Genomic DNA, 72,089 nt, shown 5'->3' with positions numbered 1-72,089 from the left:
AATACAAAAAGATTAAGTAAAATTTGAGTAGATAATTTAATGCATGTTTAGGATAAATTTTGATTATTTTCTTAGAGTAGATTAGATTCTTTTCTTAGATTTTATTGTTACATGTTTAAATTAGGTTAATTATTTATTAAGAATTTAAATTAAAAAATATAAAAAATACCACGTGCATGTCATATTAGAGTAGTTGCATATTAATTAATTCTCATCATTAGAAATCTCACATCTAGGTTCATTTGCGTGCCACATTAGAGATAGTGCAGTTAATTATTGTTAGAATTAGGACGTTTACATAAATCGTATGTCGCATGTCATACTAGACGTAGAATGCATTGCATAAAGTTTAGTTTTCGTTATATCAGAGAAAACCCTAAAAAAGATTTGAGTGAAATTGCGTGTTAATTAGAAATCATATTAGGATTTTCAATGTGATTTTCTAACTAACATTGCAGATGCTTTCGCTGCTCTAAGGTAAGTCCCTATCTTGTAATTTATTTATTACTTTGCATTATTGAGTATTATATTATTGGTTGTGCACCCGCATGATCAACTCATATGTTAGTGGCTAAGTTAAAATGAATCCAAGCTACCTGTTAAGATATTTTTGAAAATAAAAGAGAAAAGGTACCGAAAGGGCATTAGAGTAATCTAGTGTAACCAAGTCCCTGAATCCATAATCTCATATTCGTAGGAGTAAAGTAATTCTCCCGATACTTTACTTGGGTTTCTAATCGACTCACCAAAAATAGATTAATGGCGACTCATAATTGAAATGATTTTCATGTTAAGAACTTGAACCTTAAGTTGCTAATTGGTATGGGCTTGGGAGAGCCCGAGTTAAGTCTAGACTTAATAATCCATTAGCCAAACCCCTAGATGGTGCACCCCGAGGTTAGGTCGCGACACCTAGTAAGTACAAAGTGAAAGTAAACTCATTGAGGTTTTTAGCAAGAGTATTGCTTCGTTGTTTATGCCAACAAATATTTCAAGTCATTTACGCCAAAACTATTTTCTTTATTGCTACTTTGTACAAGAACTTCCTAGTATAAATGCATTTCTTCCTATTTCTCATAAGGGTTGTCTATTAAGAATAGTACTTTCTTGATTTGTAATTAAAGCCCACTACGACCCGATAATGTTAGGGGGAATAGTTCAGGGTGGGTCGTTTCCCATCTTGGAATCGGAAACCGGATCAGACAGGTCAGTTACCACACTATGGAACTAGAAACCAACATTATCTACCTTGGCACCGGACAAAACTGGATTAGTCAATCCTAGTCCGATTCCCGGGTTGTCCTGGGAACCGACAATGTTCTTTTTTTTTTTTTCTCAAGGTTTGTACTATAAATACTTTCTATTTAATATTTATATAAAAAAAATAGTTTGTTCTGGTTCCGCCAGTTTGGTCCGGTCTAATCCGGTTGATAAAGTTCCTCCCCAAGAACGGGGAATCGAACTGGTCATTCCCAGTTCCAAAGAAACCGGACCGAATCCTGCGGAAACCACCTGGAAATATTTGTTGAATGATGGGGTGGTGAATGCAAAACCATTGTATGGGAAGGGTAGAGAAAAATGCAGGTGCTGATTTGGAAGTGAAATGTGAACATCAGCGGGTTCAAGTCAAGTTTGTGTGCAGAGAACGAAAGAATCAGGACTCTCCAAAATCAGATCTATAAGGTGTACAAATACAAATAGATACAAACATTGGCCCTTCGAGTAAAATAAGAGGAAAAAAAACAAAAATGGGTTTGGCAATCACTATGGATAATCTAGTGTGTTTGTTTGGAAATATTCCATGCATTAAGTCGAGCATTTATGATCTGACCATCCTACCTATAATGTCGTCAGGAAATAATTTTCTCTTAAGGCCACATTCATAATCAAGGTATATTAATTTTGTATTAACTTCGTCAATGGACGAGATAATCTCTCTTGAAATTTACAGCATGGATGACATTGTCCCCGAGATACTCTTTTGCATATGATTGCTTGCTCAATTGTATGACGTAGACCTCGTTGCCTTTCGATCTCAATAATAGATTTTCACCCTTGATTATCTTAACTAGCTGTGGTCAAACAAATCATAATTACTCCAGTTTTCCAAAAGGTGTTACTGCTTAATTTTAATGAAGGCAATTGACTTCGATTTTCACCTTTGCATATTGAAGTTTTATGACTTGTTCGCACGGCACAAGATTATTTGTCTTTGTCCAAATATTAGCTAGCATAGTTTACTGTCTTGGGTGATTATTAATAAAAGATGTTAGATTCAGATAATTATGTGTAGATATTACAATGAAATTAGAAGGAGAGTTGAGGCACGAAATGTTTCATAGTGATATATGACTTGGTCCACCTACAATTTGTTTGGTATATAAACTCTTACTTTTATAAATAAAAAAAAATAAGACGTGGCAGTCCACGCTATTTCTTGTGTATGAAACTCTTCGGTGATTGGATATCACCAAGTTGTTGTTAGCATGTCCTTGTACTAGCAATTTTTATTAGAAGCGAAGGCTTGTCCGAGAGACAAGACCAAAAACCAATCTTCATCGACACGCCATATGAACACATGAATTTCCTTCCTCGGCTTGTCTTAATCAAAAGTTGACTTGGCTTTTTCTTGGTCCTTTATTGGTGGAGCGAGTGCACGGAACTTTACTGAGTCAAGGTCGAACTAACGGAGCGAGTTCCTCTTCCTTTCCTCATTTAACCATCCTTGGGATCTGCTAATTGAGTTCGACCCATGCTTTCTTTTTCTCCTTTTTTGTTTATTGGAAATGAGTTTTTTTTTTCCAGGAAGGCAACTAATTTGGTCAATTATAAATAAACAGTTTTCAGGTTTAATTGAGAATTGTCCGAGAGCTAAACAGGCCATGTGAGGGGATTAAATGCATGAGTTGTTTAATATGCGATATCCTGACAACCGCAACATAAAAAAGTTTACTAAATTTAGAGAAGTCTCTCAGATCAAGTGGTTACCGAGTTCGAGTTTAGTCCATGTAAAACTTAAGTAGCCTAAGCTTGAGCCTCTCAAATCACACGAGTTGACACCTGAGTTTTTGCCAGCAAATAAAAAACCATTTTCATAAAACAGCAAGAAAAATAAAAATAAAACAATAGTAAGAAGACAAAAAAATAAATAAATGGTACAATAAATAAAAGAGAGATTCCCGATTTGGACTAGTTCGGCCCATCACTTAAGTCCTAGCCCTTGCAATCCGGATTAATTCAATTGAGCCCAGCAGCTCAGGCTCATCAGACTTCACTCCTTCATGCGGCCCATAGAACTTCGGATTAACTTCGCTCTTTGAGTGTCTTGGAATGTGGCACATATGAGCTTCATGTGATACAGCCCGATCGGTGTTCCTTGATTGTTTTGAAATTCATGCCCTGAGGGTTGATGCTTAATATTCGTTCTAGGAAGGAGCTTAATCCTTTGAATTGAGCTAGCTGATTGGTTTTAAAGAAAATGTCGAATGTGATTAGAAGATTTCACTCAGCTGCTTGAGCCCTTAAGTTTGAATAATAAATTTAAGCTAAAGTTTGATCATCCCTTTTGGTACGAAAGTTTCTTTTTTACCATACTTAGGCTATCGTGGTGTTTGAGATGGATAAGCGCCAGAAAGTTGCTAAGCCTCCACAAGTGCTAGAAAGTCGCTAAACCTCCAAATGCCCTAGAAAGCTGCTGAAATATACTGATCATCCTACTATTGCTTTTCAAATATGTCCATGATTCTACGTCGCCTACATATGGACTCTTGTGCTAGAATAGAAGTCTTGGGCAATCTCAATTTGATACGACTCATTTTTTTAAACGCCGTGGGCATGAGTGAGTTGCGACTATAGCATATAGTATCTTACTGGCACCCGGATGGGACGGCCTACAGTAATATCATATGATTGCAAATAAGGACCCAAGTGGGAGTTGCCTATGATTAATCAATTCAATGCTAGTTCAAATTGAATGGATCAATCTTGTCATTGATTGGCATGCTTTTATTTTGATTATTTTTTTGCGTGAAATTATTAAGTGGATTAGTTAGGAAAAAAAACCATTTAGTTCGTCCCACTAACATCAACTGTCCAAGGCACAAGCACTGCCTAGGGGTTAAATAGAGCACTAAGAAACCATTTATGATAAACACATAAGTAAAATTTCATTGCTATCAATCAAAGTTAGGTTCCTGTGATTCGAGTGGGAGGAATAATGTTGGGGAAAAATGTCAACGTGAATCGTGATGAACAATGAAGTCAGACTTTGAGGCGTGATATCACTTTCTTTAAGGAATTATTTGCCCTACGAAATTGCTAATGGTCACCGGCAAATTTCCTCAAGGATACAACAAAGTCTCGATTGAGAATACCGAATAGTAATTTCGGTATATCTCCAAGATCTCTCTAGGAAAACAATTAGAAAAGATGGATGTATATCTCTTGGAAGAAATGGAAAAAAATGGTTGTTCTTCTTAATGAACAAAAATATTGAAATATTTATACGTTGAACAAACACAACCTTTCGAATGTAAAGAAGTTATGTCCGAATAGACATAACCTTCCAAAGGTTGTGAGAGAGCCTAATTACCATTAGGCAGAAAATAAAAATTCGAAATTAAATTATTAAAAAATAATCGCCACTTTATTGCGAACGGTCACACTGTTTCAATATGATAAAATAATTATTTTATAATAATAAATTCGAAATTTAATAAATAAATAAAAATAATTGTTGATTAGTGCCAAATCTCGTCCATGTGCGCAGTCACATCCTTTCGATGTGGGACAAGGCACCTCATTGTTTGTTTTACAAACAAACTACCAACAATCCCCTACTTTGTTTGTAAAACAAAATTGAAATAAAACGTTAAAAATATACGGCCAAAATTTCCGTGAGATTAATATACATACATAAAGGTCTCTTTCGAGTTAAACCTTTACTTAGTGCAAGTATCTCAAAACTCTATCAAAGTGACAAGTAGCTCGGCTTTAAACTTGTACTTTGAAATAATAGAATCGGACATACCACACATATAATAACCTCTTGTTTCAGTGAGAAGTTCTATATTGCTCAGTACTATTATGGCCATGTGCTTGTACCTGTTTCATGAGCTCTTTAGAAAGCAACCCCAACTTTTGTAAAAAGCGACACCACTTCTAAGCTCATATAGATGAAGTATCTTTCATGTGTTTTTGTTATTAATAACACATTTGAACCATACTTCATTAAGAATTTAATTCAACCTATAAATGTAATAGACGATACTGGCTTCTCATGTCAAGGCTCATGTCAGTATCAAATAATCACTTAAGTAACTTGTTTTTACCCATTAAACCTTGTAACTAGTGATGTTCTATAAAAAGGTTGGGTTACCATTACTGGTGATTTTAATTAAAGGGTTTTAGCCTAGTTTCTTGTGAGGTCATATTTACCATGTCTCTTGGTAAAGCCTTTGTCAAGGAATCAGCTAGATTATTGCTTGACCTCACGTAGACAATTGTTACGGTACCATCTTTAATCAATTGTATCACATACTCATGCCTTAGGCTAATATATCTAGACTTATCATTATAAGTGCTATTATAAGCTCTTGCCAAAATAGCTTAACTATCACAATCGATAGAAATATGAGGCATAGGACTAGGTCATAATTTGATATCCAACAACAAATTCCTAATTCATTCAGCCTCTTTCTTAGTTGTTACTAAAGTAACAATTCAAATTCCATAGTTGAGTGAGTTATACACATTTGTTTCTTGCTCGTCCAAGAAACAACACAACCATCAAATGTGAAAATCCATCTAATAGTGGATTGTTTATCACCCACGCTTGTAATCCAATTAGTATTGGTGTATTCTCCTAATACAACTGAATAATTATTATAGAACAATCCGAAATTTTTGTTCTCTATAACAACAAAAAATTCGGGTGATAGCTTTCCAAATGTTCTATACTTGGATTACAAATATATGTACTCAACTTGCACACGGAATAAGCAATATCAGGTCTAATACAATGCATCACATACATTAAAGACCCTATAGCACTCGCATATTTAAATTGTGCCACCGCTCTACCAGTATTATAATTCAATTTAATACTGGAATCAAATGGAGTACTCATTTCTTTTAAACCAAGATGTTGAATTTTATTCAACATAGTTTCTTTTAATGTAATCACATTGGCTCAAAGAATAACCCCCACTATATGTTTTAACTTTAATACCTAAAAAAAGTATCTACTTCACCCAAATCTTTCATTTTAAACATGAAAGTTAGATACTTCTTAGTTTCAATGATTCTCATCATATTGGTTCCAAAATAAGCATATCATCAACGTATAAACACACTAAAATACCATGAAAAGAAGAAAAGCAACTTGCACATGCATTCCTTCGTTCCAAGGCCTTAGTGTCCTTTGAATCAATAGTGCAAAAACATTTTGAAAATGGTTAACATAATAGAATCAGATGTCTTGTTGATGAAAGTCATGCATACATGTCTCGGAAGCTCAGCACAACTATGGTTTGCTGCACCAGGAGACATCCAGAGACAGTAAGCCATCATAAGTACCTGCAATCATCATCATCTTCCACTCTATTACAGAATGAAGAGTCTCGGATAAGGCTAACATCAAATATAGCCATATGACCACCTGCAGCACAAGCTGGGCAGTCTTAGGCACAAGATTAGCTAGACATCATCATCATGGCACTCCAAATGACCAAACGGCTGATATGAATAAATAAGTCAAATGGATTTTCTGTCTTTTCATGAAGCATAGTGAAACGAATTTATGGCTTACCTCGTTTCTTTATGATATTAAATTTCTGAGAGACTCAGAAACAAGCCAATCTTCTTTCACAATCCAAGCATGATTATATGCATTCAAGACTCCAACAAAGGTGATCGCATCTGGTTATAACCCTGCTTCTTTCATCTTATTTAATAGCACAAAGGCATCTCTTCCCAACCATGTCGCGCATAGCCAGACACCATAGAGAGAATAAAACCTTATCATAGTGTTCTGTACGAACACTTCCTGATCCAACAGGTCACAGACAATTCAAAACTACTTGCCTTGTACTTTGTACTGGAAAGTATGACGATCATTGCGTTATAAGGCTGAGGCTCGTGTTCGTAATCTTCCTGGTGCCCCGCCCATGTGAAGAACCAGAATGCAATCTTCTCCCCATATCAAAGCCTTATTGGCATCACTATCGAAACCATCGTCCTCGACACCACAACCGTCTTTGGGTCGCCCCAACGAGACAACATTCGTGCAAAAACAACCGCATAGCGACCCGAGATGAGACGTTATCCCAATGCCCATCATTGCGAATGTTGGATTGGATTAGATGACGACGACAATGTTTTATTGTGCTTCTTCCTGCCTTGACCACACTGAACAAAGACTAACTTCTGTGTAACCGAATGTTCCAAGGTATCTCCACATATGCCTTCAACATTGACTTCCTCCCAAACGAAACCTACGAAATCAAAGTCTCTTTGATGCCGAAACGCGATAGAAAAATTGACTGAACGAGAAAATTCGACAGAAGAACAATTCGTCCTCCAAATATGATTATCAAATCAAAATATCCAAGTCTGCTAAAAAGAAACCCTAAAACAAGCTTATATATCCCCAAACCTAACCCTACTAGGATTAGTAAACATCAAAACGCAAAATTACGAAACTGCCCTTTACTAAATTAACCCATAAAAAATACTAAAAAAATAGAAAAACCCATCTAAACGACCTCGAATCGCGAAAATCCATCGTTAGTCGTAGCCTTTGGCTACGAGTATTGATCAGCACGCCGTTTCGCTTCAGCCGACCAAATTTGAGCTCAATCCGACATCGTTGACTTCAAGCTCGCCGGTTCGTCCAGTCACATAACGGGTCCGCCGGTCCCCTAGGTGCATCATCCTCCCCTGCTAGAGAAAGATTCGTCCTCGAATCTGCTTCGTCTTCATTGTCGTCAATCTCTTCAGGGTCTTCTTCCTCTTCAGTGTAGTAAGGTGACAAATCTGCTACATTAAAAGTTCCAGAAACATTGTGCTCACCCGGCAATCCAGGTGGCAACTCTTCCGGTACGACATCAGCAAACTCCTCAAGCAAGGGCAGAACTTGGGTAGGAATTTCGAGACTGTCAGAATTCCGCTCCATCACCACAATGGCAAAAAGCTCAGGCGCGTTCACTGCATCTTCTAGAAATTCTGACTTGGACAGCAAATTATTTTTCACTTCCTTTCTCAAATCTGAAGGACCTAGGGTAATGGTTCGGCCATCCTTCTTGAAGGTATAGGTATTTCTAAAACCATCATGCTGTGTCTTTCTGTCAAACTGCCACGGCCTCCCCAATAAAATATGGCAAGCATCCATTGGGACTACATCACACCACACCTCATCGATGTAATTTTTTCCAATCGAAAATTGCACAAGACACCTTTTGCTCATCTTCACCACATTCCCTTTTCTAAGCCACGACAGCTTGTATGGTTGAGGATGATCTTCTGTTTTCAACCCCAACTTTTCCACCATAGTCGTGGACACCACATTCTCGCAACTCCCACCATCTATTATCATGCTGCATACTTTTCCTCTACTAGTGCACTTAGTATGAAAAATATTATGTCTAAGCCATGATTCATCATCCGCTACAGCAACATTTAATATTCTTTTAACGACTAGGGACTCACCAGAATCAGCATAGATAATCTCTTCCTGTTTCGCATCCGCATCCTCTTCTTCGCCTTCAGATTCATCATAAACTGGGCCTTCATAAAAAACTGGATTATCAACAAGCGTCACAATCTGTCGGTTCGGACAATCAGCAGCAAAATGCCCGAATCCCTGACACTTGAAACAACACTTGGCTGCAGTTCCTCCCCTGCTAGTTCCAGCACTACTCTGCCCCTCGTTGGATGCAGGTTTAGAATTCGCATCCTTAACTGCAACTAGTGTCGAATTTACTGCAGATGTTCCCGCTTTTCCTTGGGATTCTTTATCTGACCACTTGGAACTGCTGCTTGACCACTTAGAATTACTGCTCTTTCTTTTAAAATACCCCTCCACCTTTAGGGCTAGTCTGCACACATCATCATATGTCAAATACTGCTGTAATTGGACAACATCAGAGATCTCATATCGCAGCCCTGCCAGATATCGTGCAATCGTCTGCTCGTCTTCCTCCGCCACATCACAACGCATCCGCAAGCGATCAAATTTTTCTGTAAATTCCTCAACTGTTTTATCGCCTTGCTTGACGTTATGATACTCGATAAATGCCTCTTGCCTATAATGGGTAGGCAAAAATTTCTTTTGCAATAATTTCTTCATCTTATCCCAGCGATCCACCTTCGGCTTCCCCTCTCTAGCACGTTGCTTTTTCACGTGTTCCCACCAAATCGAAGCATGTTTTCGCAGCCTAATAGCCACTAACTTCACTTTTTGCCCCTCAGTTAGGTATTTAAGATCAAAAATCCGTTCTACCGTATGCAACCAATCAATAAACTCATCAGGATGAGCCTTACCATTAAACTCGCAAATCTCGATCTTCATTATGAAATTTTGAGAAGAGCGCTGATTTCCAGGTTGTACTCCTCGATTCCGCCTCTGGTTCAGAACCCCGAAAGGGTTTACGTCCTCCTCTTCATCATCGGATGGATCCTCAGATTCTGCTTCTTCTTCAGATTGAACGCCCAACCTCGCCTCCGCAAGTTGTCGCTCCAAATCCTGGATTCGTCTTCTCTGTTCTTCAATTTCTACGTCTCGCAGATCTCTTAGACGCGGTTGGTCGTCTGCTTCAGGAACGCCTCCACGCCCCAGGCCACCACGAGCCCGCCGTCCACGACCGCGATTCTGTTCAACCATTGATTCAAGCAACCTGTGCTTTGATACCAATTGATGCTGAAGCGCGATAGAAATTAGGCTAAACGACCTCGAATCGCGAAAATTGATCGTTAGTCGTAGCCTAAGGCTACGAGTATTGATCAGCACGCCGTTTCGCTTCAGCCGATCAAATTTGAGCTCAATCCGACATCGTTGACTTCAAGCTCGCCGGTTCGTCCAGTCGCATAACGGGTCCGCCGGTCCCCTAGGTGCATCATTCTTTCCTGGGCAAATCGCCTTTCCACCACTCCTGTATGCCATCCTCAGTTTGCATAATATCCTTCACCCCCACCAGTGATGCTATACCATTTTGTACGTAAGAGATATCAATGGTGGGTGATGATAAATCACTAGCGTCCAATGGCCGATTTTGACGGCAAGAGAAGAGCGTGCTTTTACGGACCGATTCGAGCAAAACTGCATGGCAGCAAACCAGAACGAATGCGCCGAACAAAACTTGACTTTGATCCATTCTGACTCCATTGTTGCAAAATAATTCCTTAAAATTGTTGGGGAAAAATGTCAACGTGAATCGAGATGAACAAAGAAGTCAGACTTTGAGGCGTGAAATCACTTTCTTTAAGGAATTATTTGCTCCACGAAGTTGCTAATGGTCACCGGCAAATTTCCTCCAAGATACAACAAAGTCTCGATTGAGAATACCGAATAGCAATTTCGGTATATCTCTAAGGTCTCTCTAGGAAAACAATTAGAAAAGATGGCTGTATATCTCTTGGAAGAAATGGAAAAAATGGTTGTTCTTCTTAATGAACAAAAACGTTGAAATATTTATACGTTGAACAAACACAACCTTTCGAATGTAAAGAAATTATGTCCGAACAGACATAACCTTCCAAAGGTTGTGAGAGAGCCTAATTACCATTAGGCAGAAAAAAAAAATTCGAAATTAAATTATTAAAAAATAACCACCACTCTATTGCGAACGGTCACACTGTTTCAATATGATAAAACAGTTATTTTATAATAATAAATTCGAAATTTAATAAATAAATAAAAATGATTGTTGATTAGTGCCAAATCTCGTCCACGTGCGTAGTCACATCCTTTCGATGTGGGACAAGGCACCTCATTATTTGTTTTACAAACAAACTACCAACAAATAATGCCTTTGTCCCATCATATATGTATTAGAATGTTTTTTTTTTTTTGGTAAGGTAAGATTATTAGAATGTTTTTTTTTTTGGTAAGGTAAGTAAGATTATTAGAATGTTCATGCCTCATAAATCTATTAATCTGATTTTCAATAATCATAAGCATTTTGTTTCTTCCGTAGAGTGAGAGGGCGTGGATATTTACTTGCGCATTTAAAAGGCTCTATGATGAAAAAAAAGATCACTATTCCGAAAAGAATTGTGACAAATAAAAGCTTGGAAAGTTGGTATCTGGGTTGGTTGAAGTATTAGTAAATTTTTTTCGATTTCCTGCTGAATTAGGTTGATCAACAATTTTAAAGGGGAAAATACCCAATCAAGTATAAATTTATTGGACGGATGTCAATTCAATCATAAACTTTTCACTTTTGATAATTTAATACTAAAATTTTGCATGAAATTCCAATCTAATCCTTCCGACTGACATGGAGGTCGAGTCATTGCCGACCTTCCTACATAGCACACTACCACGTCAATAATTTTCAGCGAAAATTGATCGAAATGACTACATTGGATTTTTGCACAAATTTTAGGACTAAATTAGTAAAATTGGACTGAATTGGCATTTGTACAATAGTCTAGAATTGATTGGACAATTTCTCCATCCTTAAATGTTGCGAAACTAACTCAACCAGCGATTCTGACTTTGCCAAACTGAGAACGAAAGATCCTTTGTTTTGTTGCACATCAGCTATATAAACGCCGATATATTACCTTAACTAACCCTTCAATAGAGTTTGAAAGCTCCTTATCTCCCGGCACCGTTGCAAAGACAAATGTGAAAGCTTAACCGACCCTCCGATAAAGCATGGGACTTCATTGATATTCTCACTCACGCAAATATGCTAACTGTGTAAGTAATGGACCAAAGCATTAGATCCTCCAAATAATAGCAACAGAATGCAGTTGTGCAGAATTTTATTACATAGAAAGCAAATCCTTCCTTTTTCTATATGACAACAAACCAAAAGAAGGCTTCAGGAGTCGACATCTAGCAATTTGTTTGCTCTCGAAACCTCTGCGATAATCTTCTGAACTACATCTTCGCCGCTGCAACTATTCACAGGTTAAGGACAATTCATTTTAGTTAGACATGCAGAAAATAAAAGGATATCAAAATTACAATCTAATTGCCAATATGATGTCTCAAACCCAGTACAGAAAAGGAAAGAAAATAATGAAAAAGTAGACGATAAAGATGTGCGGCTGTACTGCTATGCAGTTCTATTCGACCACAGAGGTCCGCCGGATATGGTAAACTATAGGGATCTACTTCTGTAAATATAATATGTAAAAAAAAAACTTATAATTTTTTTACTCCAGCGGTTAAGTATTGGCACCCATTCATCTACAGCTACACTAAATTATAATCGGATATTACTCGTTTGAAGAAATTAAGATGCTCTAAAATTCAGGAACCAATGCAAAGTGGCTATCCTTGATGAAATGGATGAAACTGTGCAGGGACCTATCTGAAACGACATTTCAATCTGTACAGAAAAATAATTGGTAGTATTAGATGCGGGTTCCAATCAAAATCTTGAGAAACGAGGGCATCTTCTTACAGCTTATTTTTTGAGATATTCTAAAGAAAATAAATTGGTAGTATTATATTAAAACATGATGAAAGGAGATGCTCCTCTCTCTTTGAGCATTTTCTTCATCTTTATCTTTAAACGATGAACTTACGTCCGCAGCTCCACTTTTGAAATGACGCAAAAAGTACACAAACTATTACTTAATGGACAACAACGTCCAACATCAAATTTTTTATCCATGCAAGCTAATGTGGCATTTCACGTGGCTGATGGTATGGACGTATACAATGGACATGTCAGCAAAGCAAACGTCAACAAGGCCAAACAACGTCGTCTCTCACTAATCAATAATGACGTCATGTATTGGACTTCTCAATCAATGACTCTCATCTTTCAACTAGGAAAGAGAGAAAAAATGAGCAGCCTCAAATTAAAAGGGTTGTAGTTCTTGAATCGAGTTCTTTTTGTCCCAAACCGAAAATTGTTTTTCCAAAGTGACTATTTCGAGCGAATTCGTCAACTTGTATGGATGGAAAACTTAACGGTAGGTTTTTTCATTCCTCAAATAGAAATTCATATGCTTTTTTGGGTCGTTTGGAGAGTGCAGATATTTTTGTTCTCTTGGCTATAAATTCATGCAATTTTGTTTTAGATTTGGCCGTCAAACTAGTAGAATGACCCGTGCTAAAGTTTAAGAAACCTCTTTTTTTAACTTAAAGATCATAAATTATCCTAAAGAATAAGAATCAGCTTGAGTATACGGCTATTTGGATGCAAAAGGCTGCACTATAGTAACTTGAAATTCTATATGCTGCTTATATCAATTGAATGACTTAATTGTCATAATGAATCAAAATGGGAACAATTACCTGTCAGTTTTCATGTCCAATCCTTCCATATGCGCGACCTCTTTCAATGTCTTTTCCCATACATCCACTTCGGTGGGGAAATTCTCACGATGCCTGTCTAGGACGCTTGTGTATAAATTGCTTTTGAGCTTAACATCATCAATTTCCACATCATAGAAAATGGGGAGGATTTTTCTTTTGCCCTTTGACCTTGACGTGCATTTTACCATATGCACGAGTTCACGTAGACACCACTGACTGGAAGCGTAGTTCCTAGAGAAGACAGGTATGTAGATATAAGAGTTATTGAGTGCTTGTTGAATCTCTTCCCCAATTCCTTCACCAGGGCTCAATTCATCATCATCTCTGAAAATAGAAATTGGACTACCATATAGGCTATAGTCAATGAAACTAATAATGTTATAACGAGTGTCTGGTCCCCTAAAACTTAAGAACACATCGTACATAAGTAATTTGTGGGGAAGCCAAGTCGTTCTTGAGACATCCAACAATCTTTCCAGGACAGTGCGACCATCACTATTTAACTCCAAGCTTTCTAAGCCCTCGACTCCCCTGATTGCTCTTAAATTAGGACAACCTTCTAACTCTAGATATTGTAGCTTATCCAACTTCAATAAGTTGGGTAATTCTTCTATCAAACAACATCTGGAGAGACAGAGGCGCTGCAAAGATTTGAGTTCCGACAAACCTGGAATCTTAACTAGGTTATTCAAGCTATTCAGAACCAAGCGCTGTAGACTCTCCAAGCGTGACAGATTAGTTATTTCTCTGAGGTCTTTGCATCTACTTATTTTCAGTTCCCTCAAATGTATTAGGCCTTCAGAGACATGTAAGCATTGCATTGGAAATTCACTAACATGCAAAACTGACAAACTTTCTAAGTTGCCAAAACATGGCAGTGGACTAATGCCCTTGAGTTTCAAGGTTGACAAACGAGATGGAAGCTGATGGATCGGTTGCACTGTGTTCCAAGCTTCTTCCATTTTTGGCGGATCGTTCCTCCAAGTTGAGTAAGGTTCCTCTTTCAAAAAAGCGCTTACTTCATTTAATTCCAGATTCTCTAGATTGACGAGGCTTGAGGGGCTATGCTTAAAAGAGATGTTAACGGCATGAACCGAAAGGCTTCTCAAACTTGATGGAAGAGCTGTCACTTGTTGAAGCTCAATCGAACCCAATTCAAGTGTTTGGAGATGAGAGAGACCACCTATCACCTCAGGCAATCTACAAACACGAGTAAATGATAAGTCCAATATCCTCAAATGGGATAGCTTCCCAATTTCCTCCAGGTTTTCATCGGTCAGGTCCCAGCATTTCTTGGCAACTAGCTCTTCAAGTGCCTCCACCTGTCCAATAGTAGAAGGAAACTTTGTTGTCGCCGTATAAGCTAGCCTCATCAATCTTAATTTCTTTAGCTTTCCAACAGAATCGGGTAGTATGACTATTCCTGACTTTGATACATCCAACTCAACCAACATTTGTAACTCCCCAATGGAGGGTGGAAGCTCCTTTATTCCCACACACCCACGTAAAGATAAGCATGTGAGTTTCACCAACCCTACAATAGACTTTGGAAGTTGGCTAATTCTAGGGTGGTTGTTTAATATAAAGCTCGACAAAGATTTCAGTTCGCCAAATCTCTCCGGAAGCTTCAACGATTGAAAATTTTGGGGCATGACAATCTCTGTCAAAGAATGTAGAGAGCCAACTTCTTCGGGCAACTCCCTAAGAGAACTACACCCTTTGATATTCAAAGTTTTCAGGTATTTAAGTTTACCGATGGAGCGGTCAATTGTGATCAACTTGGGACACCGAGCAAGAATTAAACTCTCCAAAGACGTGAAGTTAGAGAAGTCAGGTGTCTTCGTCAATTTTTTGCAACCGGTTAAATCCAAAACTTTCAGTTTTTCTGTCACCTGCTGGAAAAGAAATTTAATTAAAGAGAATGAAACACATCAATCATCCTAGGATATATATCTGGGAGAAAGTTAACCCAATTGTCCTCATTTTTATAACTCAATGTAATCTTACGGTAATTCAAATAGCACAACTTGATGAAGAAGAAAATGGTAAAAGATTGAATCAGACCATGAGTGCAACTGTCGACGAGTTTGTTGAAGAAGAGAAAGTTGAAGAAACAGAAGTTCGAAATAGGATAATTGAAGAAGAAATTTATCAACAAATGGATTTTCTCAGTCTAGATGACACGGAAATCATACAACGAGACATAAAATTTAAGCAAGATGACGTGCTTCAATTGAAGTACTGATAAATTTTCTAGAATAGCCTACACTCCTCTAGGACTAATGTTTCTACAAGTCTCCAGTTTAGTATAATTAGTTGAAGCTTGCGGCCGCAAATATGTCCAAGGAAGAATATTTCTGACAAATGCAGGGATAAAATTGCATGTATAAGTCGGTAGGCTTGGGATGTTTGGTCATGTACACAAGAGACCAACTAGCAATACCAAAGTTCCATGCACATTACACTTGCAATACCTCAACTATTCAACAAAAATTCCTACACCTTGTCCCTTGTCCCTTAGTTACAAACTAGATTCAATTTAAATCTCGAGCCTTCGCTCATTAACTCAAGTAAAATAAAAAAAGTAAGATTAGTTTCATTTTCATTTATTTTACATTTCACTAATACAATTATAAACATAACATAAGCAGATACTTAACTATTAAATTAGGCTAGTGAGCCACTTGAATCGAGTATTATGAAGGTCAAGCTTACCTTCATTCAAATAATCAACTTAGCTATTCAAAATAAACTTGTGATCGTTTACGCTGTTCAAGTTGAGTGTTACCTATCTCAAACTTTATCCCATTTAACCTTTGTATTACTAAACTTGACTCAAACTTTACGTCATTCAAATCATATCTGATGCATATTGAAGCAATATGGCACTTACTTTCGATGGAATACACCATTTCCAAAGCCTAAGCAACTTTCGGAACTACAAAAGCAGAGTTATAAACCATACGAAACATTTTTTCTGTTGAACATAATTGTTCTTTACTTTGATTTATAAAAAGATATTGAATGTTACTCATGCAAAATATATACTAAGCTTAGATGGGATTGGGGAGTGCATCCAACCATTATATATATATATATATCATACTTCTATCATAGCGAACGAGGTAATGAAGAAAGAAATATTAGAGTTAGGCATATCATACCTTCATTTTGCTCCATCCACCCCAGCCATCTTCAATATCGCTATTTGAAAGGTCGAGCATGACCAAATTATTAAAGTTATACGGATGGAAATTCATTTGCCACATTTGCCGCATTTGCCAAAGAGGATTTTTGAAGTTGCCAAAAATATCAATGCCTTTCACTTGAAGGAACCTTAGATTTGGTGGAGAAGCTAATTCTTCAAGTGCAATGTTACGGCTGTAACCATCCGGAGTCAAGCTTAGTGCTTCTACATCTTGATTTCCCTATCAACAAAGACTCAAGATTAATTGAGAGCACAACACTTAACACTCTTACAAAGCTATAAAGAAACGAAGCATATGAACATTGGTAGACAATATCTCCACCGGGGTAACTACCATGGCACACGCCTTCTTCCAGCAAGTAGACTTACATGTTTACGTTCACACCATCAACGAATATTTCAGCTTCCATTCGAAGATATCTTACAAATAATTTATCCATTTCCCATTTTCTTCTTTTCAAGAAATATAATTAGCATATCAATTCCAAAATTCATAGTTTTTTGCTTTCTCTATAATTGTGTTTGAAAGTAATTTAAAAATTCTTCATACAAGTAGTTTTCCACTGACTTTTCTCGGACAGCATCTGAACCAGCGGTTTGTTGCTTCAGAATTTCCAGAAAACTATTTTCTGTTCTACATATCCAGAAAAAAAAGCTAACTATTAAGGTATCTATCTGGTATCTCTCTACCAATTTACAAGACTTTTTGACCCAGATGTTTGAGAGAGAGCTGTCTCACTCGCAAGACAAATTGAAAGTCAAACAAAGCTAACTATAAAATAAAAGAAAAAACTCAACAAGTTTCTACTACCAAATAAAAATTATGCGACATACTCATCCATTTTACCTCTTTTCTCTCCAGTAGTTTTACAACATCCTCATGAATCCACACCCTACTAAATTTGCGAGGATATTCTTCAAGGATGATGTGCCTTCCCAGATCTCGCAATTGGTCATGCATCCAAAACTTATTATCTCTAATTTTTATCAAGGACCGTAGGTGGAGGACACGAATTGCAGTGTGAGGATGGTAATTACAGTCATTCCACATGATAACTGGATATGTTTGGTCCACGTTGGTGAAAAAGCAAGCAATATCCAGAAACACTTCCTTTTGCTTCTTCTCCAATCCTTCATAACTTATCATTAATACATCTCGGACACCCTTAACAGGACCTTCATCTAACTGCTTCAGCATCTCTTCCAATAGCTTTCTTTTATCACCATGTGACTCCAGGGCAAAGCCCATGTAATAAAGAGATGAACCTATCACCTCAACAGCCAAAGGAAGCCTATCCACTTTACGAACAATATCTTTTGAAAGAGCATCATAATCTTTTATAGGAGAGTCACTTCTAAAAGCATGCTTACAAAACAACTGAAGTGCTAGATGATCTTCCATTACACAAACTTCATAATGCGAAATCCCTTTGGGTTGATGTAGGACCTCTTTACTAGATGATTCCACTTGAGTCATCAAGATGCTTTTGTCCCTAGTTGTGATGAGGATCCTACTACCCGAACCAAACCAGTTAGGATTTCCAGCTAGTTTTTCGAGTTGCTCTATCTTGTCTAGATCATCAAGGACGATGAGTACTTTTTTATTACTAAACACTCTTTCGATCATCTTGATTCCATCATCAACATTTTTAATTTGGTCACTAATCGTGGAGCTGACAGAATCTGATAAGAGCTTTTTCTGCAAGTCTAAAGGACCACCAGGAGGTTGCCAATGTGCTCGAACGTCTTTAAGGACACTACAGGCTTCAAAGTGAAAAGATAATTTGTTGTACAGAACTGTGGCAAGAGTTGTTTTTCCAACCCCACCCAAGCCATAAATACCAACGAAATGTACACCATCAGAGCCAACATCCAACAATTTCATTATGGCTTGCACCTGACCATTATCTTCAACCAAATATTTAGTCACAATCATGTGTCTAGTTTTAAGCTTACTGGAAACCTGTTCAACAATCGATTTAATTTCTTCTCCTTGGCTGCAGCAAAGCGTGAAAATTTCGTGTCAATCAAAGATATGATAGACTACAAGACTCTAGCGAACATGTGGACACATAACTCAACATTTCAACAACTTACCCAAGTGGAAATTAAGCATTATAATCAGTTGTATTGGAAATTATTTTTTTGGAGCTTTGGTTTGACATAGTTTTTTGCGGGTTGGAGAAATAGGTTACCTTCACCCACACCTCATTTCCTTTGTAGGTTCGAGCACAATTTCAGTCTCGATTCCATTATCTTCTAATGTAATGACACGGGGCTATGAGTTCGAAAATTTGGACACACAGTTTCTTCCAGACAGATGCAGTTTGTAGCTGTAAATTCTTTTCATTAAATAGTTGTTATTGAGAAAAAGTGCAGGAAAATTGTTGTTATTGAGAATAAGTGCAGGAAAATTCCCCTTTGCCTATAAGATCCCATCCCTTCACGGGTGGGTCTGGTTCAGCATTCCTAAGGGGCTTTGGGGGAATGCAATTATCTTTAACTTAAAGCCTCTTGGGAAAATGCAAATTGCGTTTGGTAAAAAATCCTTTGTGAAACTACTTTGGCCCAAATAGTGTTTGGCAAATCTTATTTTACAAAAGGTTTTGGGATTTTTTTTATTAAAAGAAAACTTACCCTTCACCGGAGCTGGCGATGGGTGACAGCCGCCGGCAAGCCAGATCTAGCGTCAGCGGCCGTCGCCCAAGGTCGGGCGACCTAGGGGCGACCTCGGCGACGGCTGCCTGGGGCCGCGCGACCCAGGCGGCCGTTGCCAGGGTCACCCAACTGCAGGCGATGGCCACACGGGGCTACACGACCCTCGTTGGGGGTCGCCCGACCGGGCGGCCTGACCTTGGGTGACGGCCGCTGGCGCTAGATCTGGCTCGTCGATGACCGTTGCCCATCGCGCAACCCAGCGGCCATCGCTTGGGGTCACACGCGACCCAGGTGGCCCTCGCCGGGGTCGCGTGACCCCAGGCGGCCGTCGCCGAGGTCGGGCAACCTCGCCGGCCCGATTTGGCCTCAGGCAGCTTTGGCCAGCCACCTTCGCCGGTCGCCCTCAGCCCAAAGAAGATGAACAGTTAGGAGGGGCAAAATTGGAATATTGAAGAATTAGCGAGGGTAATTTTAGAAGAAAAAATATTGGTTTTAGCATTAGGCAAATGCTGAAAGCTCAAAGCTGGTCTGGATCAGCCTTGGGCTTTCAACATTCCCAATGCTGATTTTCGACCGAAAGCTCATTGGAAATTCTCGCCAAACGTCTCAGCATTTCCCCAAGGGGCTTTCGGCCTCGAAAGCCCCTTGCAAATGCTGAACCAAACACACCCTACACGTGCAAACTCTACAAGAGCCTTCTTCCACCGCTATAATTCATCAGGGCCAAGCTGCTTCCTGTGCTTGGATATCGCTTTTCCATACAAATTGGTTCTGAGCTCAACATTATCCTTTCCGTACAAATCTTGCAAAATTGTTCTCACATATTGTGTTCAATTTTTTCGTGTTGTGTCGATAAATTCTTTTCATTAGATAGTAGGTCCAACATTTCATAATAGAGAAATTCTGTAAAATCTTTCAAACGTCCATTATTTGCATAGATGTATCATGCGTGCACTTTTGTAATGTTAATTATGCACTTTTTTTGGAAACAATTAATAATCATGTCTTCGTATAATTTTAATATTGCAATGTTCCTATCGATTCAACAATCTAACACGAGATTTGATCGTACAAAGTTTTGTGATTACCATGGGAGGGGAAAAGTACATAAAAATGCATGATTCAACTATACCTTCGAGGGACAAACTTTCATCGAATGAAATGTAATTATTGTGCTTATTACCCTAAAAAAGTTGAGGAGAAATTTACCCTTTTTCTTGAATTTCCCGTCCAATTATCCCTCCAACTGTTTTAAGGGCATTTCGCCACCGCTCCACTTCATCGGGGTCAGACTTCTTGTGCTCGATTAAGGCGTTCTCGTACAAACCGGTTCTCAACTTTACATCATCGGTGTTCACGTCGTAGAAAATGGGGATGATATCTTTCTTCCCATTTGATTTTGAATAGCATTCTACCATGCGTTCTACCTCGCGAAGACACCAAATGCTGGAAGCGAAATTTTTAGAGAAGATGGGGATATAGATCCGAGACTTGTTCAGTGCATTCAAAACTTTACTGATTTTTTCACCAGGTTCAAGTTCTTCACTGTCAAGGAAAACGCGGATTCCTGCATCTAGCATGCTATGATAAAGGCAATCAGTGAAGTTTAGGCGTGTGTCACTTCCCCTAAAACTCAAAAACACATCGTACTCTTCTCTAGAGGCATCGTCTGTTTGTGAGGCAGACTCCAAGTCCCTCCTTAACGCCTCGTTCCCTTCTCCAGACATATCCTCTGGTCTTGAGGTTGACGCCGAGCACCTCCTTCTCTTCGATTTCGAGAGTTGTCCAGGAGCAAAGTTTTGCCTTTTGTGCATTATCTGCCAACAAGAGCTCGAACAGAAGTGGAATTAGAGCACTTACAGTGGTCCTACAGTCAAAGTGAGGATGATGAGAAGAGCCTGACTTCCACTCAATCCCATCTGTGGGCCGATCCTCTCAGCTGTTATTCACCAAAAGAAGAGAACCAGAACCACGCTTCTGTAAAAAGAGCTAATTGGGACGATTCAGTGAAGGAAGATCGATTATAACTTCTCAAGGTGAAAACAAGAAGGGCACAGACAACGCAGGGAGGTTGAAGGCGACTTTCTGGAAACGAAGGAAGTCACCAAAAAACAGAACATGGAGGTGCACAGAGACTGAGAGGAATCAGCAATACAGGGCAAAGGCAAAGTCCTCCTGGTGGGAAATTTAAAGCCCAATATCACCAAGTCACGTGGGAAATTGAAATTTCAACAGATTTTACCATGCTTTAACGGCGTTAGAAGGACATTGGTTTGATTAAGTGAATGGTAAATGGTAAATGGTAAATGTTTTGGTTTTTCTTTTTTTTTTTTTTCCCTCAGACCCATTCGTGGTTTTGATTGGGAGTTGGCCAAAAAAGGTACCAGAGCTAGAAGACAGCAAAAGAATAACGTAAAGTAATGTGATTGGATATTGAATAGTGTTTTTTCAGTCAACTAATTGGAAATTGATTTTTTTCTTTTCTTTTTTTTAAATTTTCCAATGCACACTTTAATTTTTCAATCTCAGGACCTGAAACTTTTTCAGTAGTCCAATATTGATAAGTATCTCTAAATATAATTTTCACCATTTTATAATATTTGAAGAAACATTTCATTTTTTGGCGAGAGAGTAAAAAAGTTGATTTTTGCTTTTTAAAGCTAAAATAAAACAGGCTTAGGTGAGTTTTTTTGCTTTTCAGCCACAAAGAGTTGAAAGAAAAAACATAGCCACACCCTTTCTTTTGTAATCAACTCAGAATTTTAAGTAAAACATTCATAATCATTATATTATTGGAAGTGTCAGGATAAAATCGATAACTTCATCTATAATATTAAATAAATCAAAAAGGTCATACTTGATCATAATTACTTATTTCTTACCTAAAATATTCTCAATTAAGTTTTTCATAAATATTCTATCAACCGGCAAATGCCTAAATTAATAATTCTATTTTATCTTTCATGCATTTCAATTTTAAAATTTGAATCTGTTCTATCTTACCAACAACTTTACTAAAGAAAGTTCAAATCTTACAATAATTTTCTCTTGTCACATATATAGGATCGATTTCTTCATATTATGTCCATAATTTCTTTTCATTAATTAAAGAACCTAATAATTCATTACGGGAAAATTTTGTAAAAGGCATGTCGATCACCATCTTTTTCTAGACCAGTAATTTTAGTCCACGAAAATTTAGATGCCCGAATTGAAGATGCCACAACCAGTTGCTATCTTTCATCATCGCTTGAAAACTCAAGAGATTCTTTATCTGAAGAGTCAAGGGAAACATTTGGTTCTTTGTCATCTGCACTGTCGTAATCAACTTATTGTCAACACCTCTGATGGTGCAAACTCCATTTTCAATATGAACCCTGTGGCCTTTTTTGGAAAGTTGCCCAACACTTAGCAAATTCCTAGAAAGTCCTGGCACAAAGTTGGTAACATTAAAATGCCAATAAGCTACGTAAGTAAATATTTGTAATTGATAATAATTTGTAACAATCAAATAATCGATGACACTTCCATAAAAATATTGATACTTTACTGACACGTTACATGCTAAATAATTGTTGACGCTATTATAAAACTGTTGGTAACATGTTACAAACTGAATAAGTCGCCGGTCAAAATTGAGGCACTCACGGGTTCTGAAATTTAACATCTTTAAAGAATTACTAGCATGGAACAATGTTCCACATTTCGACGCACCGAAAACTAGAAATCTGATGATATTGACTGGGTTAGGTGATAACTTGGCATGAACTTAACTGGCTTGTGAAGAAGCAGAAGAAGGTGGTTTCTCGCAGGTAATCACTTGGATTCTGAGTTTTTTTAAGCCCCCTGGTGACTATTAGCATGTGCCTCTCTAGAAGACCACGTTCAGTTGTCAGATGTGATGCTTTTTGTCTTCCCGATTCGTGATCTGTGGTTGTCGAGATGTGTGTTAGTAAGAACACTCTGGACTAATGTGGATCCAACGGTCAAAACCAAACTTATGGAAATGCTAACAGTTCATTTATATAAAAGTTTATAGAGTAATGGGCCATCTTTAACCATTTCAAGTCCAACTCAACCAACTATGTTCATTTCCCAATACGATAACCTTGATAATTGTTTTCTCAATGATGCATTTAGATGAAGGATTAATACCACGAAAAACTACAAACTGGTATATTTGTGGCAATTTATCCAAACTAATTTTTTTATCACCAAAAACCCCAAACTTATACACCCGTGACAATTTTATCCTCTGATAGTTTTCGTTAATTTTTACCATCAAATTTGAGAGTTTAATGAAATGTGACAGTTGGCGGGTATACCAGTTTGGGGTTTTACCCTCTATCTGTCACAAATGTACCATTTTGTAGTTTTTGGTGATGTTAATCCAATTTAACGAATGATAAATTTGTCACAAATGTATCAGTTTGTGATTTTTGATAGTCAAAAAATTAGCTTAGGGTAAATCTATCACATGTGTACCATTTTGGGATTTTTTATAGTAAAAAAATTAGTTTTTGGTAAATTTGTCATAAGTGTACCAGTTTGAGGTTTTTCGTGGTATTACCCTTAAATGAAGGCAGAATGAGGGTTTTTTTTTTAATGTTAAATATATGAGATAAATATGGAGTAATAGAGTTGTTACATATGTTGACCTCTATCTCTACGGGAATTCGATCATGTTTTTAATATATTTAATAAGCCCTTACGGATCGTGAAAACATGAATTAATTTAAGGTATATATACAAATCTTGAAAACGTGAATATATTTGTTGTTCACCAAACATGAATATAATTTTCTCTTCATATAAGTGTTCAAAATCTTCATATTATCTCCATAATTTCTTTGTAAAATCTTTCAAACGTCCATTTTTTGCGTAAATACCTCACACGTGTACTTTTATGATGTTAATTATGCACTCTTTTTAGAAAAAAGTTCGAATCGGACACTGATTAAAGCTACGCCTCAACGGAGTCCAGTTTGCGGCTGATCCCCCATGCTGCATTCATCAACATTTGGACCGCAGCATGTAAAAAGAGCTAATTGCGACAAGATTTAGCAGAAGAAGATCGACTATGGCTTCTCAAGGACAGCTGATTTTTGACTTTGCGATTGCTATCAATGTGAAGAAAACATCAAGAACGCTGGGTGATGAAGGTGAATTTATGCGAAAAAGAGGACCCGCAGAAACACATGCAACAGTGGAACGAATGTCAAGAGTAGTTCAGATGGTAGAATATGCAAACCAGTAAAGTCAAAGCTCCAGCTACCACCGGGCTGGTGGTCAGAGCATTGGGGTTTGAAAGAACGACTAAAATTAATCTGTATAGTTGGGTAATTAAGGGTTAAGAATTTGTCGCATTACTCTATAAACTTTTATATAAATGAACTGTTAGCATTTCCATAAGTTTGGTTTTGACCGTTGGATCCACATTAGTCAAGAGTGTTCTTACTAACACACATCTCGACAACCACAGATCACGAATCGGGAAGACAAAAAGCATCACATCTGACAACTGAACGTGGTCCTCTAGAGAGGCACATGCTAATAGTCACCAGGGGGCTTAAAAAAACTCAGAATCCAAGTGATTACCTGCGAGAAACCACCTTCTTCTGCTTCTTCACAAGCCAGTTAAGTTCATGCCAAGTTATCACCTAACCCAGTCAATATCATCAGATTTCTAGTTTTCGGTGCGTCGAAATGTGGAACATTGTTCCATGCTAGTAATTCTTTAAAGATGTTAAATTTCAGAACCCGTGAGTGCCTCAATTTTGACCGGCGACTTATTCAGTTTGTAACATGTTACCAACAGTTTTATAATAGCGTCAACAATTATTTAGCATGTAACGTGTCAGTAAAGTATCAATATTTTTATGGAAGTGTCATCGATTATTTGATTGTTCCAAATTATTATCAATTACAAATATTTACTTACGTAGCTTATTGGCATTTTAATGTTACCAACTTTGGTAGGAAATCACCAACTCTGATTTGAGTCCGTTTACCGAGTTCTATTTGATTGTTTCAAATTAGCAATTGTTCCAAGACTTACCTAATATTTATTTGCTACAACGACAATCGTATTAAAGTTACTACGTCTAATAGCAAATTACTGATATTAATTTAAGTGATTTACCAACTTTTCACCGATTAAGTTATCATCTAGTTTTAGCTTTACTAGCTCTTATTTGATTGAATATTATCAATGTTTATTTCGTTGTTTTGCAACCACCAATTTTTTTTAATGATTTATTGATATTTGCAGATGTTATGTGCATGTTAAAAGTTACCGGCTCTTATAAAAATTAGCATCTCTTACTTGAGTCCACTTACCAATGTTTATTTGATTATTTCAAAGTACCAACTATTTCAATAAATAATCAAAAATCATTTTGGAGCTTACGAATGATTTAAAGTTACCATTTCTATTTGACACTAGTATGACATATATAATAATTTGTCTCGATTAATCTCTACGGGTATCGGAATCTTTGTTAGATATATTTAATAAGGCCTCACAAATCTTGAGAACATAAATTAATTTAATATATATGTGCGATAAGCTTGAAACTTTTTTTTTTAAATGGTGTATTTAGCAAGAGGATTCTAAACGTAACGAGAAATGATAATAGACAGAGCAATGGCGGTGAATTTAGTTGATAGTTGACCAGAAATGAGAGCTTATTTCTTCGATTTCTCACACCATCCTCACGTGTTTTTGGATCTTAGGAACTCATCGGACATCGTTTTGGTCTTCCCGAAGTGTTCTTCTTTCTCAATAAAATCCATTCTAATAGTTTAGTTAATGTGCCCCATTATATTTAATTAACGTGGAAAATAAAAGAGTTGAAATAACAAAGATGACAGCTAATTTGGCTCGTAATTCAAGATATTAACGGTGATTTCAATTTAAACAGTTCACGAGGAATGGGAAAGAGCCACCTTATTGCATACTCTTCATCCGGTTTTTCACAGTAATTATGTGATTGAATTTTGATAGCATCGGAGGGACGGCCAATTATTTCAAAGGCCAAAGCTCACAAACTACATTTGTTAATAATTTTTATTTAAGATGATTTGCTCTTTATCTTGAATGTTAGACAAGAGATAGTATCGTGTTGGCAAGATTAGGCAGTGATCAAGAAGTATGACAAAAAATATTGATTCATCATATTATATTTATCGAAATATCCCATGATTGAATCGTAGCTACATTGCTTTTATAGTGGAAATAGGCCCACGTCGAAGGAATGTTAATAATGACCATTCATTTATTTTTAATTTTTTTCCATTTAGCATATGTGTTTGTGGAGATTGTTTCGTCGTCATTAGAAAAAAAAAAAAAAAAAAAGCACCCACGGACTGAGTGTGGACAAAGCATGAAAAAGGACCCAACAACTTAGAAAACGGATTTAGATGAATGCAGAAGTACAAAAAACAAATGGGAAGGAAACAAAAGCAGGTTAGGCACAGCTCTTGCTCCGACCTCGTGACCACCCTGGGAACGTGTGAGGTTCGGCGCAGTTTGGGAAAATGAACCTCGTTTATTTATTACATGATGCAATAAAATATGATTAGTTAAGCATCCGAGGTAAAATCTGCTTCTTCATTTCGGAGGCCAGATTGAACAATATCACTAGCAGTATTGCCAAAAGACTAAACAGCCTGAGACGGAGAGTTAACGGAGGTACTCCATTACACTAACTAGACAATTTTTAGAATTTGATTACAGTATTGAAATTTGTAAGACTCGATTTTATATTTACGACAAATTTTAGGAATTCTGGTTCACTTATCCCCAAAAATTAATTTTAAGGTTTGTTTTGCTTTTGCTGCACATTAGTCTAGCATGTATTTCTTGGTATTTTTAGGCCTTCACAATAAAAAATTTGCTATTATCTGCAAAATATATGCAATCAAATGGTACTGCAAGGACAAAATAAAATCTAACCGAGTTCTTCCACCAAGGGAAAAACATATAAAGTACAGGGTGAAAGTAAACGCCTGCAGCCCTTTAGCAAGACTATTCCTTCTTTGTTAAACTTCTAATCATTTAGGCCAAGACTATTTTCTTTATTGCTTCTTGTACAAAATCTTTCTAATACTTACGCATCTCTTCCTTCTTTTCCTAAGGCTTGTCTACTACAAGAGAAATGGAGAAAAATACAAATATGAGCCAAAAATTAAGAATAATACTGTTATTATTCGAAATTAAAGGCCAATATCACCAGGCCATATGCGATGCACGTGCTCCAATACTAATATAATTAAAGAATATAGGTTGTTGAAGATTAAAAAAGGTAAAATCCCACAAACAATGAAAAAAAAAGCAGGGGGGCAAAATTGAAATTTCGAGAGGAATTTACCAGAATATTCCATGTTTTAACGGCTCTAGGGGGATATTTTCTAGATTTGTCTCAAATTTGAAAGTACGTGCATTTTTTCTAACTTATAATTAACGCTTTGATTGTTTTGCGAAAAATGAATAATTTGAAAAATATTATTCTAAAAAGTATCGCTTGTATTGCTTATAAAAAAGAATGAAAGAGAAATATTTTCATCGTCCATGAATATATTTTGTAACGACCCGGTTTGATGAGGGCAGGGAGTGGTCGCCGAGCCAAAGGGTATGGACAAGGAGCGGCTCCTGGCAGGCTTCTAAGATGGCGAAGGGGGCAGGAAGGAATCGAACTGTGCACCGAACAAGGGGAGAGCGATTTTGGAATATATATGTGAAAACTGGAATTAACTCACGGAGGTGACTTTTGACATAACGGCAAGCTTTGCTTTAGAACTCCAAAGTTAAGCGAGCCTAGGCCGGAGCACTACTAGGATGGGTGATCTCTTGAGAAAGTGTCTGCTTGTACGCCAAAGGAAAAAACCGTGAGGCTCGGTATGGAACGGGCCAAAGCGAAAAATACCTCGAGTGAGTTAAATCCATGGTGTCACAATATGGTATCAGAGTGGGACCCCCTCTAGTAGGTTTATGGTTTGGGGACGAACCATGCTAAAGCTGGTGGGCCTGTAACAACTCGGTCCGACGAGGGCAGGGAGTGGTTGCCGGGTCATAGGGTCTGAACAAGGAGCGGCTTCTGGCAGGATTCTAGGATGGTGAAGGGGGCATGAATGAACCGAACTGTGCACTGAACAGGGGGAGAGCGATTCTGGAATATATATGTGAAAACTGGAATTAATTCACGAAGGCACCTTTTGACGTAAGGGCAAGCTTTGTTTTGGAACTCCAAAATTAAGCGAGCCCAGACTGGAGCACTATCAAGATGGATGACCTCCTGGGAAAGTGTCTACATGTACGCCAAAGGACAAAATCGTGAGGCTTGATATAGAATGGGCCAAAGCGAAAAATACCTTGAGTGAGTTAAATCCAGGATGTCACGTATTTAAACATAAGTTGTTGTAGATAATGAAAGTTTTTTCAATTGACTAATTATTTTAAATGATATAAGCAATCATTTTAAAAAATATATATTTTAAATCACTCATTTTCCTCAAAATAAACAGAGCCTAAATGGTAAATGGTTTACCTTTTTCTTTTCTTCTGACCTATTCATGTTTTTTCATTGAGACTTGGCCAAAAAACGAATACAAATGCTGGAAGATAGAGAAAAGGTTGGTTTTTCTTCGCAACAAAAGAATCACATTACGTAAAGTGATTGGATAAACAATTGTGTTTTTTCGGTTAACTAATTGGTCTATCCAGATTAACTTTAATTTTTTGTCAAGCATTTTAACGCACACTTTGATTTTTTTTTAATCTTATGATATGAAACCTTCACGTTATACAAATATTGACACACAATTTTAAATACATCATTTTTTAATAGTTGGAAGAACACTTTAGTTTTTTACATGATGAAAAAGTTGATTAGGGTTTTTTAAGCCAAATAAATAGGCTCAGGCGAGTTTTGTTTTGTTCCTAGCCGGAGAGAGTTAAAAGAAAAAATAGCCACATCCTTTCCTTTTTGATCAGCCAAGAAATGTAATCATAACATTCGTTATCATGATATAGCTGGAAGTGTCGGGATGAAATCGATAACTACTTTTTTCTTCCTCAATTGCTCCATTATCAATCGACAAAGACCTAAATTAATAATTCTATTTTATCTTTAATGTAATTCTTTTGAATCTTTTCTATCTTACAAACAATTATACTAAAAATAATTTCAAATTTTGAAATAATTTTATCTTTCCGCATGAAAGTGTTCAATTTCTTCATATTATGCGGATAAATTTCTTTTCATTTATTTAATAATTCTAAAACTTCGTAATAGGGAAAATTTGTTTGCACACATGCATCACGCGTGCACTTTTGTAATGTCAATTATGTACGCCAAAGGTATTTTATAATGTCTGGTTGTGGACATTTGTCGTTGAAACTTTACGTGCATTTTTCAAGGGATCTAACGCTTTCGCAGTTCCTTGGACGACTCAAATATGCAATCCAGCTGCTGGGATTGTAAAGCATGACTTATATTAATATGTCATCGGCTAATAAATGTTAAGAATCGGTGGCATTACACTTTAAATTTTTATATAAATGAACTATTAGCATCCCCACAAGTTTCTTTTTGACCACGAGGAAAGTCTAGATTAGTCAGAGCGCCTTTTTGGCGGAGTGATAAGAGCTGTTTGCTTTGTAAAGAGAATCCTCCACTTTCCTGTTCTCATTATTCTCTTTTGAAAATGCGCCATCAAGCGGAAAGGGTGGGTGGCTGATGATTGCAGATTCTTTTTGAGAGAAATCTCTCATTTTTAAGACTAACAATGGCATGTGTCGCAAAAAGCCTGAGACAGTTAAGCATCTATTCCTTCTCTGCGACAAGACAAAGCAGATTTGGTCAAATCCATATTTCAACATCCACTTTTCTCACCGAGTCACTAGATTTGAGGAGTGGTTGCAAAACCACAGTGATATGACCCAGAAAAACATACCTTTCGAGATTATCGCAGTCATCCTCTGGAAAATCTGGTTAGCGTGTAATACCCTAGTATTCCATCATGAGCAGACAGAACCAATTAACATAATTGAATCGGCTCTAGACATGCATTGTAATTACGCGAAGTGGAATAGAAGCAACTTAAAGCGTGAAGCAGTACCGCTGAACTTAACACCGAGATGGAGACCACCAGACCTTGGTTTGCTGAAGATAAACATTGATGAATCTCACCTCTCAGGGACCATGGAAGGGGCAATTGCATGCGTATGTCGCGATTCAGAAGGAAGATTGATGGAAGGCCTTGCCCGACCAGTCCGAGCATCTTCCGCCCTTCAAACCGAAGCCCTTGCCTGCCTCTATGCCTTCAAACACTTTGCTGATCGGCCTCATTTAAAACTAATACTGGAGTCTGACTGTTCAACATTGATAGACTGTTTGAGAGATTCTTCCCTCTGTCCTTGGGATTTGAGCCAATTATCACTGATTGTATTGGCCTCTTGGCTTTTTTTGAGAGTTTAGAATTGGTCCTTAGCACCCGTGACTCAAATAGATTAGCAGACTGGGTTGTAAAGGCGTCTAGGTATAATACCCTCCCCCGAAACTGGGTTTGTAACCCCCCTTCCCCTCTGTGGGAAATCCTGTGTTTTGATGCCCACTCCCCTTACTCCTGTAAGTGGGCCCGGGTTTAATGAAATGATATCTCTATTTCGACCCCAAAAAAAAAAAAGACTAACAATGGCAGATTATCTTCTCTACCAAAAACACAAAGCTCGTCTCGGCAAACTCCAGTATTTGCATACTCACTCACGCTATCATGACATAGACCAATTATATTGCTGTATAATATCGCATTATAACCAATTGTTTTAATTTTTTTTTTGTTTCCTATGAAGAATCTATTTTGTTAACATGTTTAATGTACTACCTCAAATTACAAATGGGAAAAAAATGAGACGTGATAAATAGTGGACATTGTAGTTCACAACGATGACAGTTTATCGGTTATGTGTTTCGTTATGGAAGAAATAAACAAGTATATGCATATAATAAAGATTAGATATCAAAGAGAAAACGAATTGAAGTTTAGGGAAGAATATGAAATGCAATTTTTTTCACAGCATGAAGCATTTTTTTTCTCCTAATGGTGCTTTTACTGGTTACTATGCACGCTCGATGGATAAATCTCTCCATGAAAAAAAAAATTGGAAAAGAAATTTTATGAGTCATTTAGAGTGAACAAACCAAACTTCCATTATTAGAATGATGTAATGAAAATTTGTCTACATAGGTAGGGTTTCCTCTCCATCTTGAAACATATATATACACACACATACAGATATATATATATATGAATGGGTTAGTCAAATTATTTAGATTAAAAATATTGAAGCATAGGAAGATCGATCGGGGCTATTTGTGCAAAGCACGTAATGCTGACTTATTGCCATTCGACGGTTCAAGACTCTTCATGCGAAACGAACCGCTGTGAGCCATGCCGCGGAGAGAACAATCATCGCACGCGTTAGCTTCCGCAGCACCTTGCGGAAGGTGTGCGGAACCCAACGAGCAAATACTCACATGCTCGCATGCACTCGCGTGCTCCTGGTGCTTTTTGATCGAAACTCGAGATCCAGCACGACTTTGAATTGACTCGCCTCTTTATATTAATAAAAGAAAATAGAAAAAGAGAACTAAAGAGTGAATACTCACGTGCTCCAGCTGTGATCTCCACCGATTCTCGGCATTATGCGAGGAAGGTGCATTGCAGGTGCTTTCATTGAGATTCGAGATCCAGCACTGTCTTAACTTGGCTGGACTTTCCTAAAAAGCAAAACTAACGACCGACACTCACATGCTCCTCCTGCTACTAATGTACATCGAATCAATAGCAAAAGCATATCAATCGTGGGATTATATATATGGGATTTTTTTTTAATTAAAAGTCTGCAGGATGCATTACTGTTTTTCAAAAAGAGTTTCGTCTGGGAAAATAACTCCCAAAATAAATCTCTTCCAAAATAATTTTTTCAAACTAAAATTCTCCCTCCTACTACATCATGTTTAAAGATTATCTAGTCACTTCCTTTCACCCAAGTCATTTTTATCTCTCTCAATAAATTAATCGATTTTTACATTTCCTGTTGAATTCCTAACTTCCCCAATAAATTTTTTTAAAAGGTGTGGAAATTTGAAAATAATGCGGAAAGCGCAACCCAAGAACAATGAAACTTCTCATCAAGATCCAATTGACTGATTAACGAAATGCATCAATTCGACGAAACTTATGGTACAAATATTTAAAATATTTTGGTCCGTTCGATCCAATTTTTTTTCACAAATGCCGTTGATATCGTAATTCCACCTAGTTCACTCTTACAAGTGTAGTTTTCGAATTCCTTCACATGCATTTTACAGTCCGCTTTAACTCCATCTGATGATGACTTTGAGACATGTAAATCAATCTACAATGTCATTGAACCCACAATGTTCTCTGGCATGGGCAACCCTAATTCTTGTTCTCCGCCCATATCTTTTGGGCTGACCGAATTCCACTTTCCTCTTGTGAGTGCGTATATATATTATTCTTTGGTCTATCATGCTCACGCCGTGAGTTCCTTTCTTTCTTCACCGTTTTCTTCCTTTTTCTTTTTCTATTTTTGTTTATTCCCTTTCGAGTAGTGTTCAATCACTTCCAGTTTTGACTAAGAAAAATTAACTTGCCTGCTTTTAGCATGATGTGCACCTTTAATATTGGAAAGAATTGGCCAGTTAATTCTCCCAAAAAATGTTCAAAATATATTCCTCAATAACGAAGATTTGCTCCTCCGTTCGTGCTAAAGTCCTTATACTGCATATATGATATCTGGTCGAGCAAAGGAAATAAATGGTTAGGCGGAATTTCTCATTCCCGCAGGCTTAGTCTAATTAACTCAATGAAGCTCAGAGTCTCCTCGCACCAATCCAATCAAAATGTAATTATATGCGGGCTTACCATTAATGAATGAAAAATACTCATAATATTTGCATGTAATTTAACTAATATTTTTTTAGAGTCGGGATCGATCTCTAATTTTCTTATACAATAAATAATTGACTAGATCCTCAAAATTTATGTGCTAACATCCCTTGCTGATTATACTTCGCTCACAGCTGCTAGTTTGGCTTAGAGATTTTTCTCCCTCTTGACGCATATGATTAGACAAGTTCATAGAGAGGTGTTCACAGTAGTGACCTTTTCTTGGCTTTTGATGTCGTTGAGATTGGACCCACATACCAGTGGAAGTATGCAGTGTGACCATTCCATTCATTGCTCATGCAGTACAAAGTAGGCTTACTTGTCTTGTCAGATTAGAGACCGTAATTTCTCAGCTGCTGTCACTATCTTGCTGATATTTGCTGACTGCAGTCTTGTTCTTATCCTTCACTTTCGCTTTTTCTCTATCGTACTTATACTTTATCGAATCAAGTTCTTCAAATTTTACAAATTTTCTAACCAAATTCATCTTACACAAAATCCAGCCACATCCAGCTAGCATGACCATCCGATGATGTCGTGTGTGACATGAATAATCAAGTCCCTTTAATTTTTTTGGATAGAGTATTATTTGTCATTGTCTCTGTCGTCATGATCACTTAAACAAAGTTATAATTGGGTATTATACTTAATATCTTAGCTATATGTCTGTGTATATAAAATCTATACATATGTGATGAAGGTATAGCAAAGAAGCAATCTTAAGGTAATGTACAAGTTTTTAGCCATTTTGCTTCTTCTTCTTTATTGTCGAAAGCCAATTTGCTTTGTTGGCAATGTAAGAAGTATTCTCTCTATCAATCTTCATGATCCAATAAATATATTTTCCTTCTCATATTAATAAAAAATAGAAAAGAAAACTAACGAAAGCCATTGCTCGTTAGAATTGTTTGTCATTAGTGATTGGACATTATGAACCAACTAAACTACAATATGATGACTTTGACCAATTATATTGTGATATTGCATCATAACCAATTTTTTTTCTTTTTATTTCTTGAGTAGAATTTATTTTGTGTAGAACCTAAGCTGGTGTTTTGGTTCAAAGCGAGCATGACTTTGACTTGACTTGCATTTTCTATAAGGGATAATGACACAAATAATTATTGAATTTTGACCCGATATATAGTGTGATCATTGAACTTTTAATTTATTCAATGTAGTCCATAAACTTTAGTTTAATGTTCAATGTAGTCCCTGAACTTTTGATTTGTTCAATACGGTCCCTGAACTTTTAGTCTATGTTCAATTTAGTCCCTGAACTATATAAAAATATTCAATATAGTGGGATTTCATTAGAAGTTTAAGGTCCGCATTGAACATTAAACTAAAGTTGAATGATCGTATTGAACAAATTAAAAATTTATAAATCATATTATATATTTGGTCAAAATTCATAAATTGTTTGTGTCATTTTTTCTTTTTATAAATAAAGAAATAGAGAAGAAAACCAATGGGCAATCATTGCACGCGTAATTCCGACAGCAATTTGCGGAAGGTGCGTGGAACCATCCTATGCAGGTGCTTTTGACTTAACTTTGCCTTTTCTATTAACACTCCCATGGTCATGGTGGTGCTAACGAGTGAATCACAAAAACATAACAATCGTCGGATTATATAGGATTTTATTAATAAATGCTAGTAGGACACTTTGTTAAAATATTTAAATAAGGAAAGTTTATTATTTTCAATACACAATCTAACTTGTTTCTTTCAAAAGATATTCCTCTAGGAAAGCAAATGAATAAATCTCCCTCCAAACAATTTTCTCAACTTAAATTTCTCCTACAGCATCATGCCTAAAAATTATCTAGTCATCACCCCCTCACCCAAATCACTTTTATCCGATCTCTCCTTGAACTAATTTTTTTTTTGACATTTCAGATAAATTTTATACTTTCGATGTCACAATTAGAATTTCTCAGGAAACGGGTCCTCCACAATCAAATAACTATTCAGTTTTGACAAAATAAATAACTATTCAGTGATACTTTTTTTCTTTTTATTTCATTTTTGTCAGACCTTTTATTTCAGGTGGATGCTCTTTTTTTCTTAGCTTTTTAGTCAAGATGATTACATATTTATCTAAAGGTGTTTGTCATTAGTGATTGGATATTATGAACCAACTATATTACAATATCATGACTTTGACCAATTTTATTGCTTTTTTATTATTGCATCATAACCAACTGCTTTTATTTTTTATTTTCTTATTTCCTTAGTAGAATCTAAAAAAATGAGACATGATAATACGGTGGACATTGTAGTCCACGAGGATGACTGTTTATTGATAATGCGTTTCGTTGTGGAAGAAATGAACAAGCATATGCATATAGTAAAGCTTAAATAGCAAAGATTAAGAAAAAATAAACTTTACAGAAGAATATGAAATGCAACTTTGTCACATTGTAAAGCATATTTTTTTTCCTAATGGTGCATTTAATAATTGGTGGGTCTTCTCAATGGATAAATCCTTCTCTGAAAAAGATCGAAATCCAAGGATGTAATTGGGGCAAAAAAGTTGGTGAATCATTTATGTTGTCTAAAAAGGTGTAGCGTAGCTTTTATAATTGTGAAAGTGTATGTTGTAGCTTTTATAATGGGTCTTGATGAATTCTTCACAACTGTAGCACCTCGACAGTGACAATAAGAAAAAATTTCAAATAAGGCCTCAAAGTGAATGAATTTTCTCAAAAAAGGACCCAAAATGAACGTTATCTCAAATAAGGGTCTGAAGTGATTATTGAGTTTCAAATAGGGGTATGAAGTGATCATTTGATCTCAAACAGGGGTCTGACTCGCCGGTCGGCGAGCATGTGCTTATTCCGGTGGCACGAGCAAGGGTATTTTTGTCCAAAGCCATTTCTTTTTTTTTTTGTTTCTTTTTCTTTTTCTTTTTTTACTGTTCATCTTCTTCAGGGAGCAAATTGTGAGCATCATCCTCGTCATGGTCATGGTCAGGTCATCAATGGCGGCCACACGACCCATCCTGTCCATGTGGTCTCCCTCACCTCCAGCACTTACGGCATGCTCAGGCTGGACAGCGACGAGCGAGGGTTGCCTTCGCCACCGACGCCCCCGCAGCAACAAGAAATCACCGTACAGAGCAGAAGATTGAAGGGAGGGTCGCCGGCTCGCGGCGAGGAAGCCCTGAAGTCATCAATGTGTGGGAGCTCATGGAAGGCCTCGACGCCGGCGAACCAAAATGGGAAGACTTCGAGCCCGAGGCCGCGGGGACTGCTCCGAGGTCTCGCGAGCATCGACGCGAAGACTCCACTAAAGTTCATGAACCAGATTGGTTCTCCGAGGAAGGCAAACACTTAACGGAGGCAAGGAAAACAAGGGGAACGCAGAAAATGGGTCGAATCAGGTACGGGGAGATCCGATGTCATCCCGATTCGTAATCAATCCACGCCTGAATCGCCTTCCCACTCTTCAGATTCAGATCTAGAACTTGAAGTTCTGACGGCGTCGAGCTCGATAGCGAGGAGGTAGTTGAAGAACTGACATCGCTGGCGTTGAGGAGGTCCAGATTTTGGCCGGGCAGGGCTCGGAGGTCCATGGTAGCAGAGACGGCGAAGGTGAGGCCATGGCCGCCAAGATTCGAGTACTCAGTGACTGCGACGAAGACGAAGGAGGAGACATCGCCACCCTGAGGGTTTTTGAACCGGAACGGGAGTAGTAGAAAGCGTGGCCCATCAGGCGACTCGCCTTGTTGGTGAACTTGAGGACACCATTGTTGTTGAAGAAGAAGATGGAGGTGAACTCGAGAGCTGCAACTTTCCTCCAAGCACAAGCATGAAGAAGATGAACAGTGAACAGATAAAAAAAGAAATATCTTTGGACGATTGTGCCCCTAGTTGTGTCGCCGGAATAAGATGTGCTTATTAGCCGGTGAAGATTTGACAGCATACAATATTAGGTACTTATTTGAGACTAAATAATCACTTTATACCCTTATTTGAAATAACGTTTATTTCGGACCCTCTTTTGAGAAAACTCATATGCTTTGGGGCTTTGGGGCCTTGTTTGAAATTTTCCCTGAAAATTTGGTACATCAAAAAGTCTTGTTCTATCGTGGGCTTGGGGTGAGCTGATAGGCCTAGGGAACCACCAAACATGCCATGAACGAGACAAAACATTCTGTCAACTCAATTCAGCACTAGCTTTGAGGCCCGTGAGATTTAATATAGTTGTCGGCCAAAAATTGGTGGTCACTGTGTCTGAAACTTTCGCCGGCCCGACCTCCAGTCTAGCGAGATCCCTACTACTACCAGCCCCGGCCACTGGCGCCACCACATCTCCGCCACCACCTCAAAGTAACTACTACATCTCTCAGTGCCACGTTGCTAGTCCTGCTCATGTTCATTGCCATAAGCTTATTATGTTAGTACGTACTACATGGGGATCGTTATTTCTCCTATATATAGGTGGACTATGGATAGACTGTGAGATGTTGGCTCTCATATGTCGCTTCTTGTGAGACTTTCTATGGCGCTACTTCGATCTTCTTTTACCTTTACTACTAGACTGCCGATGTTGATCTCTGTCTTGAATCCCTAGTGCCCATGCTACATTTTGTGTCAGACCATCATCTCGCAACTTCCTCCGCCATTTATTAGAGAAATGCCCTTGTAACAATGAATCAATACATTGATTTCATGACTCTAATAGAGAGGCCAACAACATCATGCCCCGTTTTTTATCAACTAGGATCTCACCCACGTTCTTCAAATCCATCACGAGCTCGTTAAACTCATCTAAGTGGTCTCTGATGGAAGTACATTCGGCATGTTGAAATTGAAATATCGTCTTCAACATTTATGACAATTATTGAAAACCCTTCTTTACATAGAGAGCCTAAGTTTCGCTAACAACGCTGCGGCATTTATATTCCCGACCACTTCTATTAACACCTCCTCTGATAGTATCAACGTGATTATACTCTTTGCCCTCTTTCAGTCTCGACCGAGGGAAATTTATCTTGACAAGCTCGAATTAGTGTGTTGTTTAGATGTGCTTGATTGCAAGCTGTTTAATGTGCTGAGTTGGTAGTAGACCTAATTAGCGAGAGGGTTAAATTTTGACATGTTTTTCATTAAGTTTCACAACCAAAGAGTCCTCAAACTTTTTCCTCATTGGGTGGGGTTGTGTCTTTATTTCCTTCGGAATTAGGAAGATAAAAAGTGAAAGCAACTTTACAAGAACAAAGATAGCAAGATAAGACTTGGTTAATGACATGATATGATGCATATGATATTAAAATGTGGAGAGTTAGCAAAAGGAGAGGGAAAATTTGGGGAAATGAGACTACTTTTGACAAGAGTGAAAGGTCAAAAAGTCATTTTTTTTAAGAAAAGAGGAAACAATGGAGGGTATGTGATCTTATATATATACACATATATAGGCAATTCAAGCTCTACTACAACAATCATCTTATATGAAAATCAAGATAATATCATATAAAAAACTGGTACATTTTGTATGAATCGCCATATGTAATTCTCTAGAGTTCTTACTATTGCAAAAGATATCTACAAGATAAGATATTTTTTAAGGACATGTTATTATTTTCTCTAAATTGCGGCCGTTTGGATAAGTTTTTCATGTCATTGGAAAAGTTATCAATTCGATTCCTCCTCAAATAATATTCATCGGGAAAAACATCTAATGTAAAACATTTCCACTTACAATTCTACCCTTAACACATCAGTGAATCATCAGACTTTTTAAAATTTTTAATTTTATGCTAAAGGCATCTATTTTAATTTAAACCGTCACCAAATTAAAAAAAATAAATTGATGTACCAATTTACACTGTTTATGAACTGTTAGCATCCTTTACCAGCCTATTTTTAGTTGGGAAAATGATACAAATGGTTCCTGATCTTCGGTCAAATGCGTAATGTGGTCCATGAACTTTTAATTGATTTAATACCGTCTTTGAACTATCGCCAATGTCCAATGTGGTCATTGAACTTTACATTTGTTCAAAGTAGTCTCTAAAATTTTGGTACATGTTCAATTTAGTCATTGGATTATACAAAAATATTTAGTGTTGTCCCTGATCTTGAATTAATGGAAGGACAACATGGAACATGTATCAAAAGTCAGGGACCCCATTGAACAATAAAAAATCTAGGTATCACATTGAATAAATTAAAAGTTCAGGAATCATATTATACATTGGACCAAAGTTTATGGATTATTTATGTTATTATCCTATTTTAGTTTTATCCGATCATGGTTCAAAGTTTATGCAAGTGACTGGAATGGGAGAGGATGGGCTCTTTTGGCAGGCGTCTTGTGTGGATTTAGGAGAAAAGTACCAAAAAAGTTCTAAACATATTGCATTGGTACCAATTCAGTCATAAATTTTTCAATTGCACCAATTTAATCATAAACATTTTCATATTGGTACCAATTCAGTCCATCCGGCTAATTTAAGCCCGAAATCGCTGACGTGGACATTTTTAAATAATTTTTCAAATTATTTATTATTTTTGTAAGGACCTCGGTCCCACCACGCTTCCGCTGCGCCACTCCTTGTGTAATATTGTCCGCTTTGGATACTAAGTCCTTACGGTTTTAAAACGCGTTACACAAGGGTTAGGGGCCAAGCCTTATAAACTCACCAAGATCTCACTCCCTAAGCAATGTGGGACAAGAGCAATGCAATCCCCTCGCCATCCGCGAAATCTGCCAGGAGCCGCTCCTTGTCCGAGCCCTCTCTGGCTCCGGTGATCACTCCCTGCCTTCGTCGGACCGGGTCGTTACCCATTTGTAAGGACCTCGGCCCCACCACGCTTTCGCTGCACCACTCCTTGTGTAATATTGTCCCCTTTGGACACTAAGTCCTCACGGTTTTAAAACGCGTTTTAAAACCGTGAGGACTTAGTGTCCAAAGCGGACAATATTACACAAGGAGTGGCGCAGCGGAAGCGTGGTGGGACCGAGGTCCTTACAATTTTATTTTCCCTTTTCTTTTTTTCTTCTCTTTTCTTTCTTTTTCTTTTTTTCTTTCCTTTTTTTTTTCTTTCATTCGTCTTCCCTCCGCCGGTTGCCAGCCTCCACGATGACCGGCAGAGGCCGATGGCGGCCGACGAGGGCCGAGATGCCCTCGCTGGCCATAGGGGAGGCTGGCCCTCGCCTGCCATTGGCGAGGGCTAGATGATGCCTCCTCTCACCAGATCCAGCGAGGGGACCCTCCCCCAGCCCTCGCCAGCCTCTGGCAAGGGCGTGGTGAAGGCCAGGACGCCCTCGCCCAACCCCCATTGGATCTGTTGAGGGGCCTTGTCGGCTTCTGGTGACGACAAGGCCGGCGAGGGCATGGGTTGGGCGAGGGACCCCTTGCCAGATCTGGTGATGGGTGGCCTCGTCCAGCCCTCGCCAAGGGTCGGCCTCCCTGTGGCCGGCAAGGGCATCCCGACCCTCGCCCTTACTGGCCGTCGGCAGCCTCCGCCGGTCACCGTGGAGGTTGGCGACCAGCGGAGGGAAGAGGAAGAAAAGAAAAAAAAAGGAAAGGAAAAAAAAAGAGGAAAAAAAGAAAAGGGAAAATAAAAAAAAATAATAATAAATTTCAAAAAATTATTTTAAAATGTCCATGTCCGCGCCGGTCTTGCCACGTAGGACCACCGGAGTCTATGTTAGTGATTTCCGGCTTAAATTGGCCAGATAGATTGAATTAGTACCAATGTGAAAATGTTTAGAATTAAAATGGTATAATTGAAAGGTTTAGGATGGAAGGGGTACCAATACAATATGACTTTCTGGGTACTTTTCCCGTGGATTTGGTGACGGCCACGAGATATGTGTGTGCAAGTGATATCACTAAGAGAAGAGAACATGAAAATGACAATGACATCCGCAAAATTATGGCAATGTTAGACAGATTTCCCGTTAGGACTTAGAACTGCTACTCCATCATCCGGTTTTCTGGTGATCAAGACAAATGCGAGCCGATATTATTCAACGTGAAACGCATCGACGTTGCCTTATCTAGCCTTAACTTTGCAATGCTCCCATATTGTACCACGCCTTGGATGAGAGTTGTAACTTACGACAGGAATTGATATGATCAACTTTTAGCATGAACAATAAGGATTATGTTATAAGAAATAGTTATGCTTGTCTATAAAGAGTCATTGCAACAAATAACATGAACCAACATGAATTTGTACCTCGAAATTGATAATTGAATACAAGCTGCAATGATCCAGATGATGCAAGCGTTAACTGGAACATTTGCAACGAATAAGACACGATCATAGAAAGATACCATGGCATAGCCATTTCGAGCTCTGCTACTTCTAAAATGGGACTAGCCCACCACTGAACGCACAATAAGTCCTCAACTTGCACGGATCAATCTTAATCCCATGAGTTGATGGGTGGGATGTATATTTGCGCAGGTGTCCCCTTTCATACAAAGACTATTGCCCCTAGAAACGCCTTCCTTTCGATTGGAGATGATTCGACACGAGATTGCAAGCGAAGAACTAAAGATTATAAGTGAATAGACAATCTAAATGACTATGGTCCTCGTGTAGAGAACCAGCAACTCTCCTGCTTTCCACCCTCCTATAGAAGCAAAAGACATATTCAATCGAAGATTGTAAAGGAGCAGACAAATCCAAATGACGAAGCAGGAGCGGACCCTCGATTTGACTAAGTTCAGCGCTCCGAATCCTGAAGGATTCACCTCTTTCATTGTTGGAATTTGTGTTTATTACCAATTAAGGCGTCAATCTTCGATCTTGGAACCGAGAGTGAGCGGTCACGTCATTATGCTGTCACATTCCAATCACAAGAGGCCGACCAACCGGCATTGCAATCATAGAAAGTGATTAATATTGTTAGATTTTTAGCCTAAGGTTAATATCACGAAAAATCTCAAATTAATATATTTATGATAAAAATTTAATTTTTTAATCACGAAAATTTCCAAACTAGTACACCTATAATAATTTTATACTCTGTTAGTTTCCGTTAAATTTTACTGTCAAATTTCTGAATTACATGACACATGATAGTTAACGGTTATATCAGTTTGGGGTTTTACCTTCCGTCTGTCATAGGCGTACTATTTTGTGATTTTTTGTGATCTTAATCCAATTTAATGGAGGGTAAATTTATCACAAATGTACCAGTTTGAGGGTTTTTAGAGATAAAAAAATTAGTTTAGAGTAAATCTGTCACAAGTGTACCGGTTTAGGAATTTTCTATGGTCAAAAAATTAGTTTGGAGTAAATTTATCACAGATATACCGATTTGAGGTTTTTCGTGATATTAACCTTAATTAAGACTCTCAATTTGGTTAGTATCACTTAATTTAGATCTGCAATCTAGTGTAAGCATATTTATTTGTTAACAAAAATACACCGAAGTCTTAGAAGAATGTCACAGGAAGGACGATATTAAACTACTAAAGTCATTTGACTCGAAAAAGGAACCTAATCTAGTCATCAAAGCAAGTCTAGTGGTAAGTCGTAATCTTTTTCCTTTCGGCGCAGATCGGATCTGATCATATCACGTAAAGGAAATTTTCCGAATCATAAGTTTCTTTATGAGGAATAATTAATGAAACTAAGATACCCTGTTCGTTTTAGTTTATTTTTGAGATGAGTGCGTTGATTTTTTATGTTTAATGCCAGCCTACTTTCTAGTGCTTCCACCTGTTCCCCTGAGAATACAATAGTTGCAATCAACTCAAGATTATCTTCTGGTGGGTATCAAATGGACTGTGCGCTGGCGGACCAAGGAGGAGGAAAGTGGAAGAAAAAGTAGGAGCAAATAAAAAAAAGAGGGACACCGAGTGGGCCCCACATTTGAGCATGCTAATTTCTCGTGCTACAACCCTTTTGTCTCACTAATGATATAAATATCTTAACGAATTGAACTTTAGCCAAAGGTACTTTACTTTAATTACGTAACTAGACACCAATCCACAAGTTGCGCGAGAATAACATAAAATAAGAACGAAACTGTATATCTAAAAAAAATAATTAGAATAAGCTTATTATGAATGGAAATGAACAAAAATCAAGTAACGAAATACAATCAAGTATAAATCAACACGACAAGCAACTAAGCAAGGAGTCTACATGTAGTCCCATTGCGGTTACAGAGCATTAAATGGGAGGGATGGGTACGAAAATATGTGTTTAAGGGAAATTAATTAGCGGTTATAATACACATTAAAGGCTGTATTTACATCAAAGGGATATGATTATTGACTAATTAGATTAACTTAAAAGACTGCGAATACATCTAAGTATAAAGGTCACAGGTTGGATTAACTAGGGATTTGTTGTTAATGCACTATTGACCATATGATGCAGATGGGTTAACAACGGTCTCCATAAAGAAATGCTTATGTGGCAACGTTTTTTTTTTTTTTTAAATTTATTAATGGAGAATGCAATAAAAGCCAATCTTTGCAATTAGAAGTAGGTTTTTCGAGCCATTTAGAAGTCTCTGTGTCATCATGTTTAGACACAATGCTTACGACTACTCTGTTATGATGTACTTATACATATGCGGATGGGTTTGTTTTCGCTGTTGTATTTTCTCTAGCGGTCCATGCAGGCATGCAATAGATCCAGGACTTTTTGAAGAAAGAACTCAAGTTACTCGGAAAAATAAACATGCTAGCCAGAACTTGAAGATTCGAAGCAAAGTCCACAAAGAAAATGGAGGATGTAAGCTCTTCGCACAAAGAAAAAAGGTCACCGTGTCTTCCTCTTCCTCCGCGTGGCTAAAAGGAGAACTCCACCTTTTTCTTTTCCTTTTGGGGTCGGTTCCATACACGGTTGATACAGAGAAAGCGCCCATGCATCTTCCTCTCTCTCTCCCTCAATTGCTCCGCTCACTCTATTTTCTTCTTCCCTTTTCCTCTCTTGCTTTATGATTCTCTTTCTTTCCTTTGTTTTCTTATGCCCTCATTTTCTTCTTCCTTGTCCCGTATGTTCCCCTCCTTTTGACTAAACTCTCCCCTTTTTCTCTTTATCTTTTTCTCAATTATTACGCGTCCTGTTGATGTTGTGACGAAGTTTCTTATGTTTGCAGTAAGACTTAGCATTGAAGGGCACAAGCTGATGCAGCTAAAAGTTGATTCTGATTTGGGATTGGCCTTACAGTTCTAACTGGCAGGCTCAGTTTAGCCAAGCGTGAATTGGTGTGCTTGGCCTTTAGTAACTAGTCCTGTAACTGTCTTGGAGGGCAGTTACTATTTCATGTTCTTGTTGAGCTAATGTTGTTGCTTGAGTAGTTTGCTAGTGATATCTGTTGTACCCACTACCCAGCTACCAGGAATGGTTTGCTGATGGGTTTGGCTCCCCAGCTTAGTTTTGAAGAAATAAATTAACTTGCCTGTAAAAAAAATTGTATTTGGGAATATTTTTCGATCTTGACAGGGACTAACGTCTTCTGAGGGTCGTCTCTTTTTTAATTTAAGCATTGGAGGCCGATCCAGGAACGTCCAAAAACATGGCAGCATCCGGTGGTTGTAGCGCGTCAGCGAGCCAGTACGATGTGTTCCTGAGTTTCAGAGGGCCCGACACTCGCAAAACCTTCACTGACTGCCTCTACCGGACCATGGTTGGCCAGGGGATCATCGCCTACAGAGACAGCGAGGATCTTCATGCCGGTGATCGGATTGACAATCTCCTGGGAGCGGTTGGCGACTCCAAAATCTGCATACTGGTCCTCTCTAGAGGCTACGCTTCGAGCCCTTGGTGCCTCCGCGAGCTCACTCATGCGATGGAGCTCAACGAATCAACCGGGAAGCCAGAGATCCTACCCATCTTCTTTGACGTCACACCCTCCGACGTCAAGCTCAAGACAAAACTGTACGTGGTAGATTTGGAGAAGCACGAGCAGAGGCCCGGCGGTGAGAGCAGGGAACGATGGGAAGCGGCTCTGAGAAAAGTGGGTAAGATCAGGGGATGGGAAGTCCAAGGGAAAGCGTAAGTAAATGCTTGAAACTCTTTTCAAGCTTCAGTCGAAATGCTATTCTCTTATTGCTTTTGTAAATGGCAGCGAAAATAAGCTCGAGTGGTTTAAAATTCGATATGAAGTATATTGGTCAATGCGTCATATACAAACTGGTTTTTTGGTACATGAGTAGGAAATTTCATTTCTCACCCCAAAAAGAAAAAAAAACAATGACAATTTACCAATTCTCATACATAAGCATGGCCATTTTGGCTAGTGACAGTTATATGAGTGAATTTGATCTAATTCTAGAATGATGTCTGTAATTTGGACTGCAAAGAAACATCGTCTTTCTCAAGGGGAAATTATAACTTATCGGCATAACGGCAATCATATCTTGCGGTGTCTATTTAATAAAAATTCTTCTGGCTTTATAGAATTTACCTGACACTTGAAATAATGATCCAACTCACATGCTATCTGCTCGTAAGTAGTGGTGAGATTGTTATTTCTTTTACTAAAACTGTTTGGTTTGTGACAGACATGGTGAAGTCATTGAACTCGTTGTGAAAGAGGTTTTGCATAAGCTGAAAGTAAAACGAAGACCTTTGGACAGCAAATTTATTAAGGAAGACCAACAAGTAAAAGCCATAATGGAGTTGCTAGACGTTGACTCCAGCACAGGTGTGCGTTTCGTTGGAATTTATGGAATGGGTGGGATCGGTAAGACTACACTCGCTTCATGTATTTACAATGAAATATATCCTCGCTTTGATAGCCAATGTAGCTTTCTTGGAAACATCCGAGAATTGTCGAAGAAAAATGGCCTAGTAGATTTGCAGAAACAGTTGGCAACCGACATCTTTGATTCCAGGTTTGTTGAAAAATTTATCGACGTTGATGAAGGGATAGCTAGCATAAAGAGGAGAGCTGGTTCTAAGAAAGTTCTTATTGTTCTAGACGATCTAGACAAGAAAGAACAGCTTAAGAAACTAGTGGGGGGGCCTGACACTTTTGGTTCTGGGAGTAGGATTATAATTACAACAAGGGATAAACGGATTCTGAATGAAGAGGAGGGAATCTTAGCTTATGAAGTAAAGCAAATGGATCCTAGTAAAGCGCTAGAGCTTTTCAGTTTGCATGCCTTTAATAGTGTCTCTCCTCCCGATACTCATCAGATTCTCTCTCGAGAAGTTGTATCTACGACCGGGGGACTCCCATTGGCTCTTGAAGTCATAGGTTCCTGTCTTCGTCACCAAAATGAGGAAATATGGAAAGAAATGCTAAAAAGGTTGAAGAATGTACCTCATGATGAAGTTTGGGACAAGTTGAAAATAAGTTTCGATGAATTACGAGATGTGGAAAAAGAAATTTTTCTTGATATTGCATGCTTCTTCATAGGTGAAGAGAAATCATGGGCAACCTATTTCTGGGATGCTTGTGATCTATACCCACATAGCTCATTGAAAAAACTTACTGATTTGTGTCTGATTAAAATTGTTCATGCTGATACCATATGGATGCATGATCAGTTGAGAGACTTTGGAAGGGACATTGTTTGCCAAGACTGTAACAGGAATCTGACAAGGCGCAGTAGGTTGTGGAATGGCAAAGAAGCTCTGAAAGTAGTAAGATCGAAAGAGGTAAAGTAAAAGTAGGATACAAACATTAACAATCGTACAATTATTTTCCTATTTCCCATTCAAAAGTTCCCTTTTGACAATTCTGAATGACAAGTTTAACGTGTGCAAGCTCGTACTCATCGATGGTTTCTATTGGCAGAGAAAGTATAAAGTGCAAGCACTCAATCTAGTTGGACGTTTTTTAGATCCAATCGACATTGTCGATGAAGAACTTGAGAGGATGCCTAATATGAAATTCCTCAAGTTAAGAGCAGGGACTTTTGTTGGAGACGTCAACAATTATCTCCTGGAGCTAAGATGGCTTTTTTGGTGTGTTCCTCCTCTAGATTGTAGAATGGCCAATTTGGACTTGAAGAATCTAGTAGTTTTCAAACTTTCGAGCAATGAAAACACCGAAAACTGGGGTGGATGGAACATTTTGAAGGTGCTAATTCATACTTTTGTTCTCTCAACATAGTATTCTCTCTTTGATTCTTTTTTATAATGTTTCAGTGAATTTTACAGGTGGCAAACAAATTAAAAGTTCTTTCTCTCATAAGATGTAATGGACTGAAACGGACTCCAGACTTTTCTGGATGCTTGAGTTTGGAGAGACTGTCTCTTGATAATTGTCAAAAGTTGCATGAAGTTGACTCCTCTATTGGGAAGCTAAAAGGTCTTACTCACTTGGACATTATTTGGTGTAAGAGTCTTCTAACTTTGCCTGAAGAGATTGGAGAACTAGCGAATCTAAAGCAATTTTGTATGAAAAACTGTTGCCAAATGAAGAAACTTCCATACTCTATTGGGAAATTAGCATCACTGTCTAAGTTGGATCTACCATTCTCAAAAATTATAAATTTACCCAATTCTATTGGCAATGCAAAACACCTGTCATTACTTCATCTATCAGGCACGCCAATTGTGGAACTTCCAATTTCTATTGGAGAGCTCACGCAACTCGAGTTCCTTTCACTCCAGGGATGTGGAAGTTTAAGGAAGCTTCCAGAATCAATAGGCAACCTGAAATCGTTACAGAAGTTGGAACTCTCGAGGACAAACATTGTTGAGTTACCTGATTCTATTGGCAATGCAAAACACCTATCATTACTTTGTCTATCAGGCACGCCAATTGTGGAACTTCCCATTTCTATTGGAGAGCTCACGCAACTCGAGTTCCTTTCATTCCAGGGATGTGGAAGTTTAAGGAAGCTTCCAGAATCAATAGGCAACCTGAAATCGTTACAGAAGTTGGAACTCTCAGGGACAAACATTGTTGACTTACCTAATTCTATTGGCAATGCAAAACACCTATCATTACTTTGTCTATCAGGCACGCCAATTGTGGAACTTCCAATTTCTATTGGAGAGCTCACGCAACTTGAGTTCCTTTCACTCCAGGGTTGTGGAAGTTTAAGGAAGCTTCCAGAATCAATAGGCAACCTGAAATCGTTACAAAAGTTGGAACTCTCAGGGACAAACATTGTTGAGTTACCTGATTCTATTGGCAATGCAAAACACCTATCATTACTTTGTCTATCAGGCACGCCAATTGTGGAACTTCCAATTTCTATTGGAGAGCTCATGCAACTCGAGTTCCTTTCACTCCATCGATGTGGAAGTTTGGTGAAGCTTCCAGAATCAATAGGCAACCTAAAATCGTTACAGAAGTTGAAACTCTCAAGGACAAACATTGTTGAGTTACCTGATTCTATTGGCAATGCAAAACACCTATCATTACTTTGTCTATCAGGCACGCCAATTGTGGAACTTCCAATTTCTATTGGAGAGCTCACGCAACTCGAGATCCTTTCACTCCATCGATGTGGAAGTTTGGTGAAGCTTCCAGAATCAATAGGCAACATGAGATCGTTACAGAAGTTGGAACTCTCAGGGACAAACATTGTTGAGTTACCTGATTCTATTGGCAATGCAAAACACCTATCATTACTTTGTCTATCAGGCACGCCAATTGTGGAACTTCCAATTTCTATTGGAGAGCTCACGCAACTCGAGTTCCTTTCACTCCAGGGATGTGGAAGTTTAAGGAAGCTTCCAGAATCAATAGGCAACCTAAAATCGTTACAGAAGTTGGAACTCTTGGGGACAAATATTGTTGAGTTACCTCATTCTATTGGCAATGCAAAACACCTATCATTACTTCATCTATCAGGCACGCCAATTGTGGAACTTCCAATTTCTATTGGAGAGCTCACGCAACTCGAGTTCCTTTCACTCCATGGATGTGGAAGTTTGGTGAAGCTTCCAGAATCAATAGGCAACCTGACATCATTACAGAAGTTGGAACTCTCAGGGACAAACATTGTTGAGTTACCTGACTCTATTGGGAATGCAAAACACTTGTCATTACTTCATCTATCAGGCACGCCAATTGTGGAACTTCCAATTTCTATTGGAGAGCTCATGCAACTCAAGTTCCTTTCACTCCAGGGATGTGGAAGTTTGAGGAAGCTTCCAGAATCAATAGGCAATTTGAGATCGTTACAGAAGTTGGAACTTTCAGGGACAAACATTGTTGAGTTACCTGATTCTATTGGCAATGCAAAACACCTATCATTACTTCATCTATCAGGCACGCCAATTGTGGAACTTCCAATTTCTATTGGAGAGCTCACGCAACTCGAGCTCCTTTCACTCCAGGGATGTGGAAGTTTAAGGAAGCTTCCAGAATCAATAGGCAACCTGAAATCGTTACAGAAGTTGAAACTCTCAGGGACAAACATTGTTGAGTTACCTGATTCTATTGGCAATGCAAAACACCTATCATTACTTCATCTATCAGGCACGCCAATTGTGGAACTTCCAATTTCTATTGGAGAGCTCACGCAACTCGAGTTCCTTTCACTCCATGGATGTGGAAGTTTGGTGAAGCTTCCAGAATCAATAGGCAACCTGACATCATTACAGAAGTTGGAACTCTCAGGGACAAACATTGTTGAGTTACCTGATTCTATTGGCAATGCAAAACACCTGTCATTACTTCATCTATCAGGCACGCCAATTGTGGAACTTCCAATTTCTATTGGAGAGCTCACGCAACTCGAGCTCCTTTCACTCCAGGGATGTGGAAGTTTAAGGAAGCTTCCAGAATCAATAGGCAACCTGAAATCGTTACAGAAGTTGAAACTCTCAGGGACAAACATTGTTGAGTTACCTGATTCTATTGGCAATGCAAAACACCTATCATTACTTCATCTATCAGGCACGCCAATTGTGGAACTTCCAATTTCTATTGGAGAGCTCACGCAACTCGAGCTCCTTTCACTCCAGGGATGTGGAAGTTTAAGGAAGCTTCCAGAATCAATAGGCAACCTGAAATCGTTACAGAAGTTGAAACTCTCAGGGACAAACATTGTTGAGTTACCTGATTCTATTGGCAATGCAAAACATCTATCATTACTTCATCTATCAGGCACGCCAATTGTGGAACTTCCAATTTCTATTGGAGAGCTCACACAACTCGAGTTCCTTTCACTCTATGGATGTGGAAGTTTGGTGAAGCTTCCAGAATCAATAGGCAACCTAAAATCGTTACAGAAGTTGGAACTCTCAGGGACAAACATTGTTGAGTTACCTGATTCGATAAAAAATCTCAAGCAATTGAGGGTGATGAGGTTAGCTAGGACTCCGATAAAGAGGTTACCTGCTAGTATTGGAATGCTAGAGAGGTCGGAGGAGCTCGCTGCCCACAATTGTGAACAACTTGCAAGCAAGCTTAAGATTGAAATTGGCAAACTATCGTCTCTAAATATCCCAGACTTATCATATACTCGTGTTCATGCAGTGCCGACAGTAGTCAATTCCCTCATGCGACTCCAAACACTAGATTTAACAAATTGTAATGAGCTTCAGGAGTTGCCAAAACTTCCCTCGAGTTTGAACTTTCTATATGTTCAATCGACATCGTTGCAGTTAGTTCCGGACCTCAGTTACCTCACAAATCTAGTGGAATTGGGTCTGTCTAACGGCTTTGGACAAGCACTTGCTCAGGCATCAAACCCAATGCAAACTCTTCAATTACAATGGGTTGGAAAGTTATCTAAGTTGAAGAAATTGAGCTGGGGCCTTTCAGATGTTCCTGTGCCATTAACGGAGTTGGGTTGCCAATTTCAGCTTAGAGAACTCACTTGTTCTTGCATAAACAATTTCGACTTGATAGTTGTTGGACCACAATTTTCCAACTTGAAATTTTTATCCAAACTGGGTCTTTATTGCTCTCCACTGAGGGAAATTCTACTCGATGGGCTTGAGCTATTGAGAGATTTGACCGTGATAAAATGCGAATTTCTCGAGGGATTGTCAATTATTTCATCAAGCTTGAGGAAGCTCTGTGTAATGGGAGTATTTGATTGCCCAAAGCTACTTGAAATTCGATTTCTCAGTTCGATGGAATCATTGGAGATGCTTCGGGTTGCACGCTGCGATTCCCTAGGCGGGTTCTGTGGTTTATCAAACTTGAAGAAGCTGAAGGCTTTATGGATCAACAACTGCGATGGGCTACGGGTTGTTGTGGGCCCTGAAGAAACGGAGCTTTTGCATCACTTGAATTTTGACACGTGTGAATGGTCGGAAAGGTTTGCTAATGTATCCAACTTAAGGATACCAAATGAATGCAAGATAAATGTAAGGGCTTGCGCGGAATTACCAGATACTAATGGCGACCTTATCAGTTACGGGGATTACAGAGAGATGATTCTTGACAGGACGAGGAAGACATTTAATGAGGTGCGCCTTCCTTCTAACCCTTCACTTATTTTTCAAATTTTTATTTTTCGAAAACGCATGTAGTAGGCATGACTTTTATTTCCCTTGTTCCGTATGATTTCTATGTCTCTCTCTATCTCCTTCTTTTGCATGTATTAATTCATTTGTGTGCGCGGTAAGTATATAAACAGAATAAATAGACAGAGACGTGTGGTTGTTTCTCTCTTTAACATTCTCAATACTCATCTACTTCCTTTCAAGAGGGTGCGTCGCAGTTGACAAGGGTGGCTCTCTTGGCACGTGTCACACCTCTCTTCTCTCGTGCATGAACTTCTCTTATGTCGGCGAAGTGAGAATACTTCTTTTTCTCGAGTGTGTTGGATGAAAATTTCACCTTGAGTGAACTCGGTATAGTCTCAGATATTGAAGAGCTCAACTATTGCAAAATGACATAAATGCCGTTTTTAGAAAATTAATTATAGTCTTTTGAGAATTTTGTGGTAAAACGAAAATAATAAATGTTCCCTAAAACCAAACTAACGCAAAATTTTCTTTCAATTACGTGGGAATCCACATATGGAGAAATGACCCATAAGTGGGGAAATGAATCTAAGATAGAAGACGAGATTCTAAAATATCACTCGAGTCAAACTAAATTTCAATTACAGTATTTCTGTCTACGAGGAGTTGCCTTGTTAATCTAGATGTATAGACGCCCCTAGTGGATATAGTCTAGAAGGTAAACACCCGAGATGATTACTAGGTCTTTCACGTGTCAACCACCCAATGGTTAGTAAGTAAATTATTTCTTAAACTGGCAATTGCCTTAGTACGGATCATTTATGGACACATGAAAATGATCATATCAATATTTCACCAACCAAAGATAAAAATCTCGCACGACGGCACGAAAGTAGAAGCTCAACTGCTCTTGGTTGTTCGAATAGATTTCTCTTAAACAAATACCCCCTTCCCCTTTATATTTTAAAATGAAAAAAAAAGATATAGAAACAAATATATGATTTATGTATTTTGAAAGATTTGAGGTGTTATAAATTGGATGAGCCACGAGAAAGGAAAAACAGTAAAAAGGGTATACCAAAAACAGACTTAGCTTAGATGCAATACCCATTTGTCAACTATGTTTTACTTATCGTCCTATGCCTATCAGACTAACTGTTTGGTTTGGCATTCACTTTTAGAAGGCAAGCATGTGAAATAGTCCAATTCTATCATTCGTCCAAATTTTACATATTGCTTGATATTCCGGTATCAAATGATTTATTCTAGTTTTCTATGAAACCGAAAGAATTCTTGAAAGAAAAAGAATGCATATAGAAAACATATAATTCATGATATCTATTTATCTAAAAAAGCAGGTAAACATACTGTTTTCTTTTCCTGATAGCTGAATCTGATTAGAGTAAAATACAAAGTAGCCAATAAAATGTGGGTAAAATATGTACGTATATAATAGATACATAATCATTATACCGCTAAACCGTTGGATAATCATGTTGAATTCAACAAGTTATTTTTTATGGATAATTGTTAAAAGCTAATAACTCTATAGATTATGCTAGATATACTAGCAGTTGTTTGCATAATCGGTTTTCACAATGATGGGTAACCAAGGTATATAATCCACTTATATATGAAGAAAATGATGTAAGTTAATGTTATAAAACCTTTAGATCAAGAAGGTTAAGTTAGATTAAAAAAAAATTAGCACTCGTCAAATAAAGGGAATCGATCCGATCCTAAATTTATTACTAGGTTAAGTAATAACTCTTGAGTATAAAAGAAAAATCTTTATTTAAAACCCATGCATACACGTGTCCTACTTGCCAATAAAAATGAAACGAATGGGCAATATGACTAGTAAAATATCAAACAATCGTATTCTACTATTAAGTGCTCCTCTTTATACTATTTATCAACAAATTAATTATGAGCAATTCATTGAATTTTCTACATAATCCATAAATAATTAAAATAGGTATTGTAACTTAAATACTAATTGAAGCATTGTAGTGTTCGGACTTCAAAGTGGATGGGTTAGATGATATTTGAATTTTCTTATGCTAAAATACTTGGAGAAGACTGATCCACTTTTGCTTGTACTCTTGTACTAGGAAGATGTAATGGAAACAAATGAAGAAGAATCATTGATGGAGATCAGCAGCTATAGGTCTCAGAGCTCGTCATTGACTATCATAGGGTCTCCAGAACCTGGCACTGAGCTCGACTCTAGAGGTAAGTCACTGCTGTTAGAATGAATATACTGTCATCCGGATACACAAACTAACATCTGTTAGCTTACCAATATTCAAAATTAACAGCGATTGAACTGCATCTTTGGATGCTTTGCTGCTATTAGCTTGGATATGATTTCATCGATTAGCTTACCTCGATAGCACAAACTATCTTGCAGGTTTGAATGACTTTCAGTCTCCTCCACGAACCACATCTTCGGATGTTTCCAAGTGTTCGTGCTCAATTCTGTAAACAAAATGTGTCTGATTAAAGCGATGGCGAGATGAATGAATTCACAATGTGATCGAGTTCGGGAATCTTGTGAAATTTCGTAAGTAATGGAGTTTACTCTGCTTTGAGGACATGTCCCTCCTCTTCCAGGTCCACCACAGGGGAAATTTATTGTCGATTGTTCGAGGTAATTAATTCCATTTTGTGAAAATCCAATTGTGTGCCACGTCGATTTCCGATGCATATGATACTTTTCTCGAAAGTGCGCAATATGATGGGCAAGCTCAAGGTATCAGTATGTTCAACTAATAAATTTTATGCCATAGGTCACTCTTTTTTGTTAATGCCGTAGGAAGTCATTTTTAAACAGTTAAAGAAGAAGATGATCTAATTCTCCAGATGATCCAGTACTTCAGAGTCAGTTGTTGTAATTGTTATCATTTTTTGGACATTACGGCAAGGCACTCTTTCTTTTTCCGTTTTTGGTAGATTAATGGTTCAGCTAAAGTTGCTCAAATAACTAAAGAATGCAAAAAACTAAAGAAATAAAAGAAGAAAAAATGAAGAAACAATTGAGCTGGAAATAGACGGTATTTGGGCTGTTGATCTTCAAAATCAACTTGGCAAAAGCTCCTCGAAAATCTGTCAAGATTTACTAACAGGCACTATCTGTGACCCTGCATAACGCTGTCATAGATGACGTGACCTGAGCGAAGATAATCTTTGTCCTTCCCGTGCCGATGTTTGCGAATTTGACAAAAGTAATGGTCGAAGAAAATGATTGGGTGGTATTGGCATTAGCGCATTCCACAATGCTAGCCAAAGAGCATTTCTAATGACTGTTATCGGTACCTATGTTTCAAGTAATTCACTGCTAACGGCAGAAGAGACTAATTACATGGTATCTGCATTTTTGCACCCCACAATGCTAGTCAAAGAGCCATTCGAATTTTCTTCTAGGAGGTCGTAGTGTAGTGGAAGAGGCCAATGAAGGATCGATGGCAGATGTTCAAGCAATTCACTGCTATACTTTCTGTTCTGCTATCATGATGCAATGTACATTAGCATGTTTTCCATTTAGGAGGTTGTAGTGGAAGTGCCATTCGAATTTTCTTCTAGGAGCTTGTAGTGGAAGAGGCCATCGAAGGATCGATGGTGGATGTTCAAGCAATTCACTGCTATACTTTTTGTTCTGCTATCATGATGCAAGATACATTAGCATGTTTTCCATTTAGGAGGTTGTAGTGGAAGAGCCATTCGAATTTTCTTCTAGGAGCTTGTAGTGGAAGAGGCCATCGAAGGATCGATGGTGGATGTTCAAGCAACTCACTGCCATACGTTTTCTTCTGCTATCAAGGGGCAATGTACATTAGTATGTTTTCCATTTACTGCTATCATTTTGATAAAGGTAACTACAACTTTTTTTACCAGTGCTGAGATCATCTGTTGGCCGGGGTATTGTCAAGCATTGTTGGCTATGAACACCAAAATATCTAGTTTTCAAATATCTTCAGCTTCCCTTTGGCCTAATACTTCATTTCAAGTTCTTTAGATGTGGCCTCCCGTGGCCGTTGCGTGATTTGGTATATGAATCAGATTTTCCGACTACTAAATGTACGGTCACTACCTAAATCATTAAGAGAGCTGGCACAGAGATAATAGAGAAATGCCAAAAGCAAGTTAATCACAGCATAACGATGAGAAATGTAGCACAAGATATCTCCTTCCTAAGGTGCGAGCAAGATTTTTGGAGTTCAATTGGATTGGACTAAAACCTTTGCGGTTCCTTGATTACCGGAGTTTTGCCTACTGAGGTCCTTGATCTTAGGGGCACTATATTAGTCGAGTGATATCAGCTAATTACCTACTAGACCTTAAGCTTTGGGCCATAGGCTGATGAGGGTGTAAAAAGAGAATCCTGCTTGATTTGTCGAAGCTCAAAGTACACATGAATTTGAAAAGAAAAAAGAAAGCGGCATAACAAAATTGGAAACGACATGCCTCTTGACAAAGCAGATACAGAGGAGGGCTCTATTGCTATGTGTCATTGTCCGAGTTCCTGGGAATTAGATTTTTGGACTTCGCTGGATAAAGCAGGCCGCTAAGGGACTAGTTTCAGGTTGATTATGCCGAAGCTGGTGCGGAATGGTTCCATAGACAAACATCCTTGTCTGAACAGAGACATTTCGAGTGTCGTCCCTTTGAAAATGTCCTGTAATTCACTACTTACCGTAGGATGGCTCTTTTGTATGCGCACCAAAACTTGAGATTGGCCCTCAGTCCTTCTTGACTTCTTAAACTATAGTTGCTTAATTCATGGAAATCCTTTGTTGGAAGCAGCTCGACAGTTCACGTAACCGCACAAAATGTGCCAAGCTTCCTTTTCATTTTTGCAAAAACAAAAAGTGATCACGTAAAATGGTTGATTAAAGGAGAAATTATTCAATGCACTTAATACACTAAACTAAATCAGGATTGCAAAATTTTATGGACTGCATGTAAAACTCACATGGGACCTATCATTTTCAATGGTCCATATTTTCAGTTTGGTATATATACTACGCTCATGTAATATAATTTCTGCAATTAGAGAACCAACGGTAAGAGGAGAGTTATCTCTGTTGGTTTTAGTATTTGCAAGGAAATTTTCCTCTTCGTTCATGCCTAGAGTATACTTCGTTCTGAGATTTCATACCACATTCATTAACCCGTTAATTGTCGAGAAAATTGTCCAAAAAGTCTTAAACCTATTGTACGGCAGCTAATTCAATTTTAAACTTTTCAATTTAGTCGTAAACATTTTAGTGATTTGACAATATAGTCATTCCGGCCAATTTTAGCAGGAAATCGCTGACGTGGACGTCAGCCATCTTACATGGCACGACCGACGCTAACATGGACGATTTTTACAATTTTGTTTTATTTTTTTTTCGCACCTTGCTTTGGTGCCGAGGCCTGGCAACCAACAGAGGGAAATAAGGAAAAAATAAAAAAGAGAAAGGAAATAAAAAAAATTCAACAATAAAAATTGTAAAAATTATCTATATTAGTATCGACCGTGCCATGTAAGACGGTCCGTGCTGACTAAACCGCTACTTCAGCGATTTCCAGCTATGGAGAGACAATTGATTTTGGTTATGGAGGATGAGAGAGAGTGAGAAAAGGAGGGAGGATTATAAAGGGGGAGGAATGATGACATACTAAATCGGTATTCACACAATAGATTTAAAACTTATAGGGTAATTTTCCGCACCGATATGGTGACAAGAAGATAAGACTAAAGTATATATGAAGGTAACACGAAGGATGTAGGATATACAAGTGAAAGTGTACGTCGTTCATTATTCGCTAGGCATTTTTGCATGCCTGGTACGTTGAAAGCAATTTTTAGGAGGCTCCTTTTGGGAAGGTAGTACGTTGTGATGTGAACCTTTATCATTCTACTCTTGTTTTATAAGCACATTCACTTTCTTTTTCTCACGAAAAAGATGCATTTTAAAAACAAATCAAATAGAGGATTACAATTAGGGATGAGAATGAGGCAAGGCGAGGGTGAGAACGCATCCCTTACCTGGTCCTCAAGGCTACTAATAAAGGGGCCCCATCCTTGCCACCTTCCCATGCCTGGGGGAATGCGGATAACCATGGGTGAACATTCGGGTGCCTTCAAATCGAAAATTAAACTGAATATATTTTATTCGATCGGTTCTAGGCTGGTTTACACGGACCTAGTAGGATTTTGAATAAAAAATTGGGGAACCGACCTTGACTGATTCAATTTTCAGTTTTAGACCGTAAACCGTCGGTTCTATCTAAAAACCTGCTCGGAAAGGGTTTTTAACTTTTTTCGTTAGAGAAAAGATTAGATATGATGGAGATGGATTTCGACCCACTATACCACAAATTGTTCACATAATATGTTTTCCTAAAACAATAGATATATTACTCAAAGTTAGGCCCGATTCCCCGATCGATTCGAGAGCCAACTCTGACGGGATGGGTTTCGGGTTCTGATCTATTATCTACATACCCTAAAACTAAATGCTGCTATGGATAATCATGTCTTCCCCACGATTTTATATAGAGCAACAACCAACTTATTTTTTAACAAGTAAGTAATTAGTAATTCGATGTAATTTTTTTTCTGTCGAAACTTGACGTAATTGACATAGCACGAAATGGGTGTTTACTTAATTGTAGAACATGGGTGTTTATTATCATTTTTTTTTGGGTCTGATGACATGGGTGTTCATTTGAGAAGGAGTACATTTATGATTTAGGAAAGAATATATATATTAGGTGATCCCCTTCTTTGGACGACCAAAAGAAGTCCCTCCTCCATGCACAATGTAAACAGAGAGTCCAAGAAGTCCAACCGGTCAAACTCAGATAATCTTCTCCAAAAAAACGAAATTAAGTTCCACCGCAAATCCAGATTTGCGAATTGGGCGAATTTGAACACATCAATCCTCCATATACACAGCTCAAACCGAGGAAACGCCCGTGCAGCTTCCTCTCTCTCTCTCTCTCTCTCTCTCTCTCTCTCTACTCTTTCTTTCCTTTGTCTTATGCTCTTCACCGTCCCACGTGTTCCCCTCCTTTTGACTTAAACTCTCCCCTTTCTCTCTCTCTTTTTTCCCCTCAACTATTACACCTCGCGTTGACGTTGTGACGAAGTCTCTTATTTTTGCGGTAAGGCTTAAGCACGGAAGGGCACAAGCTGCTGCAGCAAAAAGTTGATTCTTATCTGGGATTGGCCTTAAAGTTCTAACTGGCAGGTTCGGTTTAGCCGAACGTGAATGGGTGTGCTTGGCCTTTAGTAACTAGACCTGTAACTGTCTTGGATATTTGGGCAGTTACTATTCATGTTCTACTTGGAGATAATGTTGTTGCTTGAGTAGTTTGCTACCAATATCTGTTGTGGCCAGTAATGGTTTGCCGAAATTAATCACTCGTTTGTGACTTTTACTGGGTTTGGCTTCCCAGCTTATTTTGATGGAGAAATTAATTTTACCTGCCCATAAAATAAAGTTGAATTTGGGAAGATATTTCGAGCTTGACAGCGACGCTTTCGGTGTCCTCTCTTTTTTAATTTAAGCATCGTTCGTGGGTGCCGGTCCATTTCGAGGAAGAGGGTTTTGACATTGATTTCTAATTTTTAACACCACCGAAGACGCAGCTCCAAGTCAAGCAAACACCAGAGCGAGACGAGAGACCTTTTGTGAGGGAAACCCACCAAAAACATGGCAGCACACGGTGGTTCCGGCGCGTCGGCCACCCAGTACGACGTGTTCCTGAGCTTCAGAGGGCCCGACACCCGCGACACCTTCACCGACTGCCTCTACCGGACCATGGTCGGCCAGGGGATCGTCGCCTACAGAGACAGCGAAGACCTTCACGCCGGTGATCGGATCGACGATCTCCTGACAGCGGTCGGCGACTCCAAGATCTGCATTCCGGTCCTCTCCAGAGGCTATGCTTCGAGCGCTTGGTGCCTCCGCGAGCTCGCTTGTGTGACGGAGCTCAACGAATCGACCGGGAAGCCGGAGATCCTGCCCATCTTCTTTGACGTCACGCCCTCCGACGTCAAGCTCAAGACGAAACTGTACGTGGAGGACTTGGAGAAGCACGAGCAGAGGCCCGGCGGCGAGAGCAGGGAACGGTGGGAGGCGGCTCTGAGAAAAGTGGGTGAGATCAAGGGATGGGAAGTCCAAGGGAAAGCGTAAGTAAAGGCTTATTAATGGAAAATTTTCCAAGCTTCGGTCGAAATGCTATTCTCTTATTGTTCTTGTAAATGGCAGCGAAAACTAGCTGGAGTGGTTCAAAAATTCGATATGAAATGTATTGGTCGATGCATCATATACAAACCGTTTTTTTGGCATATGAGTAGTAAATTTTCATTTCTCACCCAAGAAAAAAAAACAAAGACTATTCACCAATTCTCATGCATAAGCAGGGCCATTTTGGCTAGTGATAGTTATATGAGTGAATTTGATCTGACTCTAGAATGATGTCTGTAATTCAGACGGCAAAGAAACATCTTCTTTCTCAGAAATAGGGGGAAATTGTAAGTTTGTCGGCATAACACCAATCATATCGTGGGGATTCTATTACACCAAAATTCTTCTGCCTTTATAGAATTATCCAACACTTTGAAATAGTGATCCAACTCAAATGCTATCTGCTAGGAAGTAGTATTGACACTGTTCTTTGTTTTCTTTTACTGAAAGTGTTTGTGTTGTGGCAGACACGGTGAAGTCATTGATCTCGTTGTGAAAGAGGTTCTGCTTAAGCTGAAAGTAAAACAAAGACCTATGGACAGCAAATTGGTTGGGGTAGACGAACAAGTAGAAGCCATAATGGAGTTGTTAGATGTTGACTCTGACACTAGTGTGCGTTTCGTTGGAATCCATGGAATGGGTGGCATCGGTAAGACTACTCTTGCTACGGTTGTTTTCAATGAATTATGTCCTTGCTTTGATGGCAAATGCAGCTTCATTGGGAACATCCGAGAATCATCAAACAGAAATGGCCTAGTAGATCTGCAGAAACAGTTGGCATCAGACATCTTTGATTCCAGATTTGTCGAAAAATTTATCAACGCTGATGAAGGGATGGATAGCATAAGAAGGAGATCTGGTTCTAAGAAAGTTCTCATTGTTCTAGACGATCTAGACAAGAAAGAACAACTTAAGAAATTAGTGGGGGGGCCTGAAACTTTTGGTCTTGGTAGTAAGATTATCATTACAACAAGGGATAAACGGATTCTAGATGAAGAGAAGGGAATCTTAGCTTATGAAGTAAAGCAAATGGATCATGATAAAGCACTAGAGCTTTTCAGTCTGCATGCCTTTAATGATGTCTCTCCTCCCTATGCTCTTCAGATTCTCTCTCGAGAAGTTGTATCTATAACTGGGGGACTCCCATTGGCTCTTGAAGTCATAGGTTCCTATCTTCGTCACCAAAAAGTGGAAATATGGAAAGAAATGCTAAAAAGGTTGAAGAAAGTACCTCATAATGAAGTCCAGGATAAGTTGAGGATAAGTTACAATGCATTAGGAGATGTGGAAAAAGAAATTTTTCTCGATATCGCATGCTTTTTCATAGATGAAGAGAAATCATGGGCAACCTATTTCTGGGATGCTTGCGATCTATACCCACATAGCTCATTGAAAAAACTTATTGATTTGTGTCTAATTAAAATTGTTCGTGGTGATGCTATATGGATGCATGATCAGCTGAGAGACCTTGGAAGGGACATCGTTCGCCAAGAATGTATTGGGAATATGATAGGGCGCAGTAGGTCATGGAATGGCGAAGAAGCTCTGAAAGTAGTAAGATCAAAAGAGGTAAAGTAAAAGCAGGATCCATACATTATCAACCATACAATTATTTTCCTACTTCCCTCAAAAGTTTCCTTTTGGCCATTCTAAATGACAAATTGAATGTTTGCAAGCTCATACTCATTGATGGTTTCTATTGGCAGAGAAAGGATAAAGTTCAAGCGCTTAGTCTGGTTGGACATCGTTCAAATCCCATCAGCATTGTGGATGAAGAACTTGAGAGGATGCCTAGTCTGAAATTCCTCAAGTTAAGAGCAGGGACTTTTGTTGGAGACGTCAACAATTATCTCCTGGAGCTAAGATGGCTCTCTTGGGGTTATCCTCCTCTAGATTGTAGAATGGCCAATATGCACTTGAAGAATCTAGTTGTTTTCATACTTTCAGACAATAAAAACACCGAAAACTGGGGTGGATGGAACATTTTGAAGGTGTGAATTCATACTTTTGTTCTCTCAACATAGTAGTCTCTCTTTGATCCTCTCTGAAAATATTTCAGTGACTTTTGCAGATGGCAAACAAATTGAAAGTTCTTTCTCTCTCAAGATGTAATATATTGAAACGGACTCCAGACTTTTCTGGATGCTTGAGTTTGGAGAGGCTGTCTCTTGATGACTGTCTAAACTTGCAAGAAGTTGACTACTCTATTGGGATGCTGAAAGGTCTTACTCACTTGGACATTACTTGTTGTCTACGTCTTCGAAATTTGCCCGAAGAGATTGGAGGACTGGTGAATCTGAAGCACTTCTCTATTAAAAAGTGCGACAAAATGGAGAAACTTCCATACTCTATTGGGAAATTAGTATCATTGTATGAGTTGGATATATCATACACGGAAATTACAAGTTTATCTGATTCTATTGGTAATGCAAAACACCTGTCATTCCTTGATCTATCATACACGTCAATTGTGGAACTTCCAATTTCTATTGGAGAGCTTACGCAACTCAAGTTCCTTTCACTCCATCAATGTAGAAATTTGGGGGAGCTTCCAGAATCAATAGGCAATCTGAGATCGTTACAGACGTTGCAACTCTCAGGGACAAACATTGTTGAGTTACCTGATTCGATAAAAAATCTCAAGCAATTGAAGGTGATGAGTATGGGAAATAGTCCAATAAGGATGTTACCTGCCAGTATTGGAATGCTAGAGAGGTTGGAAAAGCTCGATGCCCAAGGCTGTGAACAACTTGCAGGCGAACTTACCACTGAAATTGGTAAACTATTGTCTCTAAGTATCCTAGACATATCATACACTCGTGTTCGTGTAGTGCCAACGGCAATCAATTCCCTCACACAACTCCAAGAGCTATATTTAACGGATTGTAATGAGCTTCAAGAGTTGCCTAAACTTCCCCCGAGTTTGAATTATCTAAGTGTTCAATCGACATCATTGAAATTAGTTCCGGATCTCAGTAACCTCACAAATCTAGTGAAATTGCATCTGTCTAACGGCTCTGGACAAGCACTTGCTCAGGCATCAAACCCAATGCAAACTCTTCAATTGCAATGGATGGGAAAGTTATCTAAGCTGGAGAACTTGAGCTGGGGCCTTTCAGATGTTCCTGTGCCATTAGCGGAGTTGGGTTGCCTACCTCGACTTAGAGAACTCACTTTTTCTTGCATGGACACTTTCGACTCAGTCATCATTGGACCACAATTTTCCAACTTGAAATATTTGTCCAGATTGAATCTTTATCGCTCTCCATTGAGGGAAATTCAACTCGATGGGCTTGAACTGTTGAGAGTTTTGAATGTGAGAGATTGCGAGTTTCTTGAGAGATTGTCAGTTTTTTCATCAAGCTTGAGGAAGCTCTGTGAAATGGAAGTTTTACATTGCCCAGAGCTACTTGAAATTCGATTTCTGAATACAATGGAATCACTGGAGAAACTTTATGTTAGACGCGGCAATTCCCTAGGAGAATTGTATGGTTTATCAAACTCGAAGAAGCTGAAGACTTTAGGGTTAGAAATGTGCAATGGGCTAAGAGTTATTGAGGGCCTTGAAGAATTGGAGCTTTTGGATTTTCTATTTTTGGTCGGGTGTAGATCGTTGGAAATGTTGACTGATGTATCCGATTCGAAGATACCAAATGAATGCAGGATACGTGTATGGTATTGCGCGAATTTACCAGATACTAATGGCCGTTGTTTCAGTTACAGGGATTACAGAGAGATGATTCTTGACAGGACGAGGAAGACTTTCAATGAGGTGCGCCTTCCTTCTACCCTTTCACTTATTTTTTCAACTATGGCAGAATGAAGTTCAGGTCGCTTTTTGAAAATAAAATATAGTCTCTTGAGAACTTCGTAGTAAAACGAAAATAATCGATGTTCCCTAAAACCAAACTAACCCAAAATTCTCTTTCAATTATGTGGGAATTCGTAAGTGGAGAAAGGTGTCAAAGGTAGAAGATGAGATCCTAAAATATCACTTGAGTTGAACTAAATTTCAGTTACAGAATTTCTGCCTACAAGGAGTAGCATTGTTAATCTAGACGCATAGATGCACTTAGTGGATAGTCTAGAAGGTAAACACCCAAGGTGATTATTAACTCTTTCACATGTTAATCATCTGATGGGGAGTGTGTAAATTATTTCTCACACTAGCTATTGACATTATAACAATCCTTTATATAAACATGACAACGATCGTGTCAATATTTCACCAACTAAAGATAAAAATCCCGTGCCCATGTGTGAAAGTAGAAGCTCAAAGAGATAAATTTATAGAAAAGTATATATAAAGCTAACTCAGTTTTGGTGTATCTTTTTCACCTTTTTCATGGCTCACTCGTGCTTTTCCTTTTTCTCGTGTTCGTGGAGCGTTTGCAAATTATCTGGTGTTATTCCTTGGAAAGGTTGACTGATCTAATCCAACCCAAGGATACTAGACGAGTGCAACATGAAATTACTGCGTTTCCCCTGCTCCATTGGCCCCCATATATAGCTCTCTATGTCTCTCTCTTCTCCAATATACTTGCCATAAAACTGTGTGCTGCACCTAAAATAAGATTCATATTGGAATTCCTAAATTTGTCACGAAAGTGCAATTGAGTCCTAAAATTTTCAAAAAGTGCAATCAAGTCTTAAAAACTTGTCAAATTGTTCCAATCAAGTCCTTTCATTGATTGCACTTTTTGAAAGTTTTAGCACTCGATTGGACTTTCGTGACAAGTTTTATGACTTGATTGCACTTCTTGACAAGTTTTAGGACTTGGATTGCAGTTTTTGAAAGTTTTAGGACTCAATTGCACATTCATAACAAGTTTTAGAATTTCCAGTGTACTTATCCCATTTATTAACAAGGGGTACTTTTCTGAAAATATCCAAATGAAAAAGAATGCCATAGCAACCATCACTTATTGAGAATTTTCACGGAAGGTAAATAAACCTGTACTGAATAAGATGAGCAGTATATAGTTAGTGCGACGACAATGCGGGCTCGCCGGCACGTTGGTGTAAGAATCTGCATTACACCTTTAATTGTTAGTGGGATGGTAACTCACGGATGTGTCATCTAACCTACTTGACAGTAGTCATTGCAACTACGGATCAATTATGCCATGTGAGTGATAGTAGACTCTGTAATTGCCATATTTTTATGTTAAGCAATTGTCCATCCTCTCATGCCTGAGGATTGTACCGTCATACACTTGGTCGTGTGACTGGCTTTGCCCTACGGTTCATGAATGCTTGTGAAGCAAACGACTGTGATTTTTGGACTTTAGGGCATGCTGATTAGATCATATTTGCATTTTCTTGTCCTCCAATAGAGGTAGAGGACTAATTCAGCTTTTCTTGTTCTAGGAGGATGAAATGGAGAAACATTTGGAAGATTCAACGATGGAGTACGACAGCAATGATTGTTCCATATTAGAATGTATCTGCAAGCCCCTACGGTTTTTTCAAGTGAAAGTCTTCGGAGGCATACAGAAAAAGTACATTGTCTTGCAGGATAATGCAGACGTGGAGTCAGGAAAAACTGAATGGATCTCTATGCATTATGTTTAAGGGTATAAAAGTTAATCGATGGCTCCAAGAGAATACTTGCAGTCTTCTTGATAAACTCAAGTGCACTGTGGTTGAGGGACAAGTTTCCGGGAAACAGGAATGCAGTTTGCATATGGATCTTCTCTGCTTTGAGGATTTACTAACTGTCCATTGATTGAGGTAAGTTAATCCCTTAGAGAAGACCAGATTGCTTGCCACATGGAAGCATCGTCAAGATTTTCGTCAACTTGATAACAGTTTTCCGATGCATGTGATACTTTTTCTCAGTGGGATAGCGTTAGTCAATGTTTTGGTATCGGTGGCAATGGCAGGTGACTAGTTAGGTATCAGTATTTGTGATTATCGATTGACAGAAATCGATTGAAGTAGCCTCATTTGGCAATGAGTTCGCCTAAATCTTTGTGTCAGATGTCACCTTTTTTATTTATGCCATGAGGAGTCATTTTTTACAGAGTTGACAATGAAAACATCGCAATTCTCCAACTAAATTTGGTAGTCCAGTGCATTAGAGTCAGTTTCTGTCACTGTTATCTATTGGGTGGTCATACGGAGCAAGCTATTCGTTGAATCTGATTAAATGAATGATTCTACGAAAATTTCTCAAATAACTGAAGAGTGCAAAAAACCAAGGGGAGAAAAAAAAAAAGCAGAAGTAGGCAATTTTGGGATGTCCAAACATTGATCATTAAATCAATCTTGCACGAGCTCGTCCAAAATCTGTCGAGATTACTAATACGTGCAATCCTTGATCCTAGCATTGTGCTGTGATGGATGACTAGATCTAAGAGGAGAAGATGTTTGTCTTTCCTGTGCCAATGTTTGTGAAATGGGCAAAACTGATGGTACAACCGTACAAGAGACTAACTAGATGATATCTACAAGCAATTCTACTTCTAGGATGAGATTTTAGTTGCAGAAGCTAGGGCAGAGACTACTGACTATGTCATCTCAATTCTCAAGAGTCTGACGTTGAGCATCCACTTTACTTTTTGCAATGTGTGTCAGCATTTTGTCCATTCAACAAGAAGCTGTTTTTGCAGGTGTACCCAGTGTATCTTTGGATGTTTGCTAACACGTTATTATCGTGCGACTTGGATAGCATTGCACCGGCAGGGTCTTTCGAGACTGAGCGGGGAAAGAGGTTTCTGACAAATCCTGCCAAGTCACCCATAAGTCGATCCCACAGGAAGACTCTGATTGAAGCTACATTTATCGAGTTTGGCAAACCATCGTAATCAGATTCTCTTTCTGGCTGGTTCAAAGTTGCAATAGAACTTTTAGAGTCTTCTTGGCTGAATAATATAGACAATCACTAGAAACGGGCAAGTTTCTTGAAACAAAAAAATGATCACTAGATAACAGATGGTATGTTTGTGAACGCGCTGACACCTCGATCTATAGAAGTTTACCTGATGCCGACAGTATTGAGTTTGGAAAGTTTTCGTTTCAAGTTCTTTCATTAGATGTTCTATTGCATAATTTGACATGTTAAGAAGAGTGGATCAGGATGATAAGAGTCTCTTTAGTAAGAATAAGCTTTGTTGACGCATGAATTGGGCGGATCCTTAACCAAATGGTAATCGACCCAAATGCTTTGAACGATTCGCACTGCCAAAAAATTAAGTGGTCGAACGTTTGTTCGCCGAGAATCTCCAATTGCCCAAGTCAATGTATTTGTGCAGAAAGAGAGGCTAGAGATGGAGCATGCATTGCCAAAGGAAATTTGTATTTTGTGGAGTGAGATCATGGGATTACTGTTGGTGGGCTTATTCACAAGTTAGTGTGCTCTATGAGCTTTTTTTCCTACTTAAAGGGCCCAATAAATCTTGTATTCGTCGAGCTTGGCCCAACCAATGCGATGAATGAGGTAGAATCCTCTTCTTACTTTAATACGCTTCCCAATTCAGCCAAACAAAGTTCATATCTAGTGGCTGAAGGGAAAGATCAGAAGAGAAATGGCCTCCCTAAATTGGTATGTCCTCATAAAGAGTAATGCTACATGTACTAAGAAAACTTACTGAAATTCTTTTACTAAATGAGTGATAACTTCATTTGGATGTTTAAATAACCTAATCATTCAAAGCACGGGTCCCACTTGTTTCAACATCCAATTAAATCCTGCGTTATCACTTAATAAAAGAACTATTCTAGTGGGATTTCTTAGTGCATGTAGCATTTCTCTTCTCAAGATGCATGCAGATCATGGTGAAAAAAAACGTCTGATAAGAAGAGGCGCGATCTGTCATTTATGCTCTTGCTCTTCTAGTCCAACTTATGAGTGGAAGATATTGTTGTTCTCGTCATTCGTGTTTTATTCTTTGATACACTTTTACTTTGTTGAGTTATTGAGCGAGAACTTCATTTACCGAGAGTACTTGTCATTATTTGTAATCTCTCTTGAGAAATATACAAGTGTTGCAATAGTGCTTGGGTTTAAGTAGTGTGATCTACCAATTTTAGGTAAAAGCAACACAGACTACGTTTTAACCTCTCAAAGGATTACTAGTGGATACTAGCCTATTGGTGGCTATTAGTTTAGGAGAGTAGATGTAGGCTTGATCTAAATTGAACCACTATAAGAGTTGCGACAACATCTTCTATCCCTCCCTACTTATTTCCGTATGTAATTGATAAAAGTATACTGCACTTGATATCATCAGCTTACTCTTGCATATATCAAACTGTTCCTACACCTTCAAAATTATTTTCGCGGCAATTTTACCTCAAGTTTTGATAATCAACTTATTCACCCTTTCTAGATTGCTTATTTAACCAAGAAAGTGACAGTTTATGAGTTGTAGGTCCACATTCAAGACAAGCAATCTAAATCTTGACATTCTTTATACCTGATCCTGTAGAGTTATGTGCAATTATACCGAAGAGACAAAGTTCACTCCATCTTAAGAGAACAACGGAGCAACTCACTGAAATAGGAATTTTTTATTCTTTTTTCACTTTTTCTAATCAAGTCCCGGTACTTTTAATTGTTCTAATCAATTCCTTCTACTCATCAAATAGTCTAATTAAGGCACTCCAACGCTAATTTGGCCAAATCCAGCCAAAGCTGTTGTTCGACAACGTGACATGGACAACATTTTGCCAACATAGACGACCACCATGAAAGGAAAAATATTTTGTTTATTTTTAGTTTCTTCTTTTTTTCCCATGGTAGAATCCATGTGGCCGTCAACATTTGCAAAATGTTATCCACATTGCACTCTAACTTTGTCCGACAGACATGTCAGCAATTTGGCCATAGTTAGTGTCAAAGGGACCTGATTCGACAATTTACACAAGTAGTAAGACTTGATTAGAAAAATTAAAACCTAGAGTTTGATTAGAAAAATCGTGAAAGCATGCAATCGAAAAGTAAAATTTCCCTCGATTAGAACATCACCAGAATACGCTTCCAATCACATATATTCTTCTGAAAACGCAAAAGAAAAGAACATTCCTAGCCCCAAGAATACAATCCCAACACGACCAAGACCACGTGCCATCCACGTCCCATTAGGGGCATTGCTCCTTCCCTCCATTGTACTACAGATTCTCTGACCAATGAAAAAGAAAGGATGAATACCAATACAAATTGAGAAACCCCGTGGTTGTTTTGTACTTTGTCTGAAAGTAAATTTTGTAAGAAGGAAGCACGACCACCACATCTCAAACCCCCACACATCGTTGCGAAAGACAAAGCTCCATTGGGAGCCATTCATTCTCCGGAGGAGATCAGCGCCCAATTGGGTGACCAGTGAAAATCCAAGCCTTCATCAACTTTTTACTACACGCACAAACGGATGTGACAAAGTCCAATTAATGCTGCAGAAATGCCCTGTTCGACAGAAGAATGCGGTGCTCAATTAAAAGCAATAATGCTGCACGAAACGTGGGTGCTTTCTAGAATTGTTGTTTGTTGTTGGGGTGAATCTTCTTGCTCTGCCTTCTCCCTTTTGGCTTTGTATTGGTGGCGGATGGTGAGAATTTTTTGTAACACATAGTGGATTGAAGTACAATTAAATTTTAAACCTTTAAATTGTGTAATAAGGCCCTAAAATTTGTCCAAAAAAAGTGCACTCAGATAGTTCAACTAGCTTCCTTCATTTGGAGCGACAAAAAAATTCCAACGTGACTTTGTATTATACTTTCTAGGATACTCAATGCTAGGCACCGATCAGAAAAATGGACTACAAACTAGAACAAATAGAGAGCGGAGTGGGGAGTGACGACACCGGACCTTTGTGGATAGCAAGGGCCCCTCGCGGCCATTTACACGAAAACCACAGGCCCTGCCATGAGGGCAAGCGCCTTTGCCTGTGATGGGGCCACCGCGCACCACCATCCAAGTTGGCCTTCATGACTACCATGTGAGGATCAATCAATCCTTATCAACCAACCCTTGCTTGGTGATGGGAGTGCAAACAGTCCCTCGCTTGCCCAGGGGTGGGGCGTGAGCTCAAATTGGTCGCCATGAAAAGTTTGGCCACCCTCGCGGAGACTTGCTAAGGGGCCACTCATTTGAAACAGCATTAGCGCCTTATCAGAACTAAGAGTCCTTAAAAAATGGCCAAATCAAATTTTCCCTTCACTCAAAATAAACAAAGCAAACCAAAATACTTGATTGCGTTTTAAAAGAAAAATTACTTTGATTGTACTTTTTTGAAAATTTTAAGACTTCATCACACTTTCTTTACAAGATTTAGAAAATAAGAATGTTCCATCATTAGTACTTTAAAACGACACTATTTCCACAGATTATAGGGAAAATAGGAGTGAACATCGTATATGTATCTAAAGATAATCAGCTTGGTCTAATTCAATGTTTTCGAGTGTTCGCATTGGGGTAAATTTCATCAATGGTCACTTAACTTGGGTGGCATTTGCAGTTGGGCCACTAAATCTTGATTTCAATCACCTAATGCACTGAACTTTCGTTTTTTTTTTTGTGCAATTCATACACCTTGGTCAGATTTTGGTTACACGTTAACATGACAAACATGTGGGGCAAACATGGCGTCCAACTGTGAGCCATGTCACCCTAACAAAAGAGCCATGTCAAATCCAACCCAATGTTCTAATATCACCAACAAAGTGATACGCTATTATCTACTTAACGCTTCACGTATCGTAGTGCTTGGACATGCTATTATTATCATTGTTGTCTTTCGAAAATACTTAAAGCCCAAGGCGCCCTGGGCTTTTGGCTTTGCCAATGATGGCATTTTCCCAAAGTGATCCAATTTTTTTTTATCAAATACTCTTAACTTTTTCACAATGAACTATATAAGGCTAAAGTCCCTCGAGTAAGCTAAACCAAACGCAACCTAAAGCACATATATCTCTGCGAATCAATTCCTGATACAATAAATCAATTATTTGCAACTTAATTCTATTGCAAAGAAAAATAATTAGACTATATTTTAGCATTGCACTTTTTTGTCTAGCTTAATTACCGATGAAAATGACAGATCTATCGCCAAAGGTGATCCTTTTAATGTACAAGAAATGAAAAAACAAAAAAAAAGAAAAGAAAAAAAAGAATACTTATTTTCAAATAATATCATCAAGTTTTTTCTTTCTTTTTTAGCCAAGCAAGATAATTTTGGATAAAGTCCATCACACTTATTATTTCTCATCATTCTTATCTTACAATCTTACAATCATATAAGTTAGGAAAATAATTTCAAAGAAAATGGAGAAAAATAGGGCACATAATTTTTTTATTTTTTTAACTTGTATATGGTTACGATTTACTTGGGATCATTGAGATGATAAATAAGATTTTCTTTCCTTTCTTTTTATTGAATTTGGGCAGACATAAAAGTGATGAGTGAGGCAATGGTACACAAAAAGGAGGACTTGAAGATAACCCGCATGCAGATGAAGTCATGATGGGGATGCTCAACGTGTTCTCGCTCCCCAGGTCAGCGATGGCGAGGCGGACCTCCAACTGGATCGATCGTCACTACAGGATCATGTTGGCAAGGGCAATCTTCTTCATTGGGCCCCTCCTCATGGCTTCGCCCCAACTATGCCTCCTTCCTGTTGGACCGCTTAACCAGTCTTGGTGTTGGCTACGCCCTTATGATCGCCATCTACATCGCTGAGGTCTTCCCTACCTTTTCCAGCGGGTTCAAGGCGAGGAAGTCGCGGGGAAAGGCAAGGAAGACCTCGGCCATGTAGTCGGCAATCAGAAGGGTATAGCCAATGCCATCACTAGTGAAGGAGTCATAGTTGGGATCGAAGCCCAAAAGGAGGGGTCAGGTGAAGAAAATGGCCCCCGCCAACTCAATCATGTAGCGGCGGCCGATCCAATTGTAGGTTCACCTTGCCATCGGTGACTTGAAGAGCGATGGCAACACGTTAAGCACTCTCTGAAGACTTAACCTACATGTCGATTATTTTCAAGTCCTTCTTTATGTATACCAACACCTCGCTCATTACTCCTATGTTTTCCCAAATTCAAAAAATTAAAAGGAAGATCTTATTTATTATCACAATGTTTCCACGTAAATCTTAACTATATATACAAGACTTTGAAAAATAAAAATATTTGTGCCCTACTTTCCTCCCTTTTTCTTTGAATTTATTTTCCTAATTTATATGATCAT

At 38.4% G+C, this 72,089-nt stretch overlaps 4 protein-coding genes across 4 annotated transcripts; 3 read left to right on the top strand and 1 right to left on the bottom strand.

The window, feature by feature from the left end:
* Positions 1-12,047: 12,047 nt before the first annotated feature.
* Positions 12,048-21,283, bottom strand: LOC115684259 (disease resistance protein L6-like). Its single transcript, XM_030608998.2, has 6 exons — positions 21,225-21,283; positions 20,574-21,167; positions 17,554-18,703; positions 16,663-16,926; positions 13,478-15,390; positions 12,048-12,120 (listed from the first exon to the last, which is right to left on the bottom strand). Exons 1-6 carry the CDS (start codon positions 21,281-21,283, stop codon positions 12,048-12,050), a joined length of 4,053 nt encoding a protein of 1,350 aa, XP_030464858.1.
* Positions 21,284-44,298: 23,015 nt separating this feature from the next.
* Positions 44,299-45,973, top strand: LOC115664088 (disease resistance protein L6-like). Its single transcript, XM_056306531.1, has 2 exons — positions 44,299-45,329; positions 45,835-45,973. The coding sequence occupies exon 1, from the start codon at positions 44,847-44,849 to the stop codon at positions 45,327-45,329; it is 483 nt and encodes a 160-aa protein (XP_056162506.1). The 5' UTR covers positions 44,299-44,846; the 3' UTR covers positions 45,835-45,973.
* Positions 45,392-54,570, top strand: LOC115664089 (uncharacterized). The gene is made up of 7 exons (XM_056306467.1): positions 45,392-45,435; positions 45,835-46,936; positions 47,076-47,360; positions 47,441-49,687; positions 49,757-51,661; positions 53,776-53,896; positions 54,075-54,570. The coding sequence occupies exons 1-7, from the start codon at positions 45,392-45,394 to the stop codon at positions 54,146-54,148; spliced, it is 5,778 nt and encodes a 1,925-aa protein (XP_056162442.1). The 3' UTR covers positions 54,149-54,570.
* A 4,708-nt stretch (positions 54,571-59,278) lies between these two features.
* On the top strand, positions 59,279-66,918 carry LOC115662362 (disease resistance protein RUN1-like). The gene is made up of 6 exons (XM_056306530.1): positions 59,279-59,849; positions 60,375-61,476; positions 61,614-61,898; positions 61,979-63,679; positions 65,278-65,640; positions 66,522-66,918. Exons 1-5 carry the CDS (start codon positions 59,371-59,373, stop codon positions 65,479-65,481), a joined length of 3,771 nt encoding a protein of 1,256 aa, XP_056162505.1. The 5' UTR covers positions 59,279-59,370; the 3' UTR covers positions 65,482-65,640; positions 66,522-66,918.
* The last annotated feature ends 5,171 nt before the right edge of the window (positions 66,919-72,089 follow it).

The sequence above is a fragment of the Syzygium oleosum genome, unplaced genomic scaffold (assembly GCF_021117445.2).
Source record: "Syzygium oleosum isolate NSW1041296 unplaced genomic scaffold, Sole_v2.1 Sole_v2.44, whole genome shotgun sequence".
NCBI classification, from domain to species: Eukaryota; Viridiplantae; Streptophyta; class Magnoliopsida; order Myrtales; family Myrtaceae; genus Syzygium; species Syzygium oleosum.
The sequence above is the reverse complement of the archived record's forward strand: the minus strand, read 5'-3'. Positions and strand labels throughout refer to the sequence as shown.

What these genes read in the sequence shown, in the direction of transcription:
- LOC115684259 (XM_030608998.2), bottom strand. Translation starts at nt 21,283, where the DNA reads ATGGGATTGAGTGGAAGTCAGGCTCTTCTCATCATCCTCACTTTGACT. An exon ending in ACTTTGACTGTAGGACCACT is followed by an intron (nt 21,168 to 21,224) that starts GTAAGTGCTCTA and finishes AATGCACAAAAG; the next exon opens with GCAAAACTTTGCTCCTGGAC. An exon ending in CGGGAAATTCAAGAAAAAGG is followed by an intron (nt 18,704 to 20,573) that starts GTAAATTTCTCC and finishes GCTTTGCTGCAG; the next exon opens with CCAAGGAGAAGAAATTAAAT.
- LOC115664088 (XM_056306531.1), top strand. Translation starts at nt 44,847, where the DNA reads ATGGCAGCATCCGGTGGTTGTAGCGCGTCAGCGAGCCAGTACGATGTG.
- LOC115664089 (XM_056306467.1), top strand. Translation starts at nt 45,392, where the DNA reads ATGGCAGCGAAAATAAGCTCGAGTGGTTTAAAATTCGATATGAA. An exon ending in GTGGATGGAACATTTTGAAG is followed by an intron (nt 47,361 to 47,440) that starts GTGCTAATTCAT and finishes TGAATTTTACAG; the next exon opens with GTGGCAAACAAATTAAAAGT. An exon ending in CGAGGAAGACATTTAATGAG is followed by an intron (nt 51,662 to 53,775) that starts GTGCGCCTTCCT and finishes CTCTTGTACTAG; the next exon opens with GAAGATGTAATGGAAACAAA.
- LOC115662362 (XM_056306530.1), top strand. Translation starts at nt 59,371, where the DNA reads ATGGCAGCACACGGTGGTTCCGGCGCGTCGGCCACCCAGTACGACGTG. An exon ending in GTGGATGGAACATTTTGAAG is followed by an intron (nt 61,899 to 61,978) that starts GTGTGAATTCAT and finishes TGACTTTTGCAG; the next exon opens with ATGGCAAACAAATTGAAAGT. An exon ending in CGAGGAAGACTTTCAATGAG is followed by an intron (nt 63,680 to 65,277) that starts GTGCGCCTTCCT and finishes TTCTTGTTCTAG; the next exon opens with GAGGATGAAATGGAGAAACA.